General features: G+C 35.2%; 2 protein-coding genes across 4 annotated transcripts; both read right to left on the reverse strand.

The window, feature by feature from the left end:
- Nucleotides 1–12,392: 12,392 nt before the first annotated feature.
- Nucleotides 12,393–15,868, reverse strand: LOC129877422 (protein DETOXIFICATION 29-like). The gene is made up of 7 exons (XM_055952920.1): nucleotides 15,288–15,868; nucleotides 14,472–15,013; nucleotides 14,297–14,383; nucleotides 14,036–14,092; nucleotides 13,613–13,851; nucleotides 13,300–13,505; nucleotides 12,393–12,845 (listed from the first exon to the last, which is right to left on the reverse strand). Exons 1-7 carry the CDS (start codon nucleotides 15,525–15,527, stop codon nucleotides 12,780–12,782), a joined length of 1,437 nt encoding a protein of 478 aa, XP_055808895.1. The 5' UTR covers nucleotides 15,528–15,868; the 3' UTR covers nucleotides 12,393–12,779.
- Nucleotides 15,869–24,518: 8,650 nt separating this feature from the next.
- LOC129875926 (protein ENHANCED DOWNY MILDEW 2-like) lies at nucleotides 24,519–53,456 on the reverse strand. 3 transcript variants are annotated; one of them, XM_055951166.1, is made up of 20 exons: nucleotides 53,304–53,456; nucleotides 51,555–51,988; nucleotides 51,375–51,471; nucleotides 50,564–50,617; nucleotides 50,340–50,485; nucleotides 41,998–42,088; nucleotides 41,699–41,797; nucleotides 39,444–39,691; nucleotides 39,242–39,334; nucleotides 38,920–39,152; nucleotides 38,668–38,842; nucleotides 38,373–38,520; nucleotides 38,163–38,264; nucleotides 36,519–36,611; nucleotides 34,421–34,462; nucleotides 27,393–27,503; nucleotides 25,849–25,920; nucleotides 25,651–25,757; nucleotides 25,507–25,570; nucleotides 24,519–25,419 (listed from the first exon to the last, which is right to left on the reverse strand). In XM_055951166.1, exons 2-20 carry the CDS (start codon nucleotides 51,962–51,964, stop codon nucleotides 24,967–24,969), a joined length of 2,838 nt encoding a protein of 945 aa, XP_055807141.1. In that variant the 5' UTR covers nucleotides 51,965–51,988; nucleotides 53,304–53,456; the 3' UTR covers nucleotides 24,519–24,966. The 3 variants fall into 3 exon arrangements, with proteins under 3 accessions (XP_055807141.1, XP_055807142.1, XP_055807143.1); XM_055951167.1 differs by having other exon boundaries at nucleotides 41,707–41,797; nucleotides 50,340–50,406; nucleotides 53,304–53,455; XM_055951168.1 differs by lacking the exons at nucleotides 51,375–51,471; nucleotides 51,555–51,988; nucleotides 53,304–53,456 and having other exon boundaries at nucleotides 41,707–41,797; nucleotides 50,564–50,604.
- Nucleotides 53,457–72,089: the final 18,633 nt, after the last annotated feature.

Genomic DNA, 72,089 nt, shown 5'->3' on the forward strand with positions numbered 1-72,089 from the left:
AAGACTCATAACATATCGGTAACAACATCGGTTGTCTCCTCCACCTCTTGCCTAGCATAAAGAGCATAGAACCAGTTATTAAGTTGACGACCCTTTGGTTGAGCTTGAGTACCTTGTTGAACTTGGACTCTATGAGCCTCTTGGACTTGAGGATAACCATCCTTAACCCTACACTCCTTAGCATAATGACTCGGCTTGCCACATTGATAGCACACATTCAAACCCTCTAGACATTCTCCCTTGTGATTCTTTTCATATTTCTTGCATGTGGGGTAACTTGGCCAATTGGGGCTCCTCTTTGAGGCATAGGGTTGGGAAACCTATTATTGTCAAATCTTAGGGTAGTAGCATTTGAAGAACCTTGATCGAAATATCTTTGGAAAAAATAAGAACACCCACCACTTTTGAACCTAGCATGAGAAGAATTACCACCATAGGTCCTAGCCCTTTTGGACTCCCTAGTTTTCTTCATTAGCTTTTCATCCTCTATTTGCTCTGCATGAGTCATAAGTCTAGAGATGTCCATCTCCTGAATCAACATGACCGCCTTTCATTCCTTAGAAACCAAATTCGACATGAATTTACTCATACTAGTTCTCGGGTTGGCAGACATGAATGGAGCATAATTTGACAATTGGGTAAACTTGAGGGAATACTCCCTCACACTCATAATCTCTTGCTTAAGGTTGATGAACTCTTGTATCTTGGCCTCCCTAAACTTCAATGGAAAGAAGTGATCAAGAAACTCCCCTTTGAACTCTCCCCAACTCATGGGACCTACCTCAATGGGTCTCTCACTCTTCCATTTGTCAAACCAAATTCTAGCAACACCTTTCAATTGATAAGAAGCCAAATCCACCCTTTCAATCGGGCTAAACCCTATTATCTCAACAATCTTGTGGATACTCTCAACAAGCTCTTGTGGATCAAAACTCCAGAATGCTAAGTCAACTCTAGACACAAATATGAGAAGCGTAAGTATCATCCGTCCCTACATTATGAGATAATGTAGGCAAAATTGTGTTAGTACATAGAAGATAATAATTATGTGAGATATGCATGAACTAATGATATAACATGAGCAATATGATATGGAATGCATGACCAATATAACGAAGCATGAATAAGGCTTAAAGGCATTTGAAAATACACTATAACTTATGGTCAATGCATTATAAAAATTTATAATAAAACTTACATCTTTGCATACAACTTGTGAAGGATAAGACCTTTAACCAACATCTAATACCATGCGAGCTATAACATGGAATCATATATAACTCTCACATTGAGAAGAAAGAGGCTACTTGACAAGGTAAACTCCATGAGAACATCTTAACATCATAAGCTATATGTGGATCCACTAGCTAAGCCATAAGGCAACCTATGGTGGCAACGTAGTTTGGGACTTTAGGTTGTTACTAGGATTTCCTTGAGTAACTAACTATGTTATCGGACCGAAACCCAACTAAGAGTCCTCTCGGAATTGTACTTATCACACCATAATAAATTTTTTGAATCATTATTGATTATTATTATTATAGCTTTCATTATTCAATCATAAATCTCAACTTCATTCATAAAAGCTTTCTTTGAAAATTATTGAACTTCATGATCATAATTCATGTAAATCATCATTGAAAATAGATTCATGCATGGGCATTCATAATTCAACTTGAAATCATGCAATTTATATAGAATTATGCCTATAATAATCATTGATAACAAGTAAAAATATAATTAAAATATCCCAATGCAATTCATCAAAACTAGGGTTAGAAGGTAATTGAAATTCAAGAGATCTTTTGAGGAAACCTTGGGACTTCATGGGTGAAAGGAACCAATGGATCAAATCCCACATACCTTGGTGAAATCAACTTAGAAATTGGGGAAGAATTGATTTGTAAGACCCCATAAGTCAGAAAGATGGAACCAAGGAGAAAAGTCTCAAAATTTCAAACCCATCCATCTGAACGAGTTCCTCTATGGCTCGTAGAGCTTTCCATGGCTTGTAAGGTAGGTTCGTAGAGCGACCCTTCGAGCATAGTTTGATATTTCCTTAAGGAGAGGATCTATGACTTGTCATGTCGATTAGTCCTTAAGATGATGGGTCGTAGAAAGCCCTTGTAAACCAAGTTTAGTGGCCAAGTTTCAAGGATCCCTCAGGACAAGATGACGACTTAACAGGACGGCTCATAGAAGTAAGGACGGGTCGTAAAGACCACCTATCAAAAAACTTCAGAGACTTGAATTTTGCAGGGTTTTGGAACCTACAAGACGATCCCAAAAGATGGGTCATTTCCTTGACGATGGGTTGTAAACCCTGCCTGTTCCCAAACTTCAGAGACTCTATTTTCAGAACTTTTCTCATACTTGTAGGATGAGTCATTTAGATGATTCATCATTGCCAAGACTGCCCGTATAATAGGGTTCGTAAGGCCAATTTTCCATAATTAATGAAGGGCGATTGTGTCTTTTCCAAAGTTTGGTTCAATGAACCTAGACACTTTTATGGTCAAGTTCAAAGTCTATAAATACTCTTTTCTTTAAAATCTCCTCCTATTCAATTCATTCTCTTAAAATTTCCAAGGCAAGAACTCACAAGGTCTCTCAAGATTTCTCTCCAATCTCCAATCTCCAAGCTAGGGTTTCCAGGTTTCTTTAAGGTTCTTCTTCAATTCCTAGTGAATTCAAGCAAGGTATGTCGGGATTGATTTATGGGACCTTTTCACCCATGAAGTCCCAAGGTTTTCTCAAAGTTTCTGTTACACCTCACCCTTTTAAACTCAGAATGTTTCATAAGTTCCTTGGACATTACCATATGAACCGGATATGCTACGACACTATCAAACGGCTCTATGGAAGGGAGAATGTGATACCCCATACTAGAGAAGGTTGGAGATGAAATCATAAGAGTCCGGAAGGAATTGGAGGCCAAGTAACGAGTCGTAGGACTCGACTTATCTACGCAAGCTACTAATTTAGAAATCTTACATACGTGAGTTACTTGATTACATACAAAACTTATGTAGCACGGATTACATAGGCTCTTAAAATAAGACGAGTTTCCGAACCTACGAAAATGAAGCAAGCAGGTGACAAGCAGGCAGGTGACTCACCTACTTGGGATGGACCCCACGCTGCCACATGGCAGCCCCTAACTGGTTGCATAGATATGGTGGACCAATCACGGCTGGACACGTGTCACCCTAGGGGGCTGACACGTGTCACCCCCATAGCCACCCTATATATATGTGTATTGTGACTAATTAGTTCATTCCTAGCCAGAAAATCAGTCCAAAACATGGAGAGAAAACGTGAAAAATGAAGAAGGGAAAGGCAGCCATGTCTGGAAGAATTTAAGGGTAAGTTCTTCAATTTTCTTCCGTGAATTAATTATATACGGTGTACCTTAAGTACGTGGATACGTATATATGTATTTTAAGACCTTCATGGAAGTAAAACTCCAGCTTTTCAATTGGAATTTGGAAGAGAAAATAAGAGAAAGTCGAAGGAGAAAATGTTAAGAATTAATTAACCAACCCGTTTTTGGAAGGGACAGTGGTTAGTAATATTGGTATAACTTCTTGTGTACAGATTCGTTTCGAGTGATTTAATATGTTTTGGAAAGGTATTTCGTGGTTCTATAACGTTCATTCAGACTCCAAAATCCAGTTCTACTTTTATCAGCTTCAAAAGTGGTGATGAAGTGTAGAGGAGGTACTGCCCAGATTTGGTTTTGAAAATTCTACACGGACAGCTGTAAGTATTTTGGTCATATCTTTTTGTACAAAATTTATGTAGGGATGATTCGAAATTTTTTGCGACCCTAAGACATATGTCTATAACTTTCATGAAGGGCGTAAATCCTGTTTCCCTCCATTACCCCTTCGAAACGAAGCGGCAAGGTAAAACAGTAAGCTGTCCAGATTTCACATTTTGGATAGTTTTGGCGAGTTTGACAAGTTTAACGTAAGGTAAGGTTTCTTCTTTAAATTTGAGATTTATGTGTTCTTATGGAGCATGTTACACGCCCTATTGGTGGCTGGAAATATGAAAATGGTTTAGAAATACTTGGCGTTCGGAATAAACTAATTTGTAGTCGTTATAGTTGAATTGTTGTCGAAACAAAGTGTTGTTCTTGTGAGTTGCTCTGCAGGGGTGTGGCTTGTTGTTGCAGGGCCTAAATATGTCCTAATGTTGGTTAGGGTGCTGCTGGTAGAAGCCACATGACCCCTCGTTATGTATAATTAAAGGCGTCACAAAATAAAGGCTAGACGCCCTATTGAGATATCGTATTTTTGGAATAAGTCGTTTGGAGTGTATGTTGTATATTGTTGGATGAATTGCTGCAGGTTGTTGTTGTTGGTTGGCTGTAGGTCTTAGGGACCTAATTGGAAATTCGGATAGGGCACATTATAGGGGAGGTGCTGCCCAATTTTCGTTAACGCCTTAACAAACTAAAGAACTAGTCGAGGAAACGACTAAGGGAATAGATTTCATTAGCATTAAGGCGTAACCTCAGATACTGAAAAGTTAAGAGTAGTTGATATTCGTATTACTTTATATTGAATAGGTTCAGAAGACGACGAGGCGAGCAGGATAAAGGGTAACTCCCAAGAGGTATGTAAAGCTTTCTTGTGGCATGTTTTGGTATAAGCACATACAATTATCTTTCTTTCCTTTTGGCAAGTTTTAGCCTTAAGTGAATTGTATGTGGAATGTGGGAATAATTCCATTCCCGGAACTCCAGGTATGCCCCATAATCCCTAACTACAGTTAAGTGTTAACGCCCCTACAAGGATTGAGTATTACCTGTTAAGACTTCTACGTGCTAAAAGAATAGTGTATGGGAAACTATCTTTCCCTTCTCTTGATATGTATTTGGTAGTGGCTCACCGAGCCCTATAATGGGTCGGGTATGAAATATGTGTATGAAGGTCATCTGAAACAAAGTACAGACTACATAAAGCTTATTCTCTTTCTTCTTTTGGGCATGCCTTTGTCTTAGTTGTAAGTTAAATATGATCTGAGCTCTAGGGTAACTCTATTCTCAAATACCTCTTATTTACTTCTGAATATTGAACTCCTACAGTAGTCGAACTATTTCCCTGGAAACTGTTATATGCTATAGAGATAACAAATATACAAGCTCCAAGTCTTACAGACTATATGTTAACAAATGTTTCTGGTTCCATAAGCAATTTGGCTTTACTTTAGTACGTGTCTAAGGACCCCAAAACACTAGCTAATATAGCCCCTAATGGCATTTAAAGGGCATTTAAGGTGATTACATTACAATCCTGATTCTCAGACAATAGCTTAATTTTCTTCTACGGTTGAGTCTTCGATAATGATTTAAATTGCATATAGTTGCTCATTACTCTACTCGTGTATACTGTGACCCATCTTTCCCTGAGTCCCGGGCCAGGATATGTTCTCGTGTACAGTTTACTGCATTATTCACTGAGTCCCTCAATAGAGGGCCAGGATACGTGTATAAATATATGATGATGTGTTGTAATAAGGTGGTGATGGCACTGGGGCCATGATGGTTTTACAGAGATGATTTACAGAGATGATTCACCGGACCCCCAAAAGGGCCGGCTATATCATATGACTCGAACATGCATGTTTTTGTAATTCATAAAGTACAGGTACAGGTTTCTGAATTGATATCTTATCCCCTGATTCTCTATCTCAGATATGTTTCCAGTTGTATTATATTATGTTTTACATACTCAGTACACATATCGTACTGACCCCCTTTCTCGGGGGGCTGCGTTCATGCCCGCAGGTACAGATACAAATTTTGGGAGTCCGTCAGCTTAGGATTCCATGCAGCTCAGCTGGAAGAGGCTCCATTGTATCGGAGCCTAGTTTTTGATACTGTCCACGGATGTATAGAAATTGTTTTATCCATTCAGGGGTACGGCGGGGTCCCTGTCCCGCCATATGTTGTCATTTATATGTTTAGAGGTCTGCAGACATGTATATGTGGGTTGTGTATGTCAGTTTGATTAAGCTGGGTCTACATGATATATGATATATGTTATTATGTTATGGTAGCCTTGTCGGCTTGCGTGCCCTGTCATGTTGTGATACAAACGAAAAGGGCTACAGTTTATAAAAATGTTATCGCCCAGTGGGGCTCTATTACATGATATTGTCTTATTTATGATTCAATGTGACCTCAGCTAATAGATATATGTACGGGGGTTCAAGGTCGGACCCCAGTCGCGGCCTACGGGGTTGGGTCATGACAGTTTCTTTCAATTTCAATTAATTATGAACCCTACTTTTGATAAATTATATTGGACTGATTTAATTCTATTTTTAGATGTTATCAATAATCATTATATGCATGTTTTCATATGAATTGCTTAATTTTAAGTTGAATTATGAATTCACATGCATGAAGCTATTTCCAAGTTAAGATTATGAAGTTACAGATTATTTTCATGAATAGATTATGAATTCAATGATTTTCAAGTAAAGTTTTCAATGAGTTACAGCTGAGATTATGATTTTTGAAGTTAAAGTTGAGATAATGATCAGAGTTAAGACCATTAGATGTTTTGAGAAAATGATCATAGTTAAGATCATTAGATGTTTAAATATGGTGATAAGGACAATTCTCACTGAAGTTATAGATTCTTATGAATCACCAAGTTAGATGAGTTATTCCTAAATGTTTTAAAGATGGATTGATAGGCAGTTACTATCTTTTCCTACTATGTTATGAGTATGTTTTATGAGTTTCTGTTGGGATATTGACTAAGAACCGAGAAGACTTCTAGGTGGGGTTCAGTCGGATAACGTAGTTGGTTATCCAAGGAAATTATAGTAGCAACCTAAAGTCCTAAACTGCGTTGCCCACGCAGGTTACCTTCATGGCTTAGCTAGTGGATCCACATAGCCCAGTTGAGTTGAGTTGAGTCGAGTTATCTTTGGAGTATGCCTTGGCAAGGTTGCCTCCCTTGTTTTGACTAGGAGCCATCGATATGTCTCAATGCAAAAGTCATTAGATTTCATGTAGTAGCTCGCATGGTCTTAGTTGTTGGTTAAAGGTCATATCCCACAAAATTTCGAGTTAAGCTTTAAGACATCAAGTTATGAGTTGAAAGTTGAAGTTTTATGATATGCATTGACCAAGAATTTCTTATGTTTAAAAAATTGCTTTTAAGCTATACTCATGCTCAATATGATTAGTAATGCATATTATGTCATATTGATCATGTTCTCTTACTTGTCATGCATACCTCACATACTTAGTACATTCAAACATACTAACGCATATTTTTCTACATTGTCTCATAATGTAGGGACGAACGACACTCACTACTACCCCGCTCATGGCTAGAGTTTTTCTAGCTCTTCAAAGAGTTGGTGAGTCCTCATTCTACCGAGAAAAAGACTTTATTTCATGTTTCTATTTCTTATACATTTCTTTTATTGGTAGGGTGAGCTAGGAGCTTTTTCTAAGCCCCTCCTTCGAAGGTTAAACTAGAGGCATGTTTAGACGATGTATTGGTGTAATCTGGTTTGGACGTTGATAGAGTTGGGTTTCCCTAAGTCCCTTACCCCACTTATGATTACTTTCGCTTATATTTATAGTGTTCTTTACCTTATGTATGCAATAAATGCTATGATGACGTATGGTTGGGGTTTGTCGCATCCCAATTATAGTGTTACGACTAGGCCCTAGGTCAGGTCATGACATTATTTCTCTTGAAAACCTAGCTTGAGTGTGTGAGATAACCTTAAGAGAATTGATTGATATTGCCTTAGGGAAATTAAAGAATGATTTAGAATAGAAGGGGATTTTGAAGGGTTGGATAGTTATAGATTCTGAATAATGCCCAAAAGGTGTCTAGATATATTGAATCGAGCTTGCAAAAATACCCTTATATCCTTCATTAAACTTTTGAAATTAAGCCTACGGCTTGGGCCTACAAGTCATACAAACTCCTGCGACTCATCAACTCGAGTCATCCTACAGGACTAAAAATCTCTAAAATCCCGAGTCTCTGAAGTTACATCGATGTGTCATTTTCACGATCCATTAATAAGACTACGGGTCATAGATCCTTATCATCCTGCAGGTCTGAAACCTTGCATATTTTCCTGAGTTCTGATCTTTCCTCATGAGTTAATATGGCGAATCATCAACCTGCCTACAACTCATCCTCGCAAGTCGTAGGACCTCTTCTGAGATTAGTGCTGAACTGGATCAATGACTCACTCTACCTATGCGTTGTTGGAATGGCTACGAGTTGTAGAGTGACTCATAAACTAGAGGACAATCAACATTTTGAGGAATTATTTTTGGTTCCAACTTTTCGACTTTCGGAGTCTTACACTACCACTAATACCTTAATAGATGATATCCTTATTAAAAGTGAGTATGTGTCAATGTAATCGAGACCTTCTTTCTGTCTATAACCTTTGACTACAAGTCTAGCCTATTTATCAGTGCCATCAACTTTTATTTTTCTTTTAAAGATCTATTTTGATCCTAAAGGTTTGTTCCCAAGAGGAAGACCAATCAGTTCCCGTGCATTTTTATTCAAAATTGATTCGATCTTACTATGGACTGTTTCTTTTCAAAATGCTGACTCAGAAGAAGACATCACTGCTTTAAATATTTGAGGTTCCTTTTCAAGCAAGAATGCTACAAAATCTAGTCCAAAAGAAGTAGATGTCCTTTGACTTTTGTTACAGCTTATCAACTTTGTAGTAAATCAAAACTTATTAATAAAGCATTCATCATCTTTTTTAATGTTCGATTTTTTTCTGTAATTTCATTTGATTATAGAGTGTAAGGGGCAATAGTCTGATGAATAATTTCATATTCTAAACATATCTCTGAAAAAGGAGATTCATATTCTTCACTGATCACTTTGAATCATCTTTATCGTTTTATTCAATTGATTTTCCACTTCATTCTTATATTGCTTAAATGGGTCACTTGTTTTATTTTTACTATTAATAAAATGCACATAACAAATATTGAGTGCAATGGTCAATAAAAATTATAAAATACTTTTTTCCACTGCAAGATGGTATTGAATTCATATCACATATATATGTATGAATTAAGTCTAAAGAATTTGAATTCCTATCAATAAACTTATATGAATATTTAATAAACTTAGATTCAACACCAATTTCACATTTTGATTTATTACATCAAACTTAGGTAATACTTTTAAGTTAATCAATCTTCGCAGAGTTTTGTAGTTGACATGTCCTAAATGAACATGCTATAAAATATTTGACTCCAATAAGTTAACAGAAGCAAAATGCTAATTAATATTGTCAACAACTATTACATTTAGCTTTATAAATCCCTCAGTGAAGTAACCCTCTCCTACGAACATTTCATTCTTACTTATTATAACTTTGTCACTAACAAGGACACACTTAGACCCATTTTTAATGGGTAGTCGAGCAAAAATCAAATTCTTTCTGATTGTAAGAACGTGCAGAACTTTGTTGAGAGTCAGAACCTTGCCGGAAGTCATCTTCAAAAGTAACTTCCCACATCCATCAATATTGACTGTTGCAGTATTTCCCATGAAAAACTCCTCATTAAATTCAGTGTGAGTGTATCTTGCAAATGCTTCTTTCATAGAACAAACATGTCGAATGGAACTAGAGTCAAGAAACCACTCCTTTGGATTTCCAACCAAGTTGCACTCTGATATCATAGCATAGAGGTCATCTACATCATCCATCTTTTCCACCATGTTTTCTTGAACCTATCCCTTTATTTTTTTCCTTCTTCAGGGCATGACAGTCGGGAGCCTTGCGACCAGCTTTTCTACAATTGTAGTAGTTGTCTTAGAACTTTTTCTTGGTTTTCTCTTTCTTTTATCCAGTGAAATTCATTCTTTTCTTGCCGTCTGTGGGAGTCTTTTTAAAAATATTATCTCCCATAATACTTGAATTTCCAACTTCTTTTTAGTTGTTTTGTTATCTTTCTCAATCTTGAGACGAATTACAAGATCTCCGAGCTTTATCTCTTTGTGCTTGTGCTTTAGATAGTTTTTGAAGTCTCTCTACGAATGAGATAACTTTTCAATCATTGAAGTCACTTGAAATGCTTTATTAACCACCATTTCCTCAGTAATAAGGCTATGGAAAATAATTTGAAGCTCTTGAACTTAAATTTTAACTGATTTGTTGTTTATCATTTTATAGTCCAAAAATTTGGCAACCACAAAAATTTTCAAACATGCATCTTCAGTCTTATACTTTTTCTCAAGTGCATCCCACAACTCTTTTGAAGTAGTCAATGCACTATAAATATTGTACAAGTCCTCTCTAAAGAAGTTTAGATGAAGACTTAGGAAGTTTGTTGTTTTCATGCCTCAAAAGTCACGAACTTTTCTCTCTCTAGCATATTAGCTATAGACCTGGGGGCTCATTGATAAACTTTTGCATACCAAGAGTGGTAAGTTAGAAAAATACCCTTTGTTGACACCTTTGAAGTTCACTCGAGAGAATTTCCCCGATTTCTCTGTCAGTAGCACAACAGTTCGGCTTGGTGTTGCAACAGTCACAGAAGTAGTAGCACTTTGAGTTGTCATGTTTTCACTGACAAAATGGACAAACTTGATTCAGTAAGCAGTAGACAGAATTGCATAACTTATCACAACAACAACGACGAAGTTTTTATATTCTTCAAATTGTTGTACAAGTATGAATTTTGATATTCCAACAAAGTTTTTATATTCTTCAAATTGAAATATTAATTCACACTTAATATTAAACAGGGCGGTGAAGTTTTTATATTCTTCGAACCAAATATACAGTCTGATTTTTAGGTGAAGTTTTGTATTATTCAAATCAAAGGAGTAGAAAATCAGAAGATTTTAATCTCCAAAAAATCAAATACCGATAAATTTCAATTGGAGAGAAAACCACACAAGTTTTAATCTCCAAACAATCATATAGATTAAAAAAACTAATTTCCTTAAGATTGTTATCCAATCTGTATTAGAAAATCACCTAAAACAAAAAAAATTGTAAAACAAAAACTTTTATAGAACAAAAAACTTTTGCAGAAATAATAAACAACAAAGCTTTTAGCAAGTTTTCAAAACCAAAAATTAAAACTAGTAATGAGAACAAAATTTGTAAGAAAAACATAAACAATATTGACAATAAGAAAATCGAGTCCACTGAATGTACAATGTGTCCTTAAGAAAATTATTCCCCTCAAGTACCTAATGTTAATGGAATATATCCTTCCAGGATAGAATGCATTTATTCACCAGTATATCGATACCAAAAATAATGGTGTCAGCGAGCCACTCAATGGGAGCAAAGTACACTAAAATACTAGATTTAGTTGTGCAGAAGAAGAAAAAGTAGTTCAGAAATTTCATAGTGAAAAGTCTGAGGAATCACATGTATTTATAGCCAAGAAGTATTGTTTCTGAAAGTTTGCAATCTTGTAGAATAGTCACTAAGACATGGCTATTCCTGAAAGTTTGCAACCTTTTCAGAACAGTCATTAAAAAAATGGTGGAACATTTAAATAAAATGGGAAACACATTGTAAATAAATCGGGTCACGCGGATCCGATTTTGGGTTAGGTTGTTTCGGGTTGGCCATTTAATGATTAAATAATAATTAATTACCTAATAAAAGAAAATTTTGTCCAAAAAGTAATCTCTCAATCATTTTTCAAAGCTAAAGCCAAAGACGAGCGACGACGACAGCGGCGCTAGGGGGTTCCTCTTTCCAACCCATTTAACAACTAGAAGAAGTGTTTCATTATTTAAACACTTGAATTTTTCTCTCCACTACCAATGAAGGAGAATTGTTTTTTTTACTAGAGAACACTTCATATTTTCTCCTTTCATCTTTCCTCCATTTCCCATTTTTTCTTACTATATAAACCCAACAACCTGTGCCATTTAGAACTTGCCCCATTGATTTTCACTAAAATATGGAGAGTTGCAAAATTGAAATGGTTAAAAGGTATCTTGCACAGTTTGAGCATGAAATATGAATATCCGGTTAGTGTTTATGGTGATAGTCAAGTAGTCATACTTGGGATGTCTACACGAAAGGTGAACGACATATGAGTCATATACTAACATTGTAATTCCTCCATTTCATATTAAGTGAATTTTTGAGGGATTTTTCATTGTTCAAAATAAATGAATTATTCAAAGTTCAAGATAGATGTTTGAAACTTTTTCCATATTTGCCCTTTCATTTATTGAAGTTTTATATTTTCTAAGAGATAAATCACACTACCAAAGTTATATTTATGATTTTAGAAAGAGTAATAGTGGAAAATATGGTTTAAATTATGTCCTTGAATATTTTTCTTAATATGTGTACATTGCTTCACAAATTCACTTAATATGGAATGAAGGGAGTAACTTCGACATTTATTGTATGTTGGTTTCAAGGAACAACAAACTTTTGTAATGATGAATGCAATGTATTCCTTTTTTGAGGTCTATTCACACTCTTGGAATTCACACTCTTGTTGTTTATAATGAAAGGCTAGTAACTAGTCTTTAAACACTAAACGGACTGATGAATATATGTGTATATTAAATTATGAATATACAAATGTAAAATTTTTAATAATAGGAGAAGAAAACAAATGTTTGGATTGAGCTTGCCCAAAGATATCATGCCGCCACCAATAATGTACACTGACCCTTGTTTCAAAATAGGATGGACTTTTACGCTTGTTTGATTTCCCCATTGAATTGAATTAAGAATAGATTGAATTGGACTTGCTTGTATTAGGAGGTTGATTCGTTCTCCACTTCACCACCCCAAGTTCTCACTCTTTCCTCTGCTTGAAGAGCCTGCAATAATTTGAGAGTTAATCTAGATAGCCGCTCATCCAAATGCTTAAACTAATAATAGCACGCGAATGTCTAATGATGTATGTAATTTATGTATAATATATGTATAACAAGTGTATAATTTATGTATATCGGTTAGGAAAAGTAAACCTTGAAGCTGGATGGTTATTTATGTAAAGATTCCCATGAATTATTACTCTAGCGGAATCTGATACATCAAATATCATACTCCTTGTTGTATTGGGAAGTGAGATTCAATGTAACAATATCTACATAAATATATGCCTAATTCTTGAATCTCTTGACCTTTGTTATTTTTGCCTAATCATTTGAGAAATGTTGTAGCTAACACTATGTGATTCATCCCATCAGCTGTCTAATCCTTGGTTGGAACAGATATCTAGTGGAATTGTTGAGGTGCACACAAAATGACGATGAAAAAAGTCAGAATTACCTGTTTGTGCCAACTGGTTCGGGCAATGATAAAAAACTGGAAGAGGGTCTGAAGCAAGCTCCCAGCAAGCATAGCTGAAAGTATGCCTTCAACTCCAAATTTGAACTTGTAACCAAGCAATGCACCCAATGGCAGCCCAAAACCATAATAACCTCCAATGCTAATTAAGGCCACTTGAAGCTGCCATCCTGCACCAACTGCCACTCCTGCATTTTGAAATTTGATTAATAACATCCAATGCTAATTAAGACCACTTTTTTCATATGTATGTACCTCGAAAGTAGGTCAACGAGTAGAATTTAGAGAGAAATACCAAGTAGAACAGGTTGGATTCCATTAAGGAAGATGATAGCTGCAAGAATATAGCCCAGCTTTGATGTTTCCTTTATGACATGCTGCTCATTTGTGAATAGTCTTGGAAACTCTTTTCTGGTAGCTAATATTGTGGCTGAGAATACAAGGCCAATAACTGCTGATGTCAAAACATTGACTAAAATGGAGAATTTTGCTGCTTTTGGATTTCCAGCTCCTAATTCATTTGAAACTCTCACACTGCAAAGCCACAATTATCTCAGGGAGGGCAGATTTCCAACAAAATAGGGGAAAATTAATTGAACAGAAACAGAAAATATTATCATCCGGGCTATATTTGCTAACGAAAATCTCATGATAGAATTTACATGCTGCAAGCAAAAGCACTACTCCTACTAGTTCTTTTGGACTTTTTTCAGCTAACCTGGTTGATGCAGTGAAACCAAAGGCAACCGTCAGAGTCCACAGTTGCAGGCCGAGGCTGTCAATATCCAGACCAGTTGGTTAACGTGTAAGGATTTGTAGTGAAGTGATTCAAAAGAAAGTTTATAGTGAAAGAAGTCAAAAAGAAAGAATCAAATTTGTGAGACAACAAAAGGGTAATTAGCTCAAAATTTCATTACACTGACGATGTACAAGTTAAATCCAAGAAAGTGTAGTTGCTATGGAGCAACATGAAACTAACCAGATCGATATGGCATCAACAGAAACTGTAGCATTTTTCAAGCCTCCTACCATTAGAATCACTGCTGTGAAGTACCAAAGCTCTAAACTGCCACCATTTAATTAGTCTCATCACGAAGTTGAAACATTTCAAGAGACAGTAAGTAGTAACTACCAAGCTTCCAGTCTCTACTTACCACACCATTACAGCGGAGGCAAGTGATAGCTTCACAAAATTAGTCAATGATTTGAAAGCCAGACATGAAAAACCAGTCCATGCCTCTGGAAAATAGCCCGAAACAATGTAAATAAGCTGAGCAATGTCCAAAATCCACCAAGAGATGTTTCCAGCAATTGCAGCACCAAAAAGTCCATGCCCTGCCTTTACAACAAGAATCCAATTGAGGAATACATGAATTGCCAATCCTACGATGGATGTGATGGCCATGAACCAAACTTTGCTCTGAGATTGAAGAAACTTTTGCATAGGAAAATTGAGGGCATATGCAAACATTTGAGGAATAATCCAAATTGCATATTTCCCTGCAAGATGAGAGATATCTTTATCTTGACGTAGGAGCTTTAGTATGGGCGATGTGAAGACAAAAACTGGCGTGAGCAACAAAGATGTAACTCCAGTAATGATCCATGATCTCTGCAAGTAAACTCCAAGCATATTGAACTGTCCAGCTCCCACTGCTTGACCACAAAGTGTTGCCAAAGCACTTGCCATCCCTAACTAATTAACAAAACCCTGTTATTTGTCTTAAATATGCTACATATTATTCTATACTCCATAACTACCAATACACAATGGGGCCTTTTTTTATTATGAGCGAATTGAGTCCATACTTATTCATGGCCTATTTGAATTAATTTGAGTGAACAAGAAAAATAAGGAATTTGGAACCGCTAAGGTTAAATATTAATTTAAAACTCATAAATTTTAAATCTCAGACTCCGGCCTCTGCTTTAAAAAAAACAATAAAAGGAGAGAATATATAATAGCATACCATGACTCCATAGACAAATCCTGCAATAACATTATGAACTTCTGAGACAGCAGCAAGCTCTAAATCTCCCAGTCTTCCTGCAAAGGCAGCCGTGACAAACTCAAGGGAGAACAAAGACACTGCATTCAAGATAGCTGGTCCTGCTATATGCCACACCTTTTTTCCTTCAACACACCATTTATTGCCTATCTTTTCCTTCTCAGTCTCTTGTCTCTCTAATTCTAAGGCCTTTTGTTCCATTTTTAGAATTAACCTGATGATTCAAAACTCTCTTTTATCTTCTTTTTTTTAAAAAAAAAAAAAAAGAATCACTGGAGGACCTAGAACTAACTATATTAAAGAAACTAGTATATGCATGTGCCCTCTTATGTTTAAGTGTATTATTATAATTGATTTAAGATAAATTATCTGCAAATTGAGTTGGGTTTGGTATCCATAGTCAGTTAAATAAAAATATTCTGAGCTAATCATGATTCAAGAGATGTAGAAGGTATAAAACTTTGGGCTTTCTGCCCTTTTTGTTGACTATTGACCATAAGACCAAATGATTGAAATAGACAGTTGAAATTGTGAAACACTGCCTATGTTTTCTATTTTTAAGAGAATAATATATTCTTGGAAAATAAAGAAGTTATAGATTGAGGTTTGAGTTGAAATGGTTGCTTTTTCTCTGTCCACACATTTTAAGCAATTTTATCCACTCAATATCATTCAATTATTATATATATATATATATAGCAGATCTACAATATAATATCCAATATCACACTAAATTTATGTGAACTTAATTGTTTTTGTTCAATTTTATAAATGTCTTAGAAAATTTACTAAATATTTATTGATATTTAATTATAAACCCATGAACTTCAAATATGAAACACCTTTGAAAATAAACAGTCAAATTTGTTTGGCTATTTATCATACCATATAAGTGATAATTTTATCAGATTAACATTAATATTTATTTTTAAAAATTATATAATTATCTTAGAAGTAACTTGATTTACAGGTAATCACACAAAAAAAAGTTTGACATTGGCATTCTTGACATAAGACTCTCTGACTAGATTCAATTCAAACAGATTCTATTTAATTCATGGTTCATTTCTGATTTTACGGAATTTGTTACATAACAAATAAAGGAAAAGAAGGGGGGGGGGGGTAGGGGGGCGATACATTGACATACTTGACACTAATTCCCATTAGGAAAAAATTAATCCAGTCCTTGATTTTTCTTAAAACTTCAGTGCAATAAATTATTTGTCCCATATCTTTTTTGTTTTGTTTTGTTTTTCTTCTGTATAAAATTGGTACAAATAATTTATTGCACTAAAGTATCTAAACAGAAGTAGAAACCCTTATTCTTATATAAAAAATATTTTTCAATACAAAATATATAAGTTCAATTTATTTTAAAATGAAATAAGGTCTGAAATATTTTTAAATTATGTAAAATTGAACAAAAATATTCTCCGTTAATAGTCTGATCCAAAAATGTTCATATTATTAATAATTTAATAAAAAAATATCTTACAATTACTTTTGAATTAAAAATATCTTTTTCCTAATAAACATATTATTTCTTTATTTGAAAACACAAAACAAATCATATTGGAAACTTTCGAGCACGTAATATATGCTACCATTGGAGAGACTTAAACCACATCTTAATCCAAATGCGGCATTCAACAAAATCATGAGCCTCGTAGTACCTGCATATGGCAGCTCTGTGGAGCTTTTTGGTTCGAAACCTTTTGAATTTCTTGTAGTGTTGGTGATTTTTTTAGAAAAAAGTTACACAATTAATTCCCTATAATTATTTTAAATAAAATTTTCATTAACCTATCTATAATTATTTTAAATAAAATTTTCATTAATCTATATATAGATTACCCAATTTTTCTGAGGGTCTCTCGGAAACAGCCGTCCTACCTTGTAGGAGTAAGGTCTGCGTACACTCTACCCTCCCCAGACCCCACGTTGTGGGATTTCACTGGGTTGTTGTTGTTGTTGTTGTATATATATATATATATATATATATATATATATATTACATGAAATCCCTTAAGCAAAATGTTGTTCGCTTTTTTTACTCTTTAGAACTTCAACACTAAATTTTATGTATTACTTTCAACGTTTTTCTTACTTGAACTATGCAATATACCATATTTGTGAAATAAGTAGCATCAAAATAAGTGTAGGAAACTAACATGCATATTTTTTAGGTTTTGGAGTCTTTATCATTGTTATAGAATTTTAGTTGAATAATTTTTTATAATTTTACTATTTTAGTTTTTTGCCAAAAATTTTGGGAGAAAAAAGTCATTTTTGAAAAAAGCAAATTAAGTTATTTTTCAAAAGATAAAAAAATAATTTTCCCTTAAAATACTTTTGAGAAAATACATCAGAAACACTTTTTAAAAATTTTGTCAAACACTAATATTTTGTGTATTATTAATACCTTGTTTGATACTATATTTTTTTAGATTATATATAATACTTTATTGTGTATTAAGATATTTATTATTAATATCATGAATTTTCATGTATTAATTATATATTTCTACACATACATTAGACTGATTGGCATCCTTGAATTTTCATTGGGATCATAATTATCTTCCTTTCCTTCAATTTTCATTGGCATCCTTGACATTTGATATAAGACTCTGACTAGATTCAATTCAAACAAACTCTACTTAAGTCACAGCACTTTTTCATTTCTGACTTTATGGAATTTGTTAGATAAAGAATCAAGAAAAAGAGAGGAAGAAAAAAAAAAAGGGGGGGGGGGGGGGGGGTTGACAATTAGCATACTTGCGGGACTTTATTTTTTAAAACAATAATAAGTTAGAAGTATTTTTTTAAAAAATATTGAGTATTATTAATAGAAAATATAAAATTTTCATATAAGAGAAGAAAATTATTAGAAATTTGACAAATTTATATATTACGTTTCAATAAATAAATAAATTAACTATAATAAACTTCATAGAATAAAAATATTAAGATTTTTATTTAAATTTAATTTTAGATCACTGATATATTTGAGACACTCAGGAAAAAATTAAGCCACCTGCATACTTGACTTTAGGAAAATATTGATCTAGTCCTTGATTTTCTTCATAACTCTGTTGACTTCACTCTCCTCTACTCATTTTGAAGAGCCTATTTTTATTTTTCATTAGTGTATGCATATCTGTGCCATATTCTTTTCTTTTTCTTCTGTATAAAATTGGAACAAATTATTTATTGCGCTGAAGTATCGAAACAGAAAGTACAAACCCTCATTTTCTTATATAAGTTTTTTTCAATACAAAATATACAAGTAAAATTTATTTTTACAAAAAAAAACAGAAAAGGGTTAAAAATATGTTTAAACCATGCAAAATCGGAAAAAAAAAGTCTTCCGTTAATAGTTTGGTAAAAAAAAAAACTTCCAACAATATTTTGGTGAATAATTATCCCTATTACTATTATGCTTATCCGCACTTCGCACGGTGTAAATTGCTTTGTATGTATATTATTTAATAGAAATTGATTTAGCATGTTATCAAATACTTATTCAATTTCACCGTTCGGACGATAACTTAGTCCACATGTCTATATACATCTGAAACATAGAAGTAGAAAAAATGTGTACCTTTTTCCAAATATATTTAAGAGATAAGTGTCAAAAACACATCTAAATTATTCTCTTTTTTGAGTTTTATACCTAAACTATTGGGAGTGTGAGTTTCATACATAAACTATCATTTATTAGTTTGAGAAATACATCTCTCTCTTTTATTTTACTCTCATCATGGTGTGTGTGTACTTATGTACTATACTCTCTCTTTCATTTAAAAAAAATTGTCACATCACACCCCACATAGACAAAATATTTCACCTTGACAAAAATTAAATAAATTATTAAAAATTAAATTAAAGATTAAAGTATTACTATCAACCCCTCCCCCCCCCAAAAAAAAATAATATGTTTTTCTTATTACACTCCACCACTTTCTTTCATCATAACCCCCCCCCCCCCCCATTTTTTGGTTTTATTTTTAATTTTTACATTTCTTTATAAAAGTTTTTTTAAAAAAATTCTTACTTAATCTCCCCCCCCCCCCTTCTTCAAATAATAATTTAGATGTTATTTTTAAAAAATTTAAAATATATTCTACCCCGCCCCACCTAATATTCCACCTACAAAAATATTTCTCATTTTGTGTTAGATATATACATGTGATTTTAGGAAAATATTTTTTAGTTGCCGTAAGACTTTTTTTAAAATACAATTTTTATTTCTGTTACATTTGGTATGTAAGTAAAAAACATATTTTCCTAAAAATACATGTACATATCTAACACAAAAACGAGAAAAATATAAAAAAAAAAAAATTAAGAGCAAAGGGGTTAGATAGAATGGGTATAATTTTATTTTATTTTAAAAATAAAAATAACAACATTTTTTTAGGAAGGAATGGGGGAGGGGGTGAAGTATGAATTTTTTTAAAAAAAAATTATATAAAAAAAATTTAAAAATCAAAGGACGGGGATTGTCACGGGAAGGGGGGAGGGGGGAGGTAGTGTTGTGGGTGAGAAAAATATTTTAAATTTTATTTTTTAAAAAATAATTTTTTGGGGAGGGATAAAAATACTTTAGTCTTCAACTTTTAATTAATAGTTTATTTAATTTTTGTCAAGGTGGAATATTTTTTCATGTGGAATGCCATGTGGTAAAATTTTTGCAAAAAATAGAGAGTGTATTACACAACCTGTTTCTCAAAACTAATAAGTGATAGTTTAGGTATGAAGCTCATGCTTTCAATAGTTTAGATATGAAATTCAAAAAAATGGGATAGTTTAGATATGTTTTTGACACTTATTTCTATATTTAAAGGAGTCATGGGAGAAATCAAATTGTACTATATTCTTCTTGTTGTTGCTTTTACTTTCTTCATTGACGTTCAATGATGAATGTTGGTATGCTCCTCAATTTTAGGTGATTCTTAATTTTTTTATAGATTCATCACTAATTATAGACGTTTAAGTAGGAGAAATGGGAAAATGAACCAAGATATTTAGAAATCTTTTACTTCATATGGATATATAATTTAAAAGTTAGATGATCGATTTTCTTATTTCTCTTCTTCATTTTGTCTCATATCTTATAAATGCTTTTGTAAAACTGTTTGATCTTTAACTAAACTTGTCGAATATATAATGACATTCACTAATTCTCTCTTAATATTTTCTCCTATCTCAATGTCATTGTCATCCTTGAACGTGTTTCACCTTGTGTCTACAAAAGATGCATAGAGCCTCAGTAAAATAAATTCATGTGGTCTAGTTCCTTTATCTGCTACTAATAAAATAGTACCTTCTTTTAAATCATGCTTGCATCCTAGGCCTCCTTATGAAAGCAATATCTTCAACTTCTTCCTCAAATTTTTCATTAAAAATGGAGGATTTCCATGCATGATAGACCATATAACACAATAACAAACACAATTTTATGAATGCTGAGGTAAAATGGAGACATTAGTGAATTCATTGAAATGAATACTTCATTGGTTAATTCAAAATTTGAAGTTTATGAATTTCTATATCAATTTCAAATTAATATACAATAATAACTAAATTCACATAAAAATATGTATAAATATTTTAATGTGTCCAAAATTTTATTTAACTTTCAGTTACTTCTACTTCGGTAACTAATAAAGAATTAAATTATTCAAAGATGATCCAATAATCTATTGTTGTTTGATTATCAAAAATATTAAGGGGGTCAACTATTTAATTAACTAATCCTTCTTGATTAATTTATTTAGGAATACATACCCAAAGAAATACCCAGACCAATTAAGCACCATTCTACCACACTTAAAATTCAGTGCATATGATTAACTGAATTATAAATATTCTATTAGTTTTATTTTATTTAGCCCTTATACTGAAAAATTATACTAAAAAATAATAGATATTTCAATTTACATGTCCATTTTTGCAAATCAAGAAAGTTAATTACTACTTCTTTTCCATATTACCCTTGGCCTTGGTACATAAAATAATAGTATCAAATTTAGAATTTCAAAACATCAATGATAAAATTAGTTTACTAAATACACACCTCTAATTAAAATTTTCTTACATGGTGTGTCAAGTCGACAGAATTAAGTAATATAAAATAGATCGAGTAGGAAATTAATGGTAAAACAATAAAAATAACAGTCACTGAAAACATTGTATAATCAAAATTAAAGCCAAATTCAATAAAAAAAAAATTAACCACCAAAAACACAACATACATACGATAGCATATAAGAAAGGCTTACATACAGAACCAATTGGCCTATATGTGTGCCAATATAATGATTCTCATCCCCAAAAAAATAATAAACAATGGTAAAACTAAAGAGCAAAGTTGGACCTTTTGAAAAGCCAATGTCTTCTTGAATTTAAAAATCTAAGTGGAGGCAGTTGAAACGCAATAACAAACTTCAATTTTATTTCGAGATAATAAAGGATTGCTAAGGGGTGGATGGGTGGGTGGGCATGGGGGGAGAAGAAAGAATAATAGAAACAGAAGCAAGAGAAAGAAAGACCTAATTAAATTGATAAAGGAAGTGCCTGTTGATTTTTCTTTAACCGAAGTATCTTTTGAGTTTTGGGTGTCTGTTGAGTTGTTTTGAATCAAAGCGTATTTTGAATTTTTGTTTGATTGGAAAGATATTAATTTAATTGAATAATTGATTTTTTACATTAAAAATGTCAAATAATATAGAAAATAAGAGGAATAACACCGGGCTAAGAATTTTCTTTTATATATATATATAAGATTACTTTTGGGTCAAATGTCTTTTTTTTCCTAATAAATATAGTGTTTCTTTGTTTAATAACACAAGACAAATCATGTTGGGTAATTTCCGAACACTTCGTATTCCATTGTACTTTTGATGACTTTTCTAAGAAAAAATTGCCCAATTAATTCCCTCTAAAAAAAATATAGATTCAACACTTGGGGAAATACTCATTTAACTATTTATCTAATTTTAGAACTTCAAAATTTTAATGTGTTAATTTTTTTTTATTTGAACTATGTAATATATCATATTTGTAAAATCAGTAGCATCAAAATCAAAGTAGGAAACTAACATGCATACTTCTTCTTTTTTAGGTTTAGGAGTCTTCATCTTTGTTGTAAAATTATAGTTCAATAATTTTTTATAATTTTACTATTTCATTTTTTTTAGAAAGAAAATTAATTGAAAGAGAATAATAGCTTGTTTAGTCAAGTTTTTGATAGGCCTAAAGTGCTTATAATTTTCTTTATGAAAGTGAGGTGTTTGACCAAGATTATGAGAAAAAATAAGTTATTTTTTAGAATAGCAGATCAAGTTATTTTTCAAAAGTTTAAAAAATAAATTTTCCCTAAAATTATTTTTGAGAAAATACATTAGAAGCACTTTTTTAAAAATTTGATCAAATATTAATTGTTTCAAAAGTAATTTTCAAATTACTTAGTCCAACACAAACGATTTCTCATCAAAAATACAAATTCTGAAAAACACTTTTGAAAACACAAAACCTCTCAAAATAAATAAATTTTAGAAGCCTACCAAACATGTAATAAATAAACTCCTTATTCTTTGATTTATTTTATAAATTAGTACTTTAATTGGTAATTTGGTATTGATATTTCAAAGGGTATTTACGGACTACTCTACAATAAATAACTTTAAAAACTGATGTCTAAAAAATTCGTATGTAAATAAAGTGTATACATACATTTGAAATTTACTAATAAAAATTAGATTTAATTTAAGTCCAAAACTATTGAAATTTTCTATACATTATAATGCATAAAATAGTTACGATGTTTAAATCTTTTTTCTAAAATTATTATTCAACATTTTAAAACTCATTGTAGTATTGTTTAATAACCAAGAACACACACACACAAATCGCATTTTCCTAAAGGAAAAAATAATTTTTATTGGTACTTTTAATATTTGAAGGAAATCTGAGGGAAAATTAATATTCCCTTCGTTCCAATTTATGTGATATTTTTTTTATTCCGTCTTTAAAAAATGTCACTTTTATATAACTAAAATAACTTAACTTTTAAATTCTCCTTTTACCCTTGATGAGATGATTTATAACCACACAATGCCTAAGATTTGCTTTAGACCACAAATTTCAAAACTTTGTGTGAAGTCGTCCCGTCGTCACTAAATTGAGACGAGGGAAGAAGTACTTAAGAGGAAAAATATGATATAAAAATTTGAATATGAAGATATCATCTAATCTTTAATATTGGTTGAGAAATAGGTGACGAGTTCAAATATAAATCAAAGTTGTGAATGCGGATAACAATTTATTATTAATCACAATTAATAAACGGATGTATTTGAAAAAGCGGTGAGGTAAATAATTAAGACTATCTTATCTTAATTGTACTCATATGACATCTTATAGTAAACTTTGAATTCAAATAAATTGGGTCCAATTAAATTTTTGAAAAATCATCTATGGATCATATATGTTAGTATTCAAATTAATTATATGTCCTTCTTACTATATGGTAAGGAAGAAGCTATGAATTGAATAGCACAACCATGAACTCCGTGATGTGTTCCTCTCTTTTCTTTTTCTTTTTTTCCCTCTAAACAACGATGTCAAATTCTTTATCACTGGAAGACGACTTAGTACTTGAGAAAATTTGGATAGATTTGCTACAAAATGTAAAATATAGCTATCAATGGTAATTTTTGAAAATATACTTATGAATGGTAAATAAGTTTACATCATGTAATTGTTTTATTTTTTGCCATTTTATTTGAGCAGACCAAAGAAATCAGAATATGCCGCTCTCCATATTAATTTCTCATTTTTAGGCTTAACCATCCACTATCTCATAAGAGTTAGCCACAAAAAGGGACCATGCATGTTGCCTTGGCACCACTTTCACTCTGCAAGAACATATATTCAATGGTCTCAGTTTTTGCAAGTCTGCAGAGCAAGTAGATGACCAAATCTACTTGTAATATCATATGCGGATATTTTACTACATAGTAACCTTGCTATAAAAAAAAATGGAAGTTTCAAAGATAAACCCTTATGCCATATTTAGGTAGCTGAGAGGGAGAAGGTCTTGGCTAAGATATGTTAGATTAGTTCAAGTTTAACAGAACAAAAGTTCCCTCTTATCTCAAAATACAGTAATCAACGTAGGTGAAGTGAGATTAAATAAAAATATTCCATTTCTTTAACAATACATGCAAATCTCAGTGTAAAGCAATAAGGTGTATATAGAGCAGATATGGATCAGACTGGTGTCAAAAGAGCTGAGGATGAACTCGCTATGCCACCAAGATTTTAATACTACTTACGAAGGGGATTAAAATGTCTGTCTAATACATGTTAGGTTACCATGGCTTCTGTTCTGTGGACTCCTATAGGCTACACACAGAAATGTAGATATGTACAGCTACCACTATATAAGAATTGTCCCAGGATCACATCCTTACCCTGCAAATTTAGGCTGTCAGATCCTTCATTTTGAGCAACACCAAAAGATAGAACATAAAAGTGCTGAGACATGCTCGAGGATATTAGCACAGAGGCATGAGTGGTAAATATAGAACTGAAGACGAAGGCCTAACATTGAGAAGAGACAATTGATCTTTCAGCGAAGTGGAGAATTCGTTGGAGTTGACAGTTCCATGTCAACGCACAAATCCTCATCTTGCGAAGTTCCATTTTCATCCTTGCCTTCATAGCACATATCCTGCTCAGGAACTCCAAAATGTTGATTTTGATTATATTCAGCATCAATAGAAATCTCAGGGATATCATCCAGCAAACTACTAATGTCACCACAGCTGGTCAGGATGTCGGAAAAGTCACCATAGCAATCATGCGTTTCTTGCATCAAGTAATTTGTGATCCTTGTATTTACTATGTTTCCTTCTGCTTCAGACTTTTGGCTATCCTTTCTAATATGCCCGTGCACCATAGCTATTGCTTTGTGCTTAGCAGTCCAATCAGGGCGACTCCACAGATACAATGGAGGGGACACGATATTCCATTGCTCCATCTGCTGGTTATGCACATTAATTGATCCTGGCAGGTAAAAGGACTGGCATAACAAAAAACTGTCATATAACTCTTGCATTTGTAATAGAAAAATGAGAGATAAAAATCTTAGGTTTTCAATCTTTTGAACCTTGCCAGCCAAGATAACGTCGTCTTCCCAAATTATATCATAAGGATTCTTTCTTTCATCAAGTCTGCAATGGCAGATGATTGATAAATCAAGTGGTAGGCAGAAAATAACTGAACCTGCAGTTGTCATAATATAAATCTTCACCTTTTTGTTTCTTTTGGAACAGTAATAATGAAAAGCTTTGGTCTGAATGTGAGAGCTTTGCTTATAAATTCATTTGCCGCGGAGAAAGGGGGATTCAACCCCATGATCTACTCAAGGCACAAGATAATATGGGTTATTCAAAACAATGTCAAGTCACACCAATGTCAAGTTATTCAAAGCCGAGGGTTTCCAACACACCAATTTGGATCCTTCTGGCAAGTCTCTTAACTCAACAGTCATCCAATCCCTCTTCTCAAAGTTGAAATCATTCTGGAAAGTTATGAAATCTCAAGAAGTCATTCATTAACTTATAAGACACAATTAGACAAGGCACTAAGTTAATACATACAAAGCAAACGATCTGATAAGGGCAATGTGGACTTGAAAGAAATTTAGCAAAAGTGGGAGGAGGGTTTCATATTCATAGTTTGCGTGGGAAGTACACAAGAGAAGACTAAAATAGGTGTACAAATACATTAACTCTATCCCTTCCCTTCCCACTACCTCTCAATCTATCAAAAATTGTCCAAGACAACCTGTTTTTTCTGATAACTTATAGAATGATGGTACATAATGCCCTATTAGTTCAAGCAATAGTTGCAAAATCAGCATAAATATATATAAACAAAAAAGAGTCATATCTATATCAATCTCCAGAAACCAATCAGATGCGTGCTATTGTGAAGTATCAAAGCACACAGATTGTTTAGTTAAACAACAGTCTAAAGACAGAAGCTTAACAACTGGACTGTATTACTCAGTGAGGTGAGAAAAATTGAAGATCTGATGAGTTTAAAATTTAAAACTTGCTCATAATGCTTTCATAAAAGGAATATGTGTGGTAATACTTTCATAACTATATGAAACTACAGACTCTCTGGCATCTCAGATATCGTGAATAACTCATACTAAATAGTGATGTGCTTTTGAGTTTGCTCGATAAACCAAATACTCCCTATATCTTGGTGAGTCGATTGAGCTTTAAATTTTAATCATGACTAATCATAGTCTTTTTCAAGAGTCACAAACTATTTAACCAGATTGAGTTGACTAGGTTAGACGTGGTAAGTTCAGTCCGATTTTAAAGCAATGATCATAACAAGCAAATCTTCTCACTTGATGGAGCATTGTAAGTGGAGATGAACTTAATTGTCAAGGATGGTCTGTTGTCCAATAGTAGAAATAGTTTACTATATTGGTGACCTCTCGTGTCTACGAGGCATTTTCCAAGTGAAATTGGAGGATCTCTCTGTTCAACCCATTTCGTGTCCGACAACACAGACTGAAGCTAGATAATATTCGCAAATGTAGAAACTTCACCATGACCTTAAAGAATAACTCATCCCTCAACTACCCATGATAAAGAAAAGACCATACTACATATTTTCATTCTCTTTCATCATACTAATTACAAGCCATCACGTTTTATTTGTGTAATAATGTACCACATGCTGGTTATCGAGTGCTATGTTGTAACATTTGGTTAATGAACAAATCTTAAAGTATGGTTTGACTGGAGCAAAAAAGACTAGCTAGTTGCTGAATGGTAAAGGGCCCCTACTCAATGAATGATCCAACAACAATCACACAAAACTCTAATTTACTCTGTTTTAACCCCCCCCCCCCCCACCCACCACCACCAAAAAAAAAAAAAAGAATTCCTAGTAGGAATGTGGTTCACCTGTAATTCAGATAATCATAATTCATGAAGGAGCTGATATGATGGTTATGAAATAATTTACCTTTGGTTGTATGAGATCAAAATTTCTGAATTGACATGTTTTCCCCATTCTGTCTAGTTCTTCTTTCATCAAGCAGCTAAAATCATTGGAGCCACAGCAGAAGTCGACTATCTGAACAAGAAATGCCTCAGTGTTCAAGGAAATATGTAAAGCTGCAATCCTTTGAACAAGATTAAGAGAAGGAAGAACAACAACAACATACCCAGTATAGTCCCACAAGTGGGGTCTGGGAAGGTTGTGGTGTAACCAGACCTTACCCCTACCTTTGTGGTGATAGAGAGGTTGTTTCTGATATACCCTTGGAAGAGAAGGAAGAAGAAGAACAAAAAAATCAAAGCAAAAAAGTGCATGACAAGATTGGTTTTTATGAGGTTTGCTGAATGGTAAAGGCACCCGCAGGTAAAATCAAAGGTTCTGAGAACAAATTTCCCCCCAATGTTAGCCCTAAAGAATATTTTATCAATGACAAAATGGAAGGAGTAAAAGAATCTGTTTAACTGAATTTGTAATCTGTCTTGGCAGACAACAATATACGACGAAGTCAACTAGATCAAATCACACAAAGGAGTTGAATCAAGTGGTCTGAGGAATATTTGGGGGAGGAAGCACCACAACTAAAGTTTGATACGATAATAAATACAACAACAACCTAGTGAAATCTCACAACGTGGGATGATAAGATAATAAATAATGAAAATAAATTAGACACGAGAATTTTACGTGGAACCCCTCAAACAGATAGAAGGGAAAAACCACGGGGTAGAAGGATTTTACTATGATAATATGGGAGTACACTGCTCTCAAATATAAGGAGAAAACAACAATAAACACTTCTCTCTTATAAAAGGAACTACTAAAGAGGACAGTCAAAACTATAATATTTATCTTGGTGTATAAGTCTCTTTGTATTCTTACTCTCTCTTTTTCTGAATGAATTAAATGAGGGCACGAGGACCTCTATTTATAGGAGAAACAACAACAATAACAACAACCCAGTGAAATCCCACAACATGGGGTCTGGGGAGGGTAGAATGTACGTAGACCTTACTCCTATCAAGGTAGGACGGCTGTTTCCTGGAGACCCTCGGCTCAGTAAAAGCATAAACACATAAAAAGGTTAGATAAGAATAGGAAATTAAAAGCTTTATGAGAAAAACAACAAACAAATAACGAATAGATAACAAATAAATACCAATAAATAAATACAAATAACAAATAACAAATAACAAAACGCGTAAAAATTTTACGCGTTAATTTTGCTTGCCAAACTTTTTCTGTCAAAAAAAGGCAACAACTTTTTCAAAAGTTGTTGCCAACTTTTGAAAAGGTTGCTTGGACGGTGCCTCCACAATTGACTTTCTTGCATTCTCCCACTTGAAGATTTAATTGAGAATCAATTAAGTCTTCACACCATCCTTTCTACCCAATTATTGCAATGTTATGTTTCTGCAAGGCCAATAGAAGATCGACACCATATAAACTTGTTACCGTTGATTGGCTTCGTAAACATATCTGCTAGGTTGTCATTAGTGTGAATTTTCTGAATATCCACACTGCCTTCTTCCACCTTCTCACGAAAAAAGTGATACTGAACTCATATGTGCTTTGTCCTTGAATGAAATGCCGGATTCTTTGCAAGATGCAAAGCGCCCTAACTGTCACAAAATAGAGCAATCTTCTCTTGTTTGTGCCCGAGCTCCTCCAGTAACATTTGCATCCATATTGCCTCTTTGCTAGCTTGTGTAGCTGCTACATATTATGATTCTATCGTAGATGTAGCCACGATAGATTGCAGTTTTGAAACCCAGCTTACAGCTCCTCCAGCAAGAGTAAACACATAACCTGTGGTGGACTTGCTTTTATCAAGATCACCTGCATAATCTGAACCACATAACCTTTAACAGTAAAGTCTGATCCTCCATAATACACTGCAACATCTGAGGTACCCTTGATATATCTCAGGATCCTCTTAACAGTATTCCAATGCTCTCTACCAGGATTAGCCATGTATCGACTAACCACTTCCACTGCTTATGCAATGTCAGGTCTTGTACATACCATGACGAACATTAAACTTTCCACTGCTGATGCATACGGTACTCAAGACATCTCCATCCTCTCTGCTTCATTGCTAGGACACATACTCGAGGATAACTTGAAATTAATAGAAAGTGGGGTAGAAATTGACTTACAGTCTTGCATCTTGAAGCGTCGCAAGATTTTATTCAAGTAGTTCTTTTGAAAAAGCCAAATCTTCCTATTAATTCTGTCTTAGTGAATTTGCATCCCTAGAATCTTGTTTGCTGGTCCCAAGTCCTTCATTTCAAACTCCCTAGCCAATTGTACCTTTAAATTTGTGAGACGATCATTGTTGGGGCCTGCTACCAACATGTCATCAACATACAACAGCAAAATAATAAAATCGTCATCACCAAATCTCTTGTAATAAACACAAGGATCTGAACTATGTCTGTTGTATCCAAGACCTATAATGAAGGAATCAAATCTCTTATACCAACACCTCGGCGCCTGTTTGAGACCATATAGAGATTTGTTCAACCTGCAAACCAAGTTCTCTTTTCCAAGTTCTTCAAAACCTTCTGGTTGGAGCATGTAAATTTCTTCTTCAAGTTCTACATGAAGAAATGCAGTTTTGACATCTAACTGCTCCAAGTATAAGTCAAATGTAGCACACATCGCCAGGACCACTCGAATTGTTGTGAGTCGAACCACCGGAGAAAATATCTCATTGAAGTCTACACCTTCTTTCTGAGCGAATCCTTTCACCAACAATCTTGCACGATATTTCTCCACTTGATCATTACCATTGTGTTTGACCTTGTAGACCCATTTGTTTCCAATGGCCTTCCTTCCTTGTGGTAATTGAACAAGATCCCATGTTTTATTTTTATGAAGAGCTTCAATTTCTTCTTGCATTGCTGCTATCCAAAGAGATGATTCTTGACCTTTCATAGCCTCTTGAAAAGTTGAAGGCTCTCTATCTTCTGTTAATAAACAGTATGAAACATTGCTCTCCATAGAATAATCTGAGTGCCAAGATGATTCTCTTCTCTCCCTAGTTGACCGTCGAACTTGTAGAGTTTCGATATCAGCTTGCTCTTGTTCTTCGTGCTCTGGTGTTGCTTCAGAAGAAACTGGAACTTCTTTTATTTCTTCAACTTCAACTGTAGTAGTCTCTGATTTTTCTTTCGAAGTGCTACCTTCTTTTGGTTGTATCTTGTTTTCAACAAACACAACATCCCTGCTGATTACCACCTTGCGGGCAGTGGGATCCCACAAGCGATACCCCTTGACTCCATCAGCATACCCTAAGAAAATGCATTCCCTGGATTTTGGATCCAACTTCAATTTTTCTTGGGTATTGTACATAACATAAGCAGGACTTCCGAATATATGTAAGCGAGAATAATCAGCTGGTTTTCCTGTCCACATCTCCATTGGCGTTTTCAGATCAATTGTGGTTGATGGTGATCGATTGATCACATAACAGGCGGTTTTGACTTCTTCTGCCCAGAATGGTTTTTCCAACCCTGCAATTGCTAACAACTCTTGTCCGTTCCAACAAGGTTCTGTTCATCTGCTCTGCTACTCCATTTTGTTGTGGAGTATATGCCACCGTGAACTGCCGTTTAATACCTTCTTGTTTACAGAAGTTATCAAATTCATCACTAGTGTATTCTCCTCCATTATCTGTCCTCAAACACTTGATCTTTTTCTCTGATTCAAGTTCCACCCGCGCTTTGAATTCTTTGAAAATCGGAAAAACATCTGCCTTTCTTTTGATTGGATACACCCAACTTTTCTTGGAGTAATTGTCAATAAATGACACGAAATATTTTGCTCCTCTTAGGGACTTCACCGGTGCTTGCCAGACATCAGAGTGGACCAAATCTAATATTTTCTTGCTTTTAGCAGAGGAACTGCTAAACTTCAGTTTATTTTGCTTACCGATAACACAATGCTCACAAAAAGGTAGTGAAACCTTTTTGAGCCCTGGAAGAAGCTTTTACTCGGCAAGAATCTTCAAACCTCGTTCCGACATATGACCAAGTTTACGATGCCATATCATCGTTGATTCTTCAAATGGACTTGCTGACGCAGTTGATGCTTTTTCTTCTTGGTGTGTTTCACCTTTAAGCACATATAGATTTGCAACAAGTTTTTCTGCTTTTATCACTACAAATGCTCCTTTGGATATTTTCATGACTCTACCATGAGTCTTATATGAACATCCATTATCATCTAATTATCCCAAAGACAATAGATTCTTCCTCGAGTCTTTTACATGTCGTACCTCCTGGATGGTGCATATCGTGCCATCATACATCTTTATTTTGATGGACCCAATACCAATAACATCCAAAGCATGATCGTCTCCCATGAACACAGACCCTCCTGAGATAGGATTATATTGATGGAACCATTCTTTTCGGAAAGTCATGTGCCATGTTGCTCCTGTGTCCATGATCCGGACATCAATGAAACATTTTCTGCCTTCATTATTTGATATTGCTTCACTACATAAAATATCTCCATCATCTAAGGTACTTGCAACATTTCCTTGAGCATTTGATGGCTCAGGGTGTTCACTCTTCTTATTGAACCGACAATCTTTCTTGAAGTGCCCTTTCTTGCCACAGTTGTAACACTTGATATTCTTCTTACTTCTTGATTGAGATCTACCATGATTGTGACTCTTATTGGGGTCACGTTCCGTTGGTCTTCCTCTCACCATCATCAAAGCTCCAGCTTGCTGCGAACTTGCTTGTCTGTCTTCCTTATTTTTGCGCCAATTTTCTTCTTCTAAGACAGTGGCTGCAATTTCATCGAAAACTAGACTGTCTGTATTGTTCATCAGGTTGATGATGAGTTGATCATACGAGTCAGTCAGACTTTGAAGTAGAAGCTCCGCACGTTCAGTCCCCTCTATTTTGCAACCCATTGTTGTAAGTTGCAAAAATAGAGTATTCAATGTATTGATGTGTTCAGTAACTGGCATGTACTCTGCTATTCGAAGAGTATACAATCTTCTTTTTAAGAAGATTTTATTATTTAAAGACTTGACCTCATACAACTCCGTAAGAGTATCCCATATTTCCTTTGCAGTCTGTTTTTCAGCCACACTAGATAACACTTGATCAGCTAGTGCCAAGTGTAGATCAGCAATTTCATTGCTGTCTATGTCGTTCCACTTGCTATCATCAGTGAAGTCTGTGGGTCTGCCTTCAATTGCAGCTAAGCAATTGTCCTTTCTCAATATCGCTTTTATTTTCATTTTCCACAATGAGAAATTAGTCCCATTGAATTTCTCAACATCAAACTTTGTTGTATTTGACATTGTTATTTGCTTCACACCCTTCTAGATCGTTTCTGAATATTTTTGCGAACAATCGTGACAAAATATACCGTCACTAAAATTTACTATTCACGTGAATAGTACTTTTCACTGAATTTTACTATTCACGAAAATTTACTATTCACATATAGTACCTTCGCATAAAATAGACAGAATAATCGAGGGCTCTGATACCACTGTTGGGGGGAGAAAGCACCACAACTAAAGTTTGATATGATAATAAATAATGAAAATAAATTAGACATGAGAATTTTACGTGGAAACCCCTCAAACAGATAGAAGGGAAAAACCACGGGGTAGAAGAATTTTCCTATGATAATATGGGAGTACACTGCTTTCAAATATAAGGAGAAAACAACAATAAACACTTTTCTCTTATAAAAGGAACTACTAAAGAGGACACTCAAGACTATAATATTTATCTTAGTGTATAAGTCTCTTTGTATTCTTACTCTCTCTTTTTCTGAATGAATTAAATGAGGGCACGAGACCTCTATTTATAGGAGAAACAAAACGCATAAAAATTTTACGCGTTAATTTTGCTTGCCAAACTTTTTCTGTCAAAAAGGAGCAACAAGCAACTTTTGAAAAGGTTGCTTGGACGGTGTCTCCACAATTGACTTTCTTGCAAGGAGAAGTGCTAAATGGAGACAAAAAGTGGTGGCCCGAATAAGGAAAATGCAAGACTCTTTCAAGATCATTACTCAAGTTGACAAGGGAAAGAAAAAAGCAGTACAGTTCAGAAGAAATTCAAGAAAGTTGACGTATTTGATGAGAAAGCGTTAAGTTCCAACAAAAGGAGAAAATTTGAAGGATTTTCCCAGTAACCAAGAAGTATGCCGTCGCCAAAAGGAGATTAATTAGGAGTATAAAAAGCTGCACGCAGATAACAGACTATTACGAAGACTTTAAAGTACCTAGCAAGAGCATTTATGATCTGCCGGAGGTCAGAATGTTGGATCCATGGAGAAATGTGGAGACACTAATACACGGAGAGAATAAAATTACTTTCCTTAGTCTGCAAATACTCAAAAACACATTGACTGAAGCTTGTAGTAGACAATCAATTCTCTGGTTTGAAAAAGAGTGAAAGGAGTAAAGAGGAAAGATACTGTATGGGACAAATCTTCAGTGGTGAGCGAGTGAACAACCATCAATGCAGTCGTGTTAGGTGAGTGAAAGGAAAACCAACTATATAATCGTTCATTCTAATCAACGTTCACGGTGATTGGTGAAAACCATTGATTGCTTATAATCGAGAAAAACAAGTGAAGTACCTTGGAAGTCGAGGGAACTGGATGCAAGCTTAGCCTTTGGAAGACCAGCATAAGAATTCTAATGTGTTCTTTGATATTTTAAGCATTCATTTCTTTGTTCAGTTATTTGTCATCTGATATTGCATGAAATCAAAATATCTTATTGGCTTAAACTTTTATCATTTCATCATAAAGCTTACAAGTACATACTGATTTTTACAAGAATTAGGCGACTGAATTTTGAAAGTTCAGAAATTATCTTTAAGTCGAACAAAAATACAATTTACACCCCCACCCCAAAAGCAAAAAAGAAAAGATAGGCAGGTTATGATGCTAATACAAGAAGAGAGGAGACTACAAGGAAATAAAGAAGCAAACTTATAAGGACTTTTTACCGTGTCACCATCCTGCACATACCATCTTAGTCTATCAACCACCTGTATACAGAAAGGCATGCTATAGTTCAGCCTCTAGTTTGCATTAAAAACACATAATAAGTCTGATACCATTAATCACCACGAGCAACAAAAAACAGTGGGCGGAATAATGTCATGTATTGAAGTGAAAAATACAAGTAGGTTATATATTAGAATATAACGTAGGCATTTGGAAAAATTTGGTTGAAGTAGAAAAGGAGTATTTGGAAGTTGAAGTTGTGTTTGGACATGAACTTTATCTCACAAAGTATGTGAAAGTCGAAGATTTGTAAATGGAAACCATTATTTCACTTGAACTACTTCTTAAACTAGTATTTTAATACTACACCAGTACTTCCAAACACCAAAATTCATTACATTCAAATACTGATGGTCAAACAAGTATTTGCATTATGATATGTTTCATCAACTTGAATGATCAGTTAGTAGCATATATTCTCACAAAACCGGTTTGCAGCTGTAGAATTGAGTAAATGTGTATCAAGTTAGGAGCATGCATTTTATACATCCCAACTTGAGAGGGAGTATTAAGAATTTTAATGTACATTTTATACCAATTTTATCAAAAGCGAAAAGTGCAAAACAGCACTAAGGTCTGTTGGGGCTTTAAGCACAAAGAGCAAATAAAGTGTGGGCTCTAACGAAAAACGGCACAATTAGAAAGGAAAAAAAAACAAATATATAGTATATGTTTAGCCAAGACTAATAAATATTAGCATGAATAACAAATATATGGACAAAGAAATTTAAATATTTTTACAATAAAGTGAAATACCCATTGTTTAGTGTGACCTCTTCAGGAAAGGCTCGTTTGCTAAGGAAATATGTCTTAAAACCTTAATGCAACATTGAAGAAGGTGAAGCGCTCAACATATTTTGAGCCTCGCTTCCGAGCTTAAGCACGCTTTTGACAACACCATTTTATACATCCCAACTTGAGAGGGAGTATTAAGAATGTTAATGTTTGGAACATGTAAATATGTTAAGTGATCATTCCTTGTATTTGGAAATGGTTTACAATCCTTGTAAGAGTGTAAATTAGGAATAGGAATTATTCTCCTTTCCTTTTTTGGATTACTTGTAACCACTACATAAGTTCTAACTTGCTTGAGGGAATAATTAAGCTATTCATTCCCCAATATCTCTTCTTTCTCTTTTCTTTACAGAAAGACTCCTAATTATCACGACATAATCATTACATATTCCACAACATTCTTAATGGCTTGCTTGGCCATCAAATAATTATTTCAGTATTTCAGATATTGAAAAATACTTGCAATTAATGGTTTGGCCATGAAATTTTGGGTTTCAAGTGAAAAATTATTTTAACTTCAACCAAAAATATCATTTGAACTTCAAGTGAAATATTGAAATAGCAGTCTGAATGAGTATTTCAAGCGTAACTTTTCAAATCTTCAACTTGCCAACCAAGTACATGTCCAAACGTGACTTCGACAAACCATTTTCCAACTCCAAATCCTATTTTTCAACTTCAACTCAAATATTGTGCAAAGCCATACTTAATAGCTCTCTTGAGCTTCAGCAAAGACATAATCATCAATAATATTCTATTACAATATTCCGAATGATTATCTTGACTTTTATCTAGGCTTAGCCAAATAAGAAAGTGTTTGAAATTTGTTATTGTAACTTCTACATCATATTCTGAAATTATACAGCTCTATTTACTTTCAGAAAGCACTCCTGGTGACCCTTGTTTTCCTTTTTTTGGGTGAATCTTGTTAAAAAAACTGAAAACATCCATGCAAAACTCCAGGGTATTAATTTGTTTCCTCACATAGAATGTTTCTGGGGGAAGTTTTAACCTTGCATCGAATAGAAAAGCTATGAAGATGGAAGACAGGGTTTACTAGTACACCGGCTTTATTGAGTTTGTTTTAAAGTTGCATCGATTAGAAAAACCATGAACATGGAAGACAGGGTTTACTAGTGCAATGCAGCTATATTATCACTCCCACTGAAATGCACGATACAACAACAACAACACCGATTGAAATACAAGATATAATAAATAAAATGCAAAAACAGGGCATACCTCCTTCAGTTTGTCCACCTTCGTGAAGTGGCGACCAAAAGATGTATAGCGCATCCCATTAAGAAAAGGGGCAAGATAAGATCCTAGCTTCTTCTGTAACATACAAGACAGAAAATGAATATTTGCAAGTCATTTATCAGATAGTCAATCAAAAACAACCATGAAAGGCTCCAATACAGCTTAACAATTCGAAATGATTAGCAAGTCATTTGACAGAGATCAAAATGCTTAAGATATCTCAGTCACTTCTTGAGTAGAAAGCAAAGATCCATATACTGCAGAAACTTCCAGTATCCATAATTGAGAAGGTATGCGTCTTGATTTTCACATATATGGTCATATTCCATACGTAAAGCAATAGAAGCAAAAGGAATCACCAATTACACCCCTCCAGTAAAAAAAAATCTTCTTGCAATCAGTCAACCAGAGAAGATTTTTAAGCTGTATTTACCAACTATTCCAGGAAGAAGTAAGAGTCTCCAGTACAGAAAGGACAACCATATCTTTGTGTAGGAACAGGCTATTGACACTGAGATATATGTCTTACATTTTGTATTATGTAAGACGACGCGAGATTTTGAGAACATCAAGGTGAACGAAATAAACATTTCCCAAAAAAGAAAAAAAATTAACATTTCCATACTATTACAAAGCTGATGGTGCCAATTCTCCAAATGCTGTCATACAAAGCCTCTTCTTCTCACAATAATTAACAACATTTGTCGAACTAAAAAAACTTAATTGTTGTAATGTACAACTTATTGTGATGCAATGCATGAAAGTTCAGAAGACTACCTTCAAGTGCACAAATTATTTGCCTAGTCTTTAGCAAGAAACGATCTAGAGAAATTTAAAAAGTGCATAAGAAAGAAGAGCTAGGGACTCTTTTCCACAAGCTAATAAAGGAATTGGTTTTCAAGCATGCATTGATGCAGGAACTTCCAACAGATGAGGCAGATTTTCGGTTTAATTTTTGGACTAGGTATAGACCATCAAAGGGTGTTATTATATTCTTGCACAAGAAATTTATGTTATCATGGAAACAGTTAACCCAAAGTTATGACTGCATCTTGTTTAATCACACGTGGGAACTTGTAGAAATGCATTAGAATTCTGTTGGTGCAAGTACTAAGTTCAATAATATAATATACTCTTACAACTAATAACACCATCCAAGCAAGATAAACATCTCAGCTGTTGGTTAAAAAGAAGTAACAGAGGTACTACGTTTCTATTGATATAGTTCATTTAGCTCCAACCAGAGGATGTCACTAATATGAACCAACTCTTTTGTCAAGTATTTTTCATGGGTTAACACTTCCAAAGAGAACTAGGGCCTTGTTAAAATTTTCTTGGGCTTGATTTTAAACCCTAAAAGTTCTTTCCCTATCCTTTCTTTCTGTTCCCAGTATATATGATATGTCATATCGACACTCCTCTTCCTTTCAGAATTGTTGGACATGACATGCACTCCCTATGTATCACCCACCAAGGGAACTTACTGCACCACATAGCGTAAATCTATGGAGCAAGAAACTCGTCAACAAATTAAATCAGAAAATAATACATCATGTCATGAGCAAGAATGTAGCTATATAAAGCCTTTGTTCATATGTAAGAACATTTTAGGTCTTGTGGAGCAACCTTCCATCTGAAAATCTGACTTAGAATTTCTGGTTCACAGACAGCTTTGGCATCTTCAATGCTGCATCCTTCGTCTAGTTTCTTCAAGGCTACTTGAATAGCCTGATCCAGAACATAAAGAGGAAAGATTTTCTATAAGAGGAAACTGCAGAAGAAATTAGAAGAAAATTAATGGGTACATTCTCTTCATTGTTGAACTAGTTGATATACCTTCACGGAACACTGCACTTTTCCCAAGGTAATGGCCTTGTCTGTGAAAAACTTTCGGGAGTTACTATCGATACATTTCCGGTATTGCTCGTTCACAAATTCCTCCACATTAAACGAAGAGGTGGAATTTTTTATCAAAGTCATCATTCTGCAAACCAAGTATCAAATGCAAAGTAAACAGGTTAACCAAATGCATTTAAAATCCATTAAAATTTCTATCATGGATGGAATATATAACTTGAAACTAAGGGAAGGATGATTCCACTTTAAGAACGTGATGAAGTCCATTGAGCACCTCTTTTTCATTTCATTATCTGCCAATTGCTGTGAAATGCTGTCCTTCTTCATCACAGGCATAATTGGTCGGACATTCACTGTCTTGCCACTAACAGTACTTTGTGGGGCGCAGGCCAACTTTGGTGGCGCCTTCGATTTGCCTCTTTCCTGTGTTGGAGGTTTCAATTGTTTTCCTGACATAGATGTAAATCTTTAATAGACTTAATAGCTTTGACCAATTATAGAACAAGAAGTACAAGCAATTTTGCACCTTTTCCATAAGAATCACCAAGTTCAGTAGCATTATGCCTCGCCTCCAAAGGCCTTTTCATGTTCAGGAAGTTTGTTTCAGTGAGAGAACCAAGAACCTTATTCCTTCGTGAGAGCATCCTCACAGGTCCAGATGGAAGTCCTGAAGATTGTGAGTTTGCTTTCCCATCAATATGAGGAAACAGAATATGGTCCCTTTTTGGAGTCCCAATTTTAGGAATGATCTTGTGGTCCCTGGGAAAGAGGTAGGTTTTGGTAATTCTTTTAACAGAAATTAAGAACATGAATGGTTCATGACTCCTGAAGTTGCAGATGATACTTACATACAGTATATCAAGATACGACTGGGCAAAAGATCATTCCAAGCCCTTTTCTGGATGTTTTTGTCATAATAGGAGGGCTCAAAAGAAATGCATCTTAGAAAAATCAACAAGAAAACACAAAACATAAGATGCCAATACTTCTTTGTCCTTTAATATTATTTAATCAAACCACTCAAAATTAAGACAATAGGATTAAGGAAACCTTGGTAAGCATCTGCGGTGATATGCCTTTGGACAGCGTCTACAAATTGCAAATTGCAACTCATATTCCTTCTTATCCTCCCCTTGCTTGCAGATGGAACATTTATGAGCAGGGCAAGTAAATGATTCTCCAGATACAATTTTCTTCTGCAGCTCCAAAGCTCGACATTTATCACCCGGATAAAGTAACTCTGAGACGCATTTAGGATGAAAGAAGTGTCCACAAGTTGCAGAAATGCAAGGGAAGACCTTTGGGATATTGTGCAAATAAAGCATAGGTGAGCAATTTGGATATCAAAATAGAATAACAGTGAGGTGAAGATATGGAAGATATGTAGAAGAAACATATATTAGTATCTCCAGTATTATCTAATTTCCAATTCGTCCATATTCTGGGAATCAGAAATGCTCTGGTTAAACTGCAGAAATCCAAACCATCTTCCAAGTCTCTTCATTTGAGCTAAACACAAAACAGCTAGGCAGAAGATTAATCATATTCTATTATATGACAAAAATTACTTGCATTGTTCCAGAATGTAGCAAGTGTTACCATTTTCATGCTAGGACTATCCAGTGGTGAGAAATAGAAGATAGACGTACTCTGATGTGCCAACCTGCTTTAATCCTAACATACTCCTACCCATCTTTCCCAACCAATTTCTCTCTTGGTTTTCTGCATTTAAGAACAAAGTGGTTTCCTGCATTTCTTTAACCGCAGTCCAATCTAGTTTCTATCTCTCCTCATAAGAGAACCATTTTTTCCTTAAACCTGATAAATTATTCCCTTCAATCATCCCTCCAGCCTATATAATAATTACTCCTTCTACAGTTCTACTCAAAGTGAGGCCCTAAAACTGAAGTGGCTGCGGAAATATGCTCAAGAATCACAATCTTTGTGAGTGATGTGATCAGAATGAAGTATGGGGTGATGGATGCTTGGGTTACCAAGGAGGCAAACAATCCTTATGGTGTAACTGTCTGGAGATCCACAAGAAAGTGGTGGACTATTTTAAAGAACCATACTGTCATTAAAGTGCGTGATGGCAACAAAACTGCCTTCTGGAAAGACCGATGGTTAGGCAACAGAAGTTTTTTAAAGATATTTCCATACATGTTTGATTTAGCTCAACAACATGACAGAACTGCGGCTGACATGTGGTCTCCTCAAGTTTGGGATTTCATTTTCAGAAGAAGCTTGAATGACTGGGAAATCCGACGACTGGTTGAGCTCTTTAAAACACTTGAAACTTTCCAAACTTTCCAAGGGCTAAAAGATGGGATGGATGGACTATGGTGGAATGGACACAGCAAAGGGATTTACAAAGTGAGTTCAGGGTACAGTATTCTTAACATGACCTTTCCACAGACCACCAAGTGGCCATGGAAAAAAGTCTGGAAAGCCAGAACACCTCTGAAGGTGGCATGCTTCTCATGGCTGCTAGCGAAGGAGGTTGTAAACTTGAGAGAGAAATATCATCTTAGTCACACACTGCTGTTTAAGTAGAGAGGCAGCTGAGACAGTTGGCCATTTGTTTTTGCACTGCAGAATTGCTGACCAACTATGGAAGATTTTCATCAATCTTAGAGGCATACATTGGACAATGCCTAGCAAGATTGTTGACAATTTCTCTAGTTGGGAGGAAGCTGGGATTGAAGAAAAGAACAGGAGCTACTGGATATTTGGCGGACTATTTGGAAGGAGAGGAATGCCAGGTGTTTTGGAGACAGAAGTAGAACATTACAGAAGATTAAAACAGACTGTATTTTGTTATTATGTTTTTGGCGTACAAAGAGTACCCCCGTAGATGCAGAAGCTATACTAGAAGTTTTAGAATCTTGCTAGAATTGAGGAGTTTTTTCTGTTTTAACTGCTTAATTTTTGAGGGGTTTTCAGTATTACCTAAGTACTGGTCTATAGTACAAAGTGTTGCCTTTTCAAAATAAGAAAAAAGGGACAGAACTTACAACATAGATTTGTGAAATTTTATCTTCAAGTCAACAACACAACAACAACAACAATAACATACCCAGTGAAATCCCACTAAGTGGGGTCTAGGGAGAGTAGAGTCTACGCAGACCTTACCACTACCTCGAAAGACAGAGAAGCTCAAGTGCATCAAACTCAAGTACAAGAAGAAGAAAACAATAACAGGTAAAAGAATTATCTTCAAATCAAAGAAGAAAATTAGAAATTTCGGCATTTTGTCGATTCTACCCTTAAGATTTTCATGTGTATAAAGGACAAGAAATTCAAACCTCCGCACCAGTTGTTTTGTCAGAAGATCCCAACAAGCCACAAGCAAAACATTGATGTCGTTGATATTGGCAATTTTTGCACAAGAAGGTCTGGATTGCCTGTGAAACAGCCATATGTTAAAACTTCCATCTTATTGTTAAAGGGAAGCCACATGCTGAAACTTTACAAACAACCATATGCTGAAAACTTTAACCACTTCCGAGTGCAGTTAGATAAACCCTTAAATGATGCCAAATATAGAAAGAAGCAGCAAAATTTTGATAAACCAGGACAAGGAACAAAAAATTCAGACTCCTACTTGGTGATTTCTGTAAGAAAGAGATTCACAAAGAGATTCAGCTCCAGATTCCACGGTCGGATGGAAAGATCGTATGCAGCGGCCTTCACAACTGACATACAGCATACAGACAGACCACACATTAAAGCAGTACGACATTCTGCAAATCATTGAAGGACAAATACCATAATTTTTCACAAACATCTTAGGATTAAAATCACACAAATGAATGAAGGTAAATCCATGGCAAAATGCTATACAAAAAAGGATTTATACAATCCAAAGGCAGCAACAAAAAAGATGATGCCTTTTAAAAGAGTTCAATGCTGATCTCTTCTATTAGCCTCTTTTTCCTCTAGCATCTTTAAGCTTCAGACAGGAGCCAGATGATTTAGTCCAACATAAAGTCTAGTTACTTGTGTTATGATCTCAGTTCTTTAGATCAGAACAGCTTACTTCTGAGAGACTTTCGGACTCGGGTGCGGGTGTCCGACACGGGTGCGGATCTAGAGGTCAAAATCCTTCGTGATCTAAATTTTAAAATTTGGTGGTATGGATCCAGGTATGGATAACGGTGTGGGATTTGGCTAAATATAATTCAAGTATTAAAAGTAGAGTAATAAAAATATGTCTAAAATATGGTGGACTATTTGGAAGGAAAGCACAATTTTTTGACAGAAAGTTTGAATATATAATTATTAGTAAGTACAAATACATCCCCTTACTGTTTTTTTGGTGTAACGTGACTATTGCAAATGATATAGAGGTCATGATAGGCTTCTTAAGTTTACTGTGTAACATGACTATTGCAAATGATATATAGGTAATGATAGGCTTCTTAAGTTCATTGCACATTCAACAATGATATTGACATGTAAATATTTTTAAAGCACCTTCTGATGCGGACCTTTAAATACAAATATCTTTTAATAATAAAAAAAACATATGCCTAAATTATGAATTCACGAAGATTTTGTTTTGATTTCAGAAATCGTTGTATATTTCTTGAATTTCTCAATCGATTTTGGTCAAAGTACCCAAAATCGATTGACCATATCCGTTACGGATCCCACACCCATATTGTGTCGACACAGATGCGGCATCGAAAGTGAAGAGTCCGCGCTACTTAGCTCTGAGAATGAACTGACAGGACAAATATCAATTTCTCTTCATATTTCTTGGGTGGAGGGGAAGGGAAGTATAGTGGAGGCTAGGGATCAAAGACTTGAAGAACTACGATTAGGAATTATGTTCCATGGAATTCAATTGGGACTAATAACTTCCCATTTAAATTCTTTTTGAGGGTGGGGCTGTGAATATTGGAAAAAAGTTAGATGTTTGGTGGAATGAACCCAGCCCTATGTGTAGAGTGGAATTTTAACCACTAAATCAATTTTTTAATAAGCATCACTATTCAGAGAAGCCTAGTTGTGATGCTAGCCAGTGTACAATCTGCTATTTTCTCTTTAAGATTGATCACAGGAATAATTTCTTTAAAGTGGATGTAGCATCGATGCTTTGGCACTGCTCTTTGGGACAATTTGTTGTAGCACTAGGATACCTTGTTTTGACTTAACAAACAGACTATAGCACAATTAATAGAATAGAAGATTAGGGATTACATGATATCTCTATTTCCCACATGGTGAACAGATTGGAGAAACTGCAGAGGAATTTTCAGTCAGATGCAGATGAGTAGGTCAAGAAGTACCACTTGATCAACAGAAAGATGGTTATGAATACGAGTGACGGATTTGTAGGTGTTTGATAGGGCCCTACTATTTGATCTCAAGGTTCAGTATAAATAAACAAATATTTTTGAGAAGGATCACAGCAGAAAAATACATTGCATACACAAGTTGGATTGAAGTGTTGCGGAAGCCGAATATACAGAGAGATAAATACCAATTAGAAGGTCTAAGACGACCCAGAAAGCACTTGATCATATCATGATCTAATTTGTAAGCCTACTTGGGTCGTTTTCGTAATACCGCAGGTATGATCTTGGGAATTCCACATCGGGTCAATGAAACTGGAACAGTGATGAAATCACAACTGCTATATCTAAAGGTAGCTAATAAATAGTAAATGAGACAACAATAAAAAGAACGTCAGAAATTTACGAGGTTTCGCAAAAGTTTATTTTTTTTTGCTTAATCCTCGAACACAACCAACCAATATTTATTTCACACCAAAAAAATACAAGTGAAATACTACAGAGAGAAAGAACATCAAATGTCTTAGAAGATGAGAAGGCAAGTGAGAGTTGTGTTATAAATGAACCAAGAGCTACCTATTTATAAAAATGAAATCTTCCTCTTGATGTCATTCATGACATCACTATGGGTTAAAATGTTAAGGTTTATCTTGTGAAACCATTTAATGGTTTACCAATATTTCAACAACAAATTTCCTAGCTTGACTTTTTATACCAAAGAAGAATTATCTTCCTACCAAATCTTCACATTAATTCAACTAGAATCTTGTCAATTTTAACAAATCTCTACCTTGGCAAGATTCTCCATTTTCAAATTTCTCTCAACAACTTTTGATTGTTTCTTCAACCTCAATCTTCAATGTTCAACAATGTTGATCAATTTCAAACAATGTTGAAACTTGATCGCAGTCACCACTTTTGTCAGCATATCGGCAGAGTTATCTGTAGTCCGAATTTTCTGCACTATGACTCCACCTTATTCTATGATTTCTCATACAAAATGATATCGGACGTCAATGTGCTTGTCCTTACATGATAAAATTGGTTCTTTGCTAAATGAATAGCACTTTGACTATCACAAAATATTGTGATACCTTCTTGTTCAATACCAAGCTCTCTAAGCAACCCTTGAATCCAAATTGCCTACTTTGCAACCTCTATAATCGCCATGTACTCTGCCTCAGTGGTAGAAAAAACAACCATTGACTACAAAGTAGACTTCCAACTAATTGGTGTGTTTGCAATAGTGGAAACATAGCCAGTAGTTGATCTTCGTTTGTCCAAATCACCTGCATAATCTGATTCACAATATCCAACAAGATATTAACTATCTTCCTGCTCGAAAACTAAACTAACATCTACAGTATTATGAATATACCGTAGAATCCATTTTACAGCTTGCCAATGTTCCTTTCTAGGATTATGCATATACCTGCTTACAACTCCCATAACATGTGAAATATCTGGTCTTGTGCAAACCATTGCATACATCAAGATACCAATGACATTCGCATATACTCTTGTTCAATTTTAGTTTTCGGCGACATAGCATCACTAAGCTTAAAGTGAGGAGCAAGCAGAATGCTAACCGACTTCGTTTTGTCATTCATACCAAATCGCTTTAGTACCCTCTTCATATATTCATTTTGAGATAAAAAGAGTTTCTTTTAATGCCTATCTCTTTTAATCTCCATGCCAAGAATTTTCTTCGCCTCACCCAATTCCTTCATCTCGAACTCCTTTCTTAGTTGAGTTTTCAGCTTCTTAATTTCCTCTGGACTTTTAGAAGCTATCAACATATCATCAACATACAAGAGGAGATATATAAAGGATCCGTCTTCAAACTTGAGCAAATACACACAATGATCGTATTTGCTTCTTCTGTACTTTTGCTGCAACATAAACTTGTCAAATCATTTGTGTCATTGCCTAGATGATTGTTTTAATCCACATAACGATTTTTCAAGTTTGCACACCATATTTTCTTTTCCATAAACTTTGAATCCTTCTGGTTGAGTCATGTAGAATTCCTCTTCCAAGTCTCCATGTAACAATGCAGTTTTTACATCCAACTGAACTAATTCCAAATTCAACTGTGCTACCAAAGCCAACAAAACTCTAATGGAGTGTTTTGCGACAGGAGAAAATACCTCATTGTAATCAATTCCCTCCTTTTCAGCATATCCTTTGGCCACCAATCTTGCTTTGAAGCGAATATCTTCTTGGTTAGGAAATCCTTCTTTCTTTGCATATACCCATTTACACCTAATTGCTTTCTTGCCCTCAAGGAGATTGGCCAATTTCCATGTGTGATTCTTATGGAGGGGATGCATCTCTTCATTCATGACTATCCTCCACTTATCTTCTTCTGAACTTTGGACTGCCATCAGTTGCAATTGAGTCTGCACAAGACACCATATCTATGAGTCGAACAGGTTTTCTTATTGTTCTCTTTGGCTTGCTGATTGCTATTGATTCAAGTTGTGGTTGAGGTTCTTGAGATTGAATCTCCCCCTCAACTGGCTCTTCTTCTAGAGGAAAATCTTCTATTGTTTCCTCATTTTCTCTTTGTGTTGGAAAAATTATTTTTCCCTCAAACTCCATCTGCTTTGAAGCACCATCAGTTTGTTTGACATCTTCAATCGTTACCTTATTTGTCAAGGTAGATTTATCAAAGGTAACATCTCTGCTGAAAATAATTTTTCTTGTTTCTGGACACCATAAACTATATCCCTTGACTCCAGAATTAATCCCCATAAATAGAGCTTTCTTTGCTCTTGGGTCAAATTTTGACTCTCTTACATGATAATATGCAATTGAGCCAAATACATATAGAGAACCATAATCTTTAGCAGGTTTTTCATATAATTTTTCTAATGGTGTCTTGCCATCAATAGCAGCAGATGGTAGACGATTAATGAGGTGGCATGCATATGTTATTGCCTCAGCCCAAAATTCTTTACCCAAGCTAGCATTGGACAACATACACCAAACTTTCTCCAGTAAAGTCCAATTCATGCGTTCTGCCACTCCATTCTATTGTGGTGTATTTCTGACGATGAGATGTCTGACGATGCCATTATCTTCACAAATCTTTCTGAAAAGATCATTTTTGTATTCTCCACCATTGTCTGTACGAAGACACTTGATCTTTCTGCCACTTTGAGTCTCTATCATCGCCTTCCATTTGAGAAAAATTCCCAAAACTTCATCTTTAGTTTTCATTGTATACATCCACAGTCTTTGGGAAAAGTCGTCAACAAAGGTTACAAAATAGTGTTTCCCACCTAATGAAGGTGTTTTGGAAGCACCCCAAACATTAGAGTGAACATAATCCAAAATACCTTTAGTATTATGGATAGTTGTTCCAAATTTAACCCTTGTCTGTTTTCCCTTGATTCAATGCTCACAAAACTCCAGGTGCAAGTTTTTACTCCTTTCAGCAATCCTTGATCTGATAAAGTTTTCAAGGATTTTCCTCTAGCATGTCTCAAGCGCATATGCCATAGCTTGGTCATTTCTGCTTCCTTGTCGTCACTGGATGTTGTTGCCACTGTTTCAATAATTGCACTACCTTGATACAGGTACATATTATTGTTTCTTCGAATTGCCTTCATTACCACCAGTGCACCAGAGCATATTCTCATTGCCCCATTATCTGCAACGATTTTGAACCCCTTTGATTCTAGGGCTCCTACAGAAATGAGATTTTTCTTCAAATTCGATACATATTGAACATTTGTTAATTTTCTGCTCCATCCATCATGATTCCTTAATCAGATTGAACCAATACCATATGTGGTAAGAGGATTATTGTTTGCGGTGTGAATAACTCCACATTCTCCTTCTTGTAAATCAACAAACCAGTCCCGATTGGGACGCATATGATAGTTATAAGCTGAGTCCATCAACTATACATCAGATGCTTTGGATGGCTCCATAGTAACCAACGAGAAATCAGAGTCATCACAATCAGCTACATTTGAATCCATGACGGCCTTCATATTGTTTGGTTTGACCTTTCTTTTCAACTTTGGACAATCTTTCTTCTAGTGCCCCTTTTCTCGACAAAAGGCACATTCATCTTTACTGGGTCTGGATCTTGACTTGGATCTTCCTTTCTTCGTTATCGTCTGATTTTGAGAACGACCTCTCACGAACAGTGCTTCTGCTTCTCCACTTTTTTTGTTTTTCTCTCTTCCTTTGTTCATAACTATACAAGGCAGAACAAACTTCTTCTTTCTAAGTTTAAAGAGAGAACTTCATCATTCCCATGAAGTAAAGTAGTTTCAAGGTGCTTGAATTCATCGGGGAAGTGAACTTAACAACATTAACGCATCAGTAAAAGTCCATATTCTGTAAATCTATCGCCAACTTATTAAAGCTGGTGATATGATCATTCATTGTGCTACCGAGGATATATGTGAATCGCAACAGTCTCTTTTTCATGTAAAGTTTATTTTGACTATTTTTCTTCAAGAATTTCTCCTCCAGTGCATTCCATAATTTACTTGCAAAAGTTTTCTTTGTGTATGGATATTTTTGTTCTCTTGCAAGGTAAGATCGAATGGTACCGCAAGCAACACGATTGATAATCTTCCAATCTTCTTCTCCTACACCGTCTGGCTTCTTTTCTTCTATGGCAATGTCTAACCCTTGTTGAAAAAGGACATCAAGGACCTCACCCTGCCACATTCCGAAATGTCCTGACCTATCAAAAATTTCAACTGCAAATTTCGCATTTGACGCAATTTTTGTCATAAGCGAAGATGCCAATGATGACGTATAATTGGCATTCCATGTGGACTCATCATTTTTCTTATCTTCCATATTTTCTACAAATACTATTTATTAGCTAGCAATTGCAAAAGGCCAAAATAAATATTTTTTGACGTGGAAGTTTAGACTGTGCTGCAACCACAGAGCATACTCAGATAAAACTTTGGCTCTGATACCAATTGTTGCGGATGTCGAATATATGGAGAGTGATGAAATCACAACTGCTATATCTAAAAGTAGCTAATAAATAGTAAATGAGACAACAATAATAAGAACATTAGAAATTTACGAGGTTTCGCAAAAGTTTTTTTTCTTTTGCTTAATCCTCGGACACAACCAACCAATATTTATTTCACACCAAAAAAATACAAGTGAAATACTACAGAGAGAAAGAACATCAAATGCCTTAGAAGATGAGAAGGCAAGTGAGAGTTGTGTTACAAATGAACCAAGCGCTACCTATTTATAGGAATGAAATCTTCCTCTTGATGTCATCCATGAAATCACAATGGGTTAAAATGTTAAGGTTTATCTTGTGAAACCATTTAATGGTTTACCAATATTTCAAGTACAAATTTCTTATCTTGACTTTTTATACCAAAGAAGAATTATCTTCCTACCAAATCTTCACATTAATTCAACTGGAATCTTGTCAATTTTTACATGAAGGAATTAACCCTATCTCCATGTATGACAGAGATATGGAAGGAATCCTCCCAGATTCATAGTGAGAACAGAGCCAAAGTCAATTTTGCAAATAGAGATGGTGGGGAGATTTTTCCTTATAAAATGCCATCCCCCACAACTTCCAACATATCCTACAAACAATTTACTAACATTTCTCAGATAAACTGGTATCAAAGAGGAAGGGGAAATTCTGCAGGACCTAAGATTTAGTAGAGATTTGTAAGATTGAAATTTTGTGAAGCTCCAAATCTTGAGCTATTGTATAATTAACAAATATCAATCACGAGTCAAGATACATGAAATCGGAAGATATTACCAGTTTCAAAACATAAAAGATGCATGGAATTGGAAGGATAGAGAAATAAGTCATTCACAATGAAATCATTATACTATATAGCCTACTAAGGAGGGTGAACATGGCTTACCCTCACTTCTTAGTCTGGAATCCTAAAGCACTACTTCTTTGCATGGTTTGCACTTAGCAGCATGTGAAACTATCTTCACAGCAGAGAAGTTATACGAGAAGTAGAAAGAAGAAGGTTTAACGTTAATTGGTAATACATGTGTAGGGCGGAAAATCAAGGGATGATGGCTATTATCTGCTAGCATGTTGATTATGGGATGTCGCTTGGAACTAGTTCGGAATTGAATGGGTAAGGAGGGTACAGTACATGCTCCATAGCTGGAAATCAAAACGATAAGAAGGAAGAAATTAAGCATGGGATGTGACCCTTTGCCACCCTTATATATTATCTCCAAGGAAAGAAATCAATGGGCATTGAAGTGATTTAACTACATATAAAAAGATACGTTTTTGTCTTCTTCCAAATTTTGGGAGCACCCATTAGATTCCAATCAGTATAGATGGTGGATGCTCCTAACAGAGAAACATACATCTTTTTGAGATTTTTTACTTTTTGTATATCTAGTACAAGGGATTTCCCCCTTTATACATCAATAAAACCATTAACTAATAAAGAGAGAAAAAAAAACAAATGATCATATGATGTACTTAAGTTGTTCCTAGAGCCATGGGTGACAAAGTTTTGGAGTTAATTATGTATAATTTTAGCCCTTCTAAGTTCTAATTACTTTTACCAAAATTTTCATTTGTTTGCCCATGTTTAATGTTTACACCTTGACAAGATATAGAAACCTTATAATAGAAATGTTGAGTTACCACAGAAGTTCTCCCCCATCATCACAAAGAGCACAAACGTGATCAAATTGTTCATCTTCGTCTTCATCTGCATCATCATTGGCACCACTATCAGCATCGATATCGGTCTCACTAATAAACCGGGGTATCTTTTTTGCTTGATTGCACTGCTAGACAAGCGACAACTAAGAACTGATAATTCTTAATTAAGCATAAAAAGAGGTAACATATAAATTGCATCTAACCTCATAACCATGTATCCTCTTTTGTGATGTCTCCAATAGAAATGCATTAAAACTCTGTTTTAAAATGTAAATTTCAGTACAGATAACGCCAGAAATGTTAATGTATATGCAGTGAAAAAGCAGAAGCTGGTGATGGCACAACAAGGTAGGATATTAGCAACTAGAAGAAGAACTAGTTCTCAAAGGACAAGATGCAGTATCCCACATAAGTTTCAAAAGCAAGTAAGTGATAGACCAATCAAATAAGGATCAGACTAGTCATGCTGTACTGAAATATATCTTAAACCTTAAACAGTTAAACATATAGGCTCCTGCAGGGCACTGCTATTAGCTAATCTGAGCTTAACTTGTCAGCCTGAGTTTAGTAATGGTTTCTCTCAATGACATGTGCACAACTTAGGAACCAAAGTTAGAAAAACAGTAAGGACACCTAAATCATTTCAATAAATGCTCATATAATGCTAGTCTCTGTTTCTTATAACTGTGATGACCACGCCAGCTTGCGCATACCTCGACTAATTTCATGGGGTACCTGCTATCTCCCACCAACACAAGTATCGGGTGACTCTGTTTATCAAGGCTTGGACAAAAGAGAAGGAATCACCTAGTATTATGAATTTAAACGCGAGACCTCATGATTATCATGACCCACTAGGACACACCCTTAGGTGCAAAACTCTCACTGGTCTTACAGAAAAGAGACATACTTTGAAACTACATTCAGCTACCTACACACCAAGAGAATTAGATAGTTATGCAGAAAGTCAACACGACAACACACGTGTTATACCAATAACTAAAGCATCACAACCTTGGAACTAGATAAATCTTTATCCCTCCTTGCAGCTTCTTTGATTGTTGGCATGTGCTCTATTAGATCATCTTTAGAAGGTAGTACCTCATATGCACTAAAAGAACTGATTTAGTAGATTCCATTATAACCAAAATTGGCAACAAAACATTTAAAGGATTTAGGTGTGACATTCAGCACCTTAAACTTTTCCCAATGTAATTCCACACAATCTCTCCAACTGTGTCTGGGTTCTGCTTCCCAAAGTGGAGGAAATGGACAGTGATGAGGACTGTTCTGATAGTATCTGCATAACTTTTTCGGGGTTTAAGGAGTTTGATCCAGATTTTATACTTGGAAAGCACATGAATTTCTGGCAGGGCATAAGAAAGTTCAAATCTCCATGCTAGAGCCTTCTTGTAGATGTGCTGAAGCCCATCGTCTGCAGTTCCACGTAAAAATATCTCTGAATTCAGTGCCCCAAGTATGTCTTCCTCACCCCACTGAAGAGGCAAAATGGAAAATGAAACAGGTGCTCCATTGCGATCAACAAAATGGTAATTGGTTATGCAGCTGGGAACAATTTCACCCTCTTCGTCTGATGATGCCATGAGCAATAATTTTTGAAGTGTCTCCTATTTGTCATAGTTAACAAAAACTTGCATCAATAAAACGTATTTAAACAGTCACATATGTTATTTATCAACAACAACAACATAGCCAGTGTATTCCCACATGTGGGGTTTGGAGAGGGTAGACTTATCTCTACCTCATGGAGATAGAGATGCTATTCTAAGGACTCTCGACTCAAGTAACACATAACAATACAGTTTGAAAAGGACAATACAAAGGTAAAACAAGGCATAGAAAATAATTATATAATGGCGCATAACATGCCATCCCCATGTATCAAAAGGATTTCTCTTAACTTATAGAACAATTTGTCATCATATATTATAACATATTCAGTGAAATCCCACAAGTGGAGTCTAGGGAGGGTACCTTACCACCACCTCGTGGAGATAGAGAGGTTGTTCACGAACATAAGAAGAAGAAATGTTAAAGGTGAAAAAGAAGATAATAAAAAAATCAAATAATGCCAGAATTAAAACTGAGACACTGAGTAGGCGGACACAACAACAGAGCATTTGTAGTCCAGAAAATAGCAAAAAACAAGTCAAATTCCAAACCTCACTATACAAGTTGTACTTTTTTATCTCTAGAGCTTCATTCTCCAGAATAGCCCACAATCCAACAGTCCATTAGTTTTTTAAATCCCATATAATAATATTTTTCCCTCCACCCAGGAACAAGGTATAATTGATAACTTCCCATGAAAAGCTCAATATAAACACAGATCGGAAACAAATACATTCAAAACAGCTATATTAGGCATCAGTTTTATCCATTAGAGTATATATTTTATGAGGGAAAGAAAATAACACCATTCGAAAATTCTATTAAACCGAAATATTCATCATTTAGCTACCATCGAAGCAACCCTGATGATATTGTTCTAAAGATAAAAAGAACAATAAAAATAAACTCTGAACAAACGACCCCAAAAACAATGCTAGTTCCAGAATCACCATTTAATTTCAGAAGTACCAGCAACATTTCAACAAAATGACTGCAGTAATTAAAGTACTAAAATATAATGTTATGTTGATAAAATATAGCAATATTATCGAGATCATCCCCAAAAAAAATCATTCAGCGCCAAAGCCCTAACTATTAGTATATTGTTTTCTTTTTTCCCAGAAAATCCATTCACATTATCAACCACGCAACATAGTATACAACAGAAACCCACTTCACAAACAAAAAAATATGAAATACGTATAATAAAAAGTAGTAAAAATACATTGATCACTTGAAGAAACGAGAAAAAGAAACAGAGAGCATGATATGCAACCCCATTTCTTCGTTAGAAAATGAAAAGCAGAATACCTGGAGTGGGTAACCTTTTTTTGTTGAACTTGTCTAGAAATGAGAGAAAATATGATGAACGAAACAGAGAGAACAACACACAAGGGGTGTGTGTGTTTGTTTGTTTGATCAAACGGTGAGGAAGCAGACTGACAGAGACTTTCATAGAAATGGGCAGTTGCTTTTTGCAGAAGTTTGTATGTATTCCTCATTATGGCAGATGCACGTAGTAGTGAAAAATGACCAAATATGCCCTTCAATTAATGAAACAATTTGACTCGTTTGGTTGGAGAACAAATGATCCGATAAAAATAATATTACAATTATGAAATAATTAAATATAAATAAGGTGTTATGCAATTTCATTTCAATCAAACATACAACAACAACAATTCAGTGAAATCCCACAACGTGGAGTCTGACATCTCGATCAAACATAAAATAAACTTATCTTTAAATTAATCTTAAAATTAGTTATCAATTACACCTCCTGCCAAATGAGTCCTCAATTACTAACTTACATTTTGCCTCACTGGTCACAAGTCACATACAAGAAAATAAGATAAATCGAGATGATTAAAAATGTTACATCTCATTAACTTCTCATCATATTCTTTTTTTTCCCAATTAACAAAATATAATTGTTCTCTTGAAATTTACAAATTGAAATTTCAGAAAATCAACTATTTCTTATCGAAAAATAAATAACTCAAACCAAATTGAAATTTTAAAATCAATGAGAAATAAATGAATATAAATAACGAGATTGCAGGGAGTTATTATGTCACTTGAATACAAGAAACATTTGTACATATATTTATTGACTGTCCTGACTCTAATCAAATTTGGAAAGTGTTTATTCAAGCTGCAGAATTACATTTTCAGTTAGTGCAGATTAAGAAAATATTGAAAGAATGGTGAAAGGCTGATTGCTTTAGTAAATTAAAGCCTACTTTTAAGGTTGTGCCAACTTCTATAATATGGCAAGTTTGGAAGAGGAGGAATATGATTAAACATGAGAATATATATATATATATATATTCACACTGTGATATTGGAGTTCCGTAAAAACTTATATTTGTTTACCAAGTACAGATATCCATAGTAAAAAAACATCCCAAAGAATTGGCCACATATTGTGAATATTTTAGAAGGATATACTCCTTTGATAAAGACTAAAATTGTTAGATGGATGTACCCTCCAAGGGGCAAATTCAAATGTAACACTAATGGCTCAGCAAAGGGTGGGTATGAATCAATGGCTTTTTGTATAAGAAATGATGATGGGGAGATGATATATGTTGAATCAAGGTTAATGGAGAATGTTTCTATTATTGAAGTTGAAATAAAGGTTACTAGAATTGATAAAGACTATTGTTTACACCACAATCTAGTGCCTTTGATTATTGAAACTGATTCATTAATGACTCAAAAAGTTTTAAATAGAATTTGGGAGGTTCCTTGGTTGGTATCTCTAGATGTACGATAAATAATGGGTTTGTTGCTAAATAATGAAATTGAGGTGGTACATACTCTTCAAGAAGGGAACACACTAGCAAATATTTTACTAACCATGCTTTTGATTTTGCAGGTATAAATAGAAAGCAATTTAATAATATGTAAGAGATACCATAATAAAAACATGCAATAATACAACCGAAAAAGGAAGGTATTCCATATCTGTGAATATGAAAAATTCAAAATACACGCTACAAAGCTAGTCATATGAAATGTTGAAACAAGAGTTACAGTTGAAAAAACACCAACTAATAAGAATTAATTAAGGTATAATCTCAGTACCTTATTATGCGTCTTGAAATTTAGCTTCTTTAACAGTGCTATCAACTCCAAAGGAGTTCAGTTTGTTGAGAGGGTAAATTAAAAGCTACAATATTAAGGAAAATGAAAACTTCAAGAATAGGATTCACACTTATCTTGATATGGTTGAAGATTCCGGTCATCTTTCAGAGATGTATTCAAATGCATTTTGAACTATTTAGCTTTATGATGGTTTCCACTGTCATCTTCCTCTAAGCTAACATAAATCTACCACATTCTAGTTGAAAAAGCCTTCATTGATGTTGAATTATGAGATTTGTGAGAATTTTTGATGTCTAAATGATTACAAGCCTAACTTGAGTGTTTGTAGATGGTTGTTGGTGGTCGGAGGTGGATGCTTGGTGGAGACGGTCACAATGCCAGCGGATTGGAAGTTGTCGGAGGAGATGAAGAGATGCTCTAAATTTCTCTAGATTTTCTTTTAGTTTTGTTATTTTCTTCTTGTATTTTATTTTGAATTTTTTGAATTTGAGTCATTTTTGAGCCTAGATCCATGTATATATTTCTTGATTTGGTTTTTTTTAATAAAAGACCCATTAGTTTTTAAAGAAAATAATAAATAATAATTCTATTTCTATTAAGTTAATTATGTATATAATTATAATAACATTGACAAGAAGTGTTGATACAAAGATATACGTTGAATGAGATAACTTACTAGTTATTTGTGGGGCAAAAAAGAATGTATTGGGAAATACTTTCTCTGTTATTTTTGTTTTTCCTCTCATTATTTAGAAAATAAAAGTCAAATAACTTTTTATAATAAACTAAAAAGGTTGACTGAAAAAAATTATATTTTGTTACTTTTGAGGGGTAAATTTGTGTAATTGATAAGGACATACTTGAGACCAACTATAAATTGAGGGTAAATTTTGTTCTATACCTCATATATAGTTGAGACTTGAGATCAAAATCATCGAAACTACTAAAATCGTGTGACAACCCAGCACGTATGAAAGAAGATCAACCGACAAAATAGTCCTTTAAGAAAATTCTAATGGACTAGACCAAGCTTATTACAAGATAACTGGAAAAAAATGGAAAGGAGGAACAAGATGACTCTATATCACTCACTGAAGAAGAAAAACGAAGAATTCACCAACCTTGAAAATTCTCGATGATTGTCAAACTAATGGGGAAAAAATCCCCCACCATTATCTTAAAAACAAGTACTGTGAGCAGTATGTGGGAGTCGATAAAATGAGTATGTCTATGACTGTAATGGAAATGTTTAGTAGGGCCACTATGAAAGGAATATCTTGTGGTATTCTTCCTTGGTTTCATACCTTCTTATGTGATCGTCTACTTCGTTCAAGACAGTGTATGGAGTATGATTCACTGCATATGGTGCTGCATGTTCCCACTTCTGTGGATGGATTCCTAATGGTGGATCGGGTACACTGATCATGCGATGTCCTCTTGATAAGGTAGGATGCTTGTGTGGACTTAGTCAGTTCAAATATGGCAGAGTTGGTGTTGCATTGGCATAGTCGAAATGCCTGGTGGTTTTACAAGTGTCACCTAACTTACGGGAACTTATGGAAGAGCTAACATGGGTATATATAGTGACCGCCAGTTTTGTCATTCACCTTATCGTTGAGTTCATGTTCCGGCTATGTATAATTGAATGTGGAGGGGGGTTGGGCCTATTTATACCGCTCTTAAGGGTTGTTTACAATTATAGCTACTAATCTACCTTTTCTCGATAGTGTTGATTAAAGGTTTTTTATGCTTGGTTGTATCACTCGCTAGGAGGAGGTTATTCGATCATTTTCTTGTTGGATAAATCATTTTCTCCAATGATGACTACCTAATGTCTAAAGATCCGATTTGTATAACTTAGGCTCATGGGAAGATTTGGTTGTGAAAATAGAATCTTGACAAGATAAGGCATGGTTGTGTATTGCGAGTGTGGTGGATGGTTCAGGTTCACTTCTGGTTGTAGCTGCTATCAATTCAGAATTCTCGCATGGTTATGTGATGAAAGATTGTCGTGATGTTTATGTTGTGACATAGGGTGTCAGTTCTGGTTTGGTTCATGGGTTAGTCCGTGACTTGAAAATTCCTCCGGATTTTTAGATCCGCCAAATTTTGATTTGAAAGTTCAGTTTGATAAATGCTTCTGACAGTATGTTCTACGGATGAGTTCACTTAGGGGATACAAATACCAAACTGGGAGGTTATGCCTCGAACTCTTGGCAGTGTTGAATATTCTTCTTTCTTTTACTTTATGTTCGAGGACGAACATGATTTTCAGTGGTAGATGATGTAATGATCCTGAAGGTCATTTTTGGTATTTTTTGAAAAAGGACTTTGCCCCTCCCGATAATTGCCCTGAGTTATTTTTTATCAGTATTTGGTGTTGGTTTTGGACATTCGTTGATTTTTTTTTTTAGTTTTGTGAGGTTTTTTAGTTTTAAGGGATTAAAGTGTTCAAAAGTAGTTTTTAGTAGCAATCGGAGATACGAGTCTTGAAATAGAATTCTGTCGATTCCATCAGCTCTGGAATGTGAAATTTGGTATAGGAGAGTCGTCATTTCGGAAATTAGAGTTATAACGAAGATTTGAGATCCTAAGTTGGAAGTTTGAAGAATTTTAGGCTAAGGTTTGACTTTGGCCAACATTCGGAGTTCCGATGATCGGAATGGAATTTCAACAACTTCGTTGGATTTAGGGGATAATTTTAGACCTAGGAGTGTTCTAGACTGAATTTTTGGAGGCCCCGAACTTATTTTGATGTTTTGAGGTTTAAAGTTAGTTTCGTTGCAACTTATCAGATTCCGGGTCAAGGAGACTTCAAATTTGAATTTCGATGGTTCCATTAACTCTGGAACATCTAATTTATTAGGGTAGCATATATGTATTTTTTGCACAAAGATCCAAACAAATCTCGAGGGTCCAATCCGTGTGTTTGCTAAAGTGTGCAATTGCTATTCTGTGATCTGGTGTGCCTCTTCTTCGAGTTCACGGACCCCACCACGACGTTCGTGAAGTGTCCCACCTGTTGACCTTCCCGTTTGCGAAGGGTTAGTCCCTTTTGATATTTGCATTCACGGAAAGCCGCCGCATTCGCGATGAATACTGAACTTTGAGCTCCGCATTTGCGGAGGCCCAACCGCGATCGCGAATGGTAAATCAACCTCAGTAGTAACTTAATTCCCAAATTCAGGATAAAATATTCATTCCTCTATTTTTGACATTAGAAGCTCGGGATAGGTGATTTTCCCAAAGATTTTGTGAGGATTTAATTGGGTAAGTTATTTTAACTTAGATTCTTCATAACTCACCAATTATTTATTGATTCAACTTTAAATTGGGGATTTTAAATTGGAGAATTTGGGTTTTTCATGAACATTGAAGTTTTGAGTAAATTGATGATTCCAGACTGATTAGAGCTCCTTTTTTGAAATGGTTTTTGCTAATAGCTTTTTTCTGTTGTAGAGAATGTTTTTATGTAAGAATTTCTAGATTTACCCTTCATTTTCGGCATCGGGCCATTGGGTCAATTTCAGCTCGGTTTTAAAAAATGATGTTTTGTGTGTCGTTGAACTCATATTCTTATTAGAAATTCGTATTTGACTAGATTTTATTGATTCGGAGCATCGGCGTAAAGACAAGGCTTTTTTTTTTGGGAATAGACCCTATACGAGGCTCCCACCTCTCGTACACAGTCAGGGGTTGAGCAATACCCCCAAGCCTTAACATAAATAACCAAAATAAAAGTACAAGGAGGGGGACATAAACCTTACCTCCGATCCTATGTTGGTTCATAAGTCGACTGACCTACTAAGGTCGGCTAACTCATCCCCGATACAAAAAAGGGCTAACTATAACTAGAAAGCATTAAACCTATGAGAGGACTCCTCCCGGTACAAATCAACTAAGAAAGCATAAATGAGGGAGACTCTCCCCTTCCATGAGAAAAAATTAAGTAACCTACACTAGTCCTATTCAACTATGCTACGTATCTGACATAGCTAAATTGAAGAAGAACAAGTATACGAAACTTTTATCTCGCATGGAATGGGAAATTCTTTTCATCTTTTCTCTTTTTAGTCTTGTCATACCAAGTAAGTCCAAGGAAATATTCAGCAACATCAATAGTAGCAGCTAAGGAGGATGAAAGGATAGGAAGTAAATGGAGCTATAGCAGCCAACAGCCTTTGGGTTGTTGTCGAAGAAGATGAAGACTAGAGTAGTTGTATAATGCAACTTGTATGTGATGCATCCCTGGCTTGAGCAGCTGGTTGGATGTCTATCAGTGTGTGCCTTGCATTTTGCATGGTTCCATTACTATCGAAGCTGATCAGGGGTATTCATATACCTGCATACCCACGGATATACCAAGAACCAAGTGTCTTGGATGTGAGGGGGCTGTTGCAGGTGTTGAAGGAGTACATCTGGTGTGCAGGGAGAGTTGATGGGAGTAGGTGAAGCCCTTGCAATTGTGGCTTTGTTTACCTGCACCAACAAGCAACCAAAGAGCCAAACAAGTGTGAGAGTTGTGGGGGCTGTTGCAAACCTGTAGGCAGCTTCTTATTGGCTCCAAAGAAGAATTGAGCAGCTCCTTTGATGGTATCTTATGTGCCTGCACATAACAATTAAAGGAGAAAGGAGCTTCAATAGTTTTGGGGTACAATGGATCTGCTGCAAGTGTTGCAATGTAGGCATAGGTATGGTTGTAGGGCTGGTGTGTTGGTGAGGTCCTAGCTTGGAAGGCTGTTATCTCTATGTTGATTCCTTTTATTTGCCAAGGTTCCCCATCAGTTGTTGTACCTACACAAAAATCATCAAAGAAAAACAAACAGCCAACCAAACAGAAAAACCAGGATGGGCCTTGTGTAGGGGTCTTGGAGATTCTATTTGATTTGATGGTTGTATCTGTGATGTCCTCTATGCATTTATTGTTAGTGCATGTTGATGAATCCTTCCAGCAACCTGCAACAATACAACAAACAACCAAAGGCAAGAAAGAACCTGCAACAGCTAACAAAAAGGAAAGGACCTCCAAGAGTGCTTTGGGGTCCGTTAGATTTTTCAACGTCGCTCGACTAACGTCTCTGATTATCCGATTGAGTTGAAACTTCATGAGGTTTGCATATAAATCCTTTTATTTATCCTTGCAAAATTTGAAATCTTTTTGCCCAAGTTGGAAGTTCCAAATTGTAAATTGCTCTCTCTTTAGGCTTAAGACAACTGATTTTTTCAAGGTCGCTCGCCTACCGTCTCTAATTGTCCATTTGAGCTGAAACTTCTTGGGCCTTGTCAATATAGTATTTTCTGCAATCCTGCAAATTTTGGAGGCCTTGGTGCAAGTCCACATGCTGCAACTCACCCTGTACATCCTACCCTACTGAAGCTTAGATGTTGCAGGGGGTTTAGAAGTTGTATTTGTGATTTTATCTATGTATTTGTTGTTAAAGAAAGTTGATATATCACTCCAGCAACCTGCAATAATACAACAAACAAACCCAAGCAAAAAAGAGCTATCACAAACTAGCAAAAAAGAAGGGACCTCAGTAAGAGCTTTGGAGCCTGTTATCTTTTTCCAAGTCGCTCGACTAACGTCTCCAATTATCCGTTTGAGCTGAAACTTCATGAAGTTTGCATATATAGCCTTTTCTTTAACCTTGCAAAATTTTAAGGCTTGTTTCCCAAGTTGGAGGTTCCAAATTACAAAAGGATCTCTCTTTAGGCTTAAGACAACTGATTTTTTCAAGGTCGCTCACCTAACGTCTCCAATTATCCGTTCGAGCTGAAACTTCTTGGGCCTTGTCAATATAGTATTTTCTGTAATCCTGCAAAGTTTGGAGTCCTTTGGATAGGTCCACATGGTGCAAAACACCCTACACATCATACCCTGTTGTAGCTTAGGTTCAGATATTGCAGGGAAGAATTTGGCATGAATGGGAGGATGAAGAGAGGTCTTAGTATGCCATGCTGTTGTCCCTCTTCTGGTGAGGTGCTTTGAACCTGTATAGACAAGTGGTAAAGAGACAAACAAGGGAAATATATGCACAGGCTGCTGCAAGTCCTTGTGTAGGTCCATGTTACTTCCATAGTGGAGAAGGTTGAGATACTTGTTGTTGCAAGCTACTCCCAAGAGGAGACCTTTAGTTGTGATCAGGATTAGCTCCTTAGAGTACCTGCACCCACCCACAAAAATAGAAAAACACACAAACAAACAATTCTACAAGTTATAATAACTAATACTAATGACTTGTAGGTGTTCCTTGAGTATTGCAGGTTGGTGGATCTGTTGCTGAAGGATGTTGTTGTTGAGAAATGTAGAAGGTTTGTATGTACCTGCATAGACAACCAAGAGAGGAAAAGAAAGAAGAACTACCCTACTCCTTACCTCAAGAGGCAAGTTGTTATGTCTAGGCAAGTAATATGAAGAGGAGACTCTCCCCTTTACAATGGTCCTAATTATAGGATCTTCAAAGTAGTTATAACTATACATAGAGATATCCAAGTTGAAGATCAATTAGAAGAGCAGTTTTAGGGAGGTCAAAGGGGGTTTCTTGATCCTTTTGAGCCTTCTTTTTCTGAAGTTTGTCATTCCCAGCATGTCAATTTCCATGTGAGCTCTAGCTTTCCTGGGGAGGTCCTGCTTGGTGAAGTAGAGCTTAGGAGCTGTGCATTTATGGCTGTATTTGGAAAGACTATCAGCTGTGGAGTTGGCTTCTCTGAAGATATGTTTGCAGCTGAACTCTTGGAATTGAATGATGAGGTTATTGAGTTTGTCTAGCTGTTCTTTGATAGACCAAGGAGGCTTTGATTCATGCTGCAGCCATCTGATAAGGAGCTGTGAGTCAACCTCCAACACTACCTGAGAGTAACTAAGATGAAGGCACCAAGAGAGACCAAAGATTGCAGCTTTAATCTCTGCTTGGTTGTTAGTTCCAGCACCTAAAGGAATTGCATAAGCAAAAATGAGCTCACTAGATGCATTTCTAAGGATACCTCCACCACCAATGTTGCCTGGATTACTGAGAGCACTGCCATCAGTGTTTAGTTTCACCAAATGATTAGGAGGCTTGGTCCAGCATACAGGAGTAACTTTGGTATCTTTGTAGCATTGTTCAACTAAGAGGACCAGGTCCCTCCAGTTGTGAGGCCAACTAATATAAGGAAATGCATTATGTAGCAAGTGGAAGTTGTCCTTAAAAACAGAGAATTTAACCCTTGCAAGGTTAGACTGCTTTCGTCCATACTTGGAAGCACATCTATTTTTCCAAAGGTTCCAACAAATGAAGATAGGGAGAGCCTATAACAAGAGCCTGTGGGCCTCATTCTTATACTTTGAATTCCACCACCTCATTAGCAGATTTCTAAGAGGGATGTATTCCTTATTAATGCCCAAAGAATCAGCAAACCCACTCCAAATACTCCTGGCAAAGGCTCCTGCAACAAAGATATGGTCTATGGTGTCTTGGCCAGGTCTGTAGCAGCAGTAGCATTGAGAGGGAGGGTGACCAAAGCTGATAAGTTTGTCATTGGTGAGAAGCTTTCTTCTAAGAGCCCTCCAAACAAGAAAGGAGCACTTGAAAGGTATGTGCTGGTGCCAGATATTGGAGTTAATCCTGTTTCTATGCCTCTTGTCTCTGATGATATCCAAAGCAGAGGAACAACTAAATTCCCCAGAGTTGTTAAGAGTCCAGCATGGCTGGTCTTGTTTGAGGGGCTGGTGGTTGATGTGAGTAGCAAGGATGGTAGGAACCAATTGGGGAGGGGCCTGTTGAATGAGCAAGTCTGCATTCCAATGCCCATTGTTCATGAATGCTAATACTTGGGTATTATTGAGCCTACAGCTGTGAGTGCTGAATTGAGCTAAAGGACCAATACCCAGTCAGTTATCCCACGAAAAGAGGCAAGAGCCAGACTGGATTTGCCATTGTATGTGAGGCTCAACATTGTGTTTATTCTTCATCAGGTGCTTCTAGATCAAACATTGTCCAGTATCCCATTTTTTGGTAATGGGATTGGACCTTTGACAGTACTTGGCTTTGAGAAATTCCCCCCACAGAGTGTTTTTGGTCCTAAATACCCACCACTGTTTATACTGGAAGGACTTAGCCACATCAGAGATTTGTCTCACACCAATACCTCCTTCATCATAAGCTTAAATTTTTGAGAAGTTGGGGTTAAATTTGAGGCAAGCGAACTTCTAAACCTTCATTTTAGCTTGTAGTATCTTGTATTCTTATTTTGTATATTGGGGAGTAATGGGATGCAGTTTGGTATTATTTGACTATTGTGATTGAACTTGATAACGAAGAATTGGGGTAATAAATAACAAATTTGATGAGTTATAGTGATATATTTGATATGATTAAGCCTTTTGACTAATCGCGGATATGTGAATAGATTGTTGTGACATGAGTTATGACTTTTTGTTGATATCATTCCATTATTCTGATTTACATGAACATTACCTATTTATATTTGTTCTGATATATTGAGATAAAATTGATTTGAGGATTATGCCGAAGAGAAATGGTTCTGATGATTGATATTTATGCCAAAGGGAAATGGTTTCGGCAGATACATGGACTATGTGAGTCTCCCATGGCTTCCGTACCGTGAGTCAACGGATGTGTATCATTAGGACTGATATGCATCACTATACGTGATATTGTATTGCACTACATTGCATCACACATCTTTTAACATTTGTGGACTATGTTTACCTCGTTATGTTCTTATGAATTATACAATTGATTGATGTGGTTTGACTGAGACTTGAGTTGTATTGTTATTGATACATATATACTTGTGCTTTTATAACTATTAGACTGGGTGATTTTTATGCAGGTTGTAGTCTGAGGATTTCGGTGGTATGACATGAGTACTTGTATTCTATTATCTTTGCTTAGTCTTAATAGTTTTGCTTGCTGAATACCGTGTTTTGGGTACTCACTCCTTGTTATCTACAATTGTGTAAGTTCCGAGCCCGGAAAGTGACTCAGTTCTTTATCCCTTCATCGAGGCTTATAGAGGAGACTTGAGAGGTAGTTGCTTGATGCCGGCGATCTCCCTTATTCCTCTTTATTTTTACTTTGTTCTATTCGAGTGACAAAGACTATGAAACTTGTATTTATTTTCATTATCGTCGTATTAGAGACTTCTACATGTGACAACCAGTCTTTTGGAGGTATTATAGTTGACTAAGACTTCCGATTTTGTATATTATCTATCTATTTTAAACTATTTCTGCATTATTTTTTGAAATTATTGGGTTCAGGCTGACTTGTTTGATGGAAATGTATAAGTGTCATCACACTCAAATTTGGGTTGTGACAATACCATCCGTCGGAAGAGACCTCAACATCAATACCTTCCGTTGGAAGAGACCTCAACATTAATATATCCCGTTGGAAGAGACCTTGACATCATCACATTAGATCCCATCATAGCATTTCAAAACCAATGAAAATAAGTATGTTCACACAATGATGAAGAGATGACAACTTCCTTATCAATTCACAATTAAAAATGACACAATCATAGTATTTCATGAATAACGTATAGATATTATCACTCAATTCATTCACAACATCGCACACATCAAATTACTATCACTTTGCCTTTTTCATTACCCCTCTTTACCATTAAGATCAAACATTATGAACAATTAACCCCATAACCAATTTTCCATTACTCCCCAACACACAGTCACTCTGTAACTTAAATTTTTCCCTTTCGACGATTCTCCAAATATATACATTCTGTTCAAATAGGAAATCACAATAAGAATACAGAACAATAAACCCATATCAAGACTTTTGGAAAATGGGGTCAAATCAATCCAAAAACCCGATTCCTAAAACAAAGGGTAAATATGAAAATTTGTGTAAAAATGTGTTATCCAAAGAATTTGGAACCCATAGGTGAAAACCATTTCAAAAGAAGAGTTGAAATCAATTGACAATTCTAGTTGCTACAACAACACATATTCTTAAGAAAACCCACATTCTTTGAAGTTCGAAATCACTGATTAAAGGTCAAAATTATGATATAATTAGTGGGTAACGAAGATTTCAAGTCAAAATCACTTAACAAATCAAAGATATTTGAAAAACTCTTTCAAAATCGCCGCTACCAAGATTCTAGGGTTCAAAATGTTGAAAATGGGTAAAATTACGACTTTAGGAAAATTCCTTAACTGCTAACAACCATTCATTCTGAATGATGCCAATCCCTTTGCAAACTCGAAGGTCAGCTGCTAACACGAAGGACGGTCAGCCTAACCCTTCACAAAAGCAGTCAACCTCTTGCGAACGCGAAGGTCACTTACCTTTCCCTCTGCAAATGCAGCCCAAAGCATTGCAAACGTGGAGAAGGAACCAGATAGCAGGGAGGATGAAATATCAAAACTCCAAATATCCCGAATGGACTATTGGGATTTGTTCAAACAATCGTACACACAAATCATAGATGCTTTCTTACTAAATTCGGATGTTCTGGAATCAATGGAACTATCAAAAGACGGATTCGAGGTCTCCTTGATTCGAAACTCATTTAGTTGCAAGTAAACTAACTCAAGGCTAAAAAATAACCAAAGTAACTCAGATCTTTCGAAAATTAAACCAAGACCTCCCATAGGCCTAAAATTATCCCCCAAATCTAATGGAATCGTTGGAAATCTATTCTGTGTGTCCGGACTCCGAATGTTGATCAAAATCAACTCAAAGGCTAACATTCCATAAACTTCCAACTTAAGACATCAAATCCATGAAACAACACCGAATATAAAACCAACTCTCTGAAACCAACTTCTACATTTTTGGAGTTGATGAAATTGATGGAATTCCATTCCAAGGCTCGTAACTTCGGTTTGTACAGAAAACCACTTTTTAACAACTTAAGGCTTGAAAACTTTAAAACTTCTAAATTTCCCAATTTTTCAAAAAAATTGCAAAATCAACTTTACAAACTGATCAGACCAGACTCCGGGCAGATATTGAGAGGGGTAAAATGGTATTTTTTTTGAAGATTTCCAAAATAACCTTCAGGGTTATTACATTATCCACCACTAAAAATTAGGTTCATCCTCAAACATAATTGTCCTGACCCGACCTAGGGCCTAGTCATAATACGATGATCAAAACCATGAAAGGCTCCAATCAAGCCTCTTGACATATTACAAAGCATACATAAGTACAGTAAAGCGGAAACAATATAAGATAGACTAAACCATGAATCAAAATGAAGAATGTAAATTGACAACATGGAATCGATAATATTTTGTCCAACTAATGCCTCTACTAAATGAAAATGGCAAGGGCTAAGACATGTCCCTAGCTCACCCTCAAATCAAAACATAATGAAGTCTATAGAATAGAACAAATTCATAACTTATCCTTGATAAGATGAGGACTCACCAACACTTTGCTAGAATGAGAATTCTACTAGCCATGTAAATGTGTGTAATCCTCAGCCCCTACATTATGAGACAATGTAGGCAACAAATATGCATTAGTAAATTTGAATGTACTAAGTATATGGGCCTAATATGCAATAAAAATTATAAGATGCAATGATCAAGAATGTACATAATAAAGAAGATCGGTCAAGTCATGAGGATAACATGATGATCAAAGCATTTAAATGACTTAGCTGAAAATAAGAAAATAACATGATGAGCATATACATATGTGGGATAGGAACCATAACCGACGATAAGACCATGCGAGCTATAACATGAAATCTCGTTGTCTCCCTATACAATGAAGAAAAAGAGAATCTACTTGCCAAGGTAGACTCTACCCCTAAAGGCGGGTCATGTACATAAGCTATATGTGGATCCACTAGCTAAGATGTGTAGGCAACCTACGGCGGCACGTAGTTTAAAAGAAAAGAGACTACTACTAAGGCTTTTGGTAGGGACCCCACCTCAAGTCCTCTTGGTGCTATGTCAAATTCCACGGAATACATACATAGCATAAAAATCATAATGAACATATATCATAAACATGATCATAGGTTTGAAATTCATAGAATAGCTCATTTAATAACATAATTACAATGTGAAAATTGGCCTTTCATCATTACAATTCATACTTGCATAGTTCTTTTCAGGAGCTTCCTAGGTCACCACATAGGGCCCTAAGTCAGTTGTCTTCATAACTTTCATGAATATCATAATTTGATCATAATGGAAATCCGTACTCATGATTCATACTTGAATTTAGAAGAAAAACTTGAATACATAATCAATTTGATTAAAAACCATAAAATAATTTGAAATCATCGAACTTTATACTCATACTTCATGTAATCTACTTTGAAATCGTTGATCTTCATACTCATATTTCATGTAATCCATCATAGAAAATAACTTTATGCATGGGCATTCATAATTCAATTTTAAAATCATATAATTTACGTAGAAACATACTTATAATGAACATTAGTAATGATTAAAAATGTAATTGAAACAACCTAACATAATTCATCAAAATTGAAGTTTATAAGTACTAAGATTTCAGGAGATTTTTGAAATAAACCTTGAATTCTATGAGTAAAAGGGACTCATGAATCAATCTAGACATACCTTGATTGAAATTGCACTTGAATTTGAGGAAAAATGCTTGATGTTAAAGAAACCCTAACCAAAGCTTGATGAACTCTTGAGGAACCTTGGGAGAGAAGTCTATAATTTATTTGTGAATTAATGAGGAAATAAAAGGGTTTAGGGGTATTTTAGGACATAATTATTAATGAATCCAGTCATTAAAAATGTCCACATACATTGGTAGAATATAGGTAAAATACCAAACTACCCTTTATTAAATTTTGAGTCCAGCATCCCTACAAAAAGGTTGTATGAATCGTAGAAGTAGTGACGAATCATAGAAATGACTTGTCTTGCAGGCCCTGAGAAAGATTTGAAAAACAAGTCTCTAAACTTTCTATACGAGTCGTGTACTCATTTTCACATCTACGAGTCATCGATTGGACTCGTCCTACAGGTCTGATGAAACCCCAAAATAAGGGCCTCCGATCTTTAGTTACAACTCATGGTTACGGCTAGTGGTCTTCCTTATGAGTCATAAAAATCACTCATCTTGCATGTCTAAGAAACCTGCAAGTTGAAGGTTTCTAAAGTTTCACCACGACTCATTCTTATGAGTCATCGTTGTTCCTACAAGTCATCAAGTGACTCTCCAACCCTACTTTTGCCTTGGTCAATTTTCCAGCCCTGAATTCATGTCCATGACTCATCTCTACGACCCGTAAAAGTCCCTACAAGTCACAGACCAACTCATAGGCGTGGGGTCAGTCAACTTTTCTTTAGATTTTCTTTTTTTGACTTTTCATCTGATGGGGTCTTACAATATCTCCCCTTTGGAAACATTCGCCCTCGAATGAGATCCAATTAGCATAAAAAAGACATAGAAAGAGAACTAGCACCCAACATGAACATAAGGACACCTTACAATGCATATAACATGAAAACTTCAAACTTAACATAAAACATGGCTTTGAAAATCAACTTTTCATGAACATGCATACATATGAAACTGAAACGTAGGAGTTTAATCGATTTAATCGTGAGCAACTTAGTACCTTAGGTTTGAGTGGAAGGAAAGAGATATAGATAATGCTTTATCATGTCTGCTTCCGCTTCCCATGTAGCACTCTCTACTTGTTGATTTCTTTATAACACTTTGACAGACGCAACATCTTTATTCCTTAATCTTTTCACTTGCCGGTCTAAGATTTCCATCGGAACCTCCTCATAACTCAAATTCTATTCATGTTCACAGTTTCCAATTGCACAATAGAGTTTGGATCACAACAAACTTTCTCAATTTAGACACATAAAATGCCGGATGAATCATAGCCAACTCAAATAGAAATTCTAATTCATATGCCACTTTACCAACACGTTTCACTATTCTATAGGGTCCTACATATCTAGGAATCAACTTTTCCTTTTTATCAGAATATATTACGCCCTTCATAGGTAAAACCTTCAAATATACCCAATCATCCACATAGAATTCAAGCTCTCTTTTTCAAATGTCCTAATAGGATTTTTGACGACTTTGAGTCATATTCAATCTCTTTCTTATAAGCCTTACTTTCTCCATTGCATCAACTACCAAATCAGGACCAATCAATGCCATCTTACACACTTCAAACCATCTCTGTGGGGATCTACATCTTCTTCCATATAAGGCTTCAAAAGGAGTCATTTGGATGATAGAGAGATAACTATTACTGTAGGCAAACTCAATCAATGGAAAATACTCTTCCCAACTTCCTTTCAAATGAATCACACATGCCCTTAACATATCTTCCAAAGTTTGGATTGTTCTTTTGGCTTGTCCATCAATTTGAGGATGGAAAGCGATACTTAGCTTAACTTTTGTACCAAGACCCTTTTGAAAAGACTTCCAAAAATGTAAAGTGAATTGAGTACCTCTATCCAATATAATAGAAAAAGAAACACCATAAAGTTTCACAAGTTCACGAATATACAACTTAACATAATTTTTGGCACCATAAGAAGTCTTAACCGGTAAAAAGTGTGATGATTTAGATATTCGGTCCACAACAACCCAAATAGAATCATATTACCTTCTAGTATGAGGAAAACCCGTAACAAAGTCCATATTCACATCCTCGCACTTCCAAGTAGGAATCTCAATATCTTGAGCTAAACCTCCTAGATTTTGATGCTAAACTTTAATTTGTCGATAATTAGGACACTTAGCCAAACTTTCTCCCTGAACCTTGACCTTGTTTAGAGAGGCCACTTCTACCACCACCGGTTCTAGCATTGGAGGACCCACCTTCATACTTTTAGAATCCCTCATTCTCATCTCCTTGAGCTTTTCTCCTTCAATTTGTTCAGCAAATTTTATGAGCCAAGATATGTCCATCTCCTTAAAAAGCATAGCAGTACGACATTCTTAGCAACAGACACTCTCGATATGGATCGACTTATTCGAGCTCATGGATCGGCAACCAATGAAGGAGCATACTTGGATATTTAGTAAACTTGATGGCATAGTCCCTCATTCCCATGATGCTTTGTCGAAGGTTAATGGACTCCAAAACTTTGGCTTCCCTTAATTGAAGAGGGAAAAAACGATCAAGGAAAGCAAGCTTGAAGTCTTTCCATTCAATAGGACCTTTGTCTATCCTCTCCAACTTCTAGTGAGTGTACCAAACTTGAGAAACACCCTTGAGTTGGTAGGCTTCCAACTCCTCTTTCTCCTCCGAAGTCACCCCCATGATACTCACTATTTTATAGACATCATCAATGAACTCTTGGGGTCTGATAATGCTCAATTACACCTCTTGAAAGAGATGTAGATGATCCTTAGTATTATATTTTACCCAACTAAGAGTTAGGGTCGAACCCACAGGGAATATGTCGAAACAAGACTATTAGCTATCATTTATTCAGTTGTAGTAGCTATTTCCCAAAAGTAAAGTACATAAAGTAAAATGGGGGGTTTTGTTGTTAAATTTAATAATACAGTGTTGTTTCAGCAAAGTAACTAACAATTAAGTTGTGAACAATATGAGAATTTAGCTCGGATTATGTTCCCCATGACATATAACTATAGACAATTTGTATTCACGATATTGTTCAATGCATTGCATGCAAAATCTAGAGTATTAGGTAACATTTGATTGACCTCCCAGTCTTTCTTAGACGTATCTCATTCATCTCCTCCTGATCTCAGAATGTATGCTTTACTAAGCCTTGCTCTAGATCTTAGAGTACTATCTCCTTCCATTCTCAAGTAACTTAGATAAAGTTTATCCATTCTTTTGAAGTTAGACTCTTCGAATTACTGTTGTGATAGTCTTTTTCTAATCACTACCTCCCTCCCGGGCAAGCAATGAATACGGGTAAGTTCTTAATGCGTGCACTCACTATGAAAGACTTTTCAATGAAGAAATTATAATACATGCAAAAACAAATCACGAATATCAATCCTATGTTTTACCTATTTTAGTTAAGTCATCATGGTTCCCACAACCCTAGTTGTGGGATTAGCTACTCATGATTGTAAGTAAAAGAATAAGAATTTGTATAGAAGTCATGAATAAATACCTACGCGAATGAAGAAGTAAACCTTGAACCAAACACACGAACCACGAATAAAGAATGAAAACCGGAATGATATTTCAAGAATCAATCTCAGAAAGTAGTAGAGTGTATCTTCAATATATTCATACAGTCCGTAGTGAGGCTCGTATTTCTTAGTCCTCAGCAAAACACCACTCTGACCCACAAAAATCATCCAAACTTGTGCGCAACTTAGTTTTCCTGCTACATAAACAAAACACACATCATATCTACAGAAGCATGCTTGCAACGCATACTAATTCACCATTTTGAGTGTCAAAAGTGTTGTAAATACGCGACACATTAGGGTCCACATTGACTTTTGAACTATGGAACTCGAGAGGGTTTATTTGTGCAAAATTCCTCATTCTTAAGGCTTGAGTAGAAACATTAGGAGGAGCCACAACCCCTTGGTTGGCCATTACTTGGGCTAGCATGGTGAAAAGGTCTGAAACTCCATATGTGTCAGTTTCTCGGCCAAAGGGCCATTTCCTTGAGGAGCTGTGGGATCTTGGGCTTCATTAGCATTGTTCCTCCTTGGCAATGGTGGTCTTCTTAGAGGCATTTTTCTAAAAATTGCAAAGGAAAAATATTAGGGAAAGGAAGTCTTAGAACACACTCTATCACACGACATAGATAATGAAAGAAGTGAGGATTCTTAAAACATCTTTTAGCTTCCTATTCATAGATGTGGTACGCTTTATATTGATGAGTAAGACTCTACTCAATGTGGTATGTTAGACATTCTAGGACACTTGAACCTTTTTATTTAATACTAAGTTTGTCACGATCTGGCCTAGAGCCTAGTCGTAACATGGAAATTGAAACCCTGAAGGGCTCCAACCATATAGTGATAGCTTGTGCTTGGT

Source organism: Solanum dulcamara, chromosome 12, assembly GCF_947179165.1.
Source record: "Solanum dulcamara chromosome 12, daSolDulc1.2, whole genome shotgun sequence".
NCBI classification, from domain to species: domain Eukaryota; kingdom Viridiplantae; phylum Streptophyta; class Magnoliopsida; order Solanales; family Solanaceae; genus Solanum; species Solanum dulcamara.

Coding starts and splice junctions, on each gene's coding strand:
- LOC129877422 (XM_055952920.1), bottom strand. CDS start 15,527: ATGGAACAAAAGGCCTTAGAATTAGAGAGACAAGAGACTGAGAAGGAA. Junction 15,014..15,287: donor GATTTGTCTATGGAGTCATG/GTATGCTATTAT, acceptor TTTGTTAATTAG/TTAGGGATGGCAAGTGCTTT. Junction 14,384..14,471: donor GCCTCCGCTGTAATGGTGTG/GTAAGTAGAGAC, acceptor AAATGGTGGCAG/TTTAGAGCTTTGGTACTTCA.
- LOC129875926 (XM_055951166.1), bottom strand. CDS start 51,964: ATGGCATCATCAGACGAAGAGGGTGAAATTGTTCCCAGCTGCATAACC. Junction 39,692..41,698: donor ACAAAACAACTGGTGCGGAG/GTTTGAATTTCT, acceptor AATATCCCAAAG/GTCTTCCCTTGCATTTCTGC. Junction 25,921..27,392: donor TTGATCTCATACAACCAAAG/GTAAATTATTTC, acceptor ATAACTTTCCAG/AATGATTTCAACTTTGAGAA.